The sequence below is a fragment of the Elgaria multicarinata genome, chromosome 1, assembly GCF_023053635.1.
Source record: "Elgaria multicarinata webbii isolate HBS135686 ecotype San Diego chromosome 1, rElgMul1.1.pri, whole genome shotgun sequence".
In the NCBI taxonomy this organism is placed as follows: domain Eukaryota; kingdom Metazoa; phylum Chordata; class Lepidosauria; order Squamata; family Anguidae; genus Elgaria; species Elgaria multicarinata.
In genome coordinates this window covers 130,829,495-130,901,583 of record NC_086171.1, presented here as the reverse complement: position 1 = coordinate 130,901,583, position 72,089 = coordinate 130,829,495, and the positions used below count along the sequence as shown (strand labels likewise).

The window sequence follows — 72,089 nt, the reverse complement described above, 5'->3', positions numbered from 1 at the left end:
TATATATCCACTTGAATGCTTAAAGCCCGGCAGATTTTTCAAACGGATTTTTTTCTTCTAACAGCTTATGAGATTTTGTTATTGAAAGAACTTTATGTCAAATTAAAAACAAAAATAATAATTGAGATTTTCTATCACCCCCCTTTGTTAATATTGTTTAGTATTTAGAATATTGTATATTATAGTAGTTGTGTGCCTTTAGCACTCGTTGGTTGCTATTATTCGTATCAACTACTGCCTTCTCTAATTTTGTGATACTATCACACTACACATTTCCGCAGCCCTTAAAGCAGAACCCAATGGTTTGGAGCGGAAGCAGAAACGCTCACATCAATGATGTCAAGACAGACACTTAGGACCTCTAGGGCAACCTTCCCCAACCTGATGCCCTCGAGATGCATTGGGACTACAGCTCCCATCATCCTCAGCTAGCATGGCCAGTTTGGGGAAGGCTGCCGTAGAGAGAAGAGAGGGGATGGAGACATGGAGTAGCTTTGTTTGGCATCTTATCTAGCTCTGCCACGAAGTCTAGTTCCATCCTGAATATTATATGCAGAGGTTGAGAGCTCTTGTTTTCAGATGATCTGTACCTATTAAATGGTCTGGTAAATGATAGTAGAGCAACTCAGATCTTGACTGATCCAAGATGTATTTTGACCCAAACCTTTCAGAAGACCATCTCAACACATGCAAGCTCACCATCAAGGCCAAGGCCAGGCAAATACCACACACACACACTGACAAAACACACACAATACCAACAAATAAACCAGCTGATACACCACACACACACTTCGCACCACACCCTCTACTGTGCTCCCTACCACCCCCAGCTTACTTTTTTCTGACACACTTCAAAGCGACATGCAAAGCTACAGCCACCCACCATTTTTATTTTCTAAAAATGCCCCTGAGGCCCATGAGAAGCCCAGAGCCATTCTTGGAAATAAAGAAGGTGCCAGAGATCCCCACTTCACCTTGCAGTCGGACAGCCTCCTAGCTAAAAGAAAATTAAGAAAAAAATATTTAAAAAAATTAAATGAGCACCCAGTCTTAACTAAACTACTAAGCTATGCTTCAGGAAGATGATTCATTGTAGTGAACTAGAGTAGTTACACGAAGGGGCGTTAGTGTATTTTCAGTTGACATTTTATGTGCCAAATTGAACTTTTAAATTAACTCTTAAACAACAGAAATGCTGATAACACAATCTTTGAGTAGATTAATACCACCAGGTGTTGACATTATGGAGAGGATGCAAAAGGGAAAATATGCAAGTGGCCTTTTGAAACAGGCAACATTGCAGCCTGAGCGCTCAAACTCCATCCCATTGTACTGACTTTAATAGCATTCTGTGCTGTCCCCTGTTGTCATTACAGGGTCTTAGGGAAGATGAACATTACTATGAAATAAACCGCATTTGCCTGAATGTTTAATTGGGAGGCGGGTGTTTTCAGTACCAAGAGCAGCAACAACATGGCTTTGTACAACGTAAGGCTACTGTGGTATGTTTTTCTGTAACTGTATTTTATGACTTTATGCATAACTGAATAATTGAAATAAGCTCGCTCTCTTGCTCTCCCTCCCTCCTTCCCTTTCTCTAAATCTAACATATGCAAGAGCCTGTCAGAAATTGTGTTAATTACATGTGAGGTTGACATTTCAAGCACATTCTCAATATTTGCATTCTGGTACCAAAAAAGAAAGCCCAAAGGGATAGGGGGGAAATTGGCATTAACCGTATCCTCAACCCCAGATTCTGCAATAGCCCAGTTCTTGCAGAGTACGCTGGAATTATAATGTTATGCATTAGTTCACCTGAGGGGCTGCATGTTTTTCAAGACTGGCTTGCCAAGAAGAAAATGACATCCAATTAGGGGCCCTTTCTAATATTACCTCAGAGGTATGGGAGCTACTGCATCATGTCTCCTTCCCACACCATTCCAATATATCACACATCTCAGGTAATCTATTAGGAGTCCATGTTGTGGCTCTTTTGACACCAATATTGTACTGGAAATAGCTATTGCAAGGCCTACTCCTTTGTGAACTCAGATTTCTGATATTACTGGACTGGGTCCAACTAACCCAGTATTGTTGACACATAGGCCGTAGCTAGACCTAAGGTTTATCCCAGGATTGTCCTGGGGTCAAACCTGTTCATCTAAGTGCCACACAGGGCATCCAGCACTCAGACAGGGACGAACCCGGGATGATCCTGGGATAAACCTTAGGTCTAGCTACAGCCTTACTGGCCCTGGCTCTCCAGGATTTCAGGCAAGAACATTTCCAATCCTACCTGGAGATGCTGGGAATTAAACCTGGGACATTCTGCGTGTAAAGCAGGTGCTCTACCACTGAGCCACAGCCCTTCTCAGAAGGGCCTGGAATTGGGATCCTTCAAATAAAAGATATGTCCTATGAAAAGCAAGTATAAAGGCAAGAGGCACATTTTTTTCTACCAAGAATGGGCCTCTTTGTTGAGAAGCAATTTCAAAGTTACAGGACAATGTAAATATTCACTTATCTACTTTATGGCACTGAATGTCTGGAGGAATTTAGGGAGTTAGCTGAGCAGGCAGTGAAGGTTATCTGCCCAGCCTAAGCCAAGGCTTCCAATTTGTTTATTTCCTGTCGAATAATCTAGCAGTTCGCTTTCATCCTATCTTTTGCCCACTCCTCCCTGTCTCTTCAGTTTAGTTTCCAGCATACCACATCCAACGTCCTCTCCTTTTAAAAGTGTGTGTTAACTCAAAGAATAATTGAGTGCTTGTTTGCTACTATCTCCCAAGGATACCCATGTCACATCTAAATGTAACGTACAATTTATAAACATGCAGCTGCCCAATGTGCAATTCAAATACACTGGCGAAGTATCATTGGTGACTTTGCAATCTTGCTCCAGCAAAATTATCTTAATAGGCTGTGGAATGATATTGTCAATCCTCTTCTCTGTAATTCATTATAAAAGGAAGTAATAAGATCATCACCCAAGTATGTCCACTTGCTGTGAGGTGTCATCGGAAGGGACCCTAGTTAGATCTCAATTTTCTTCTTGGCAAGCAAAGTCTAGGTGAAACTAGATGAACACTGATCACATGGGCAACAGTTGCATGTAGCAGGTGCAAGAAGTTGGTCATCTCTAGGCTGCAGCCAAGTGGGGAGCTGGGTGTAGCCAAATGGCTGCTGAAGAAAGAGAGATGCCTAGTTCATTCTGCAAACGGAGCCTACAAACAGGCTTACACCATGCAGTTAGAACTACCACAAGGGATGTTTGGGCAGCAGCAACTCAACCAAAGTGATTCGGTTTCAGCACATGTCATTCTCCACCCAGCCAAAAAGCAAAACAAAACAAAAGCCCAGAAGTAGTTGAAGAGCTGAAATGGCCCAAGGAAATAAGAGGCTAGGCATTCAAGAAAAATGTGAAAGCTATAAACAGAGGTGTGATGGTAATTTTGGAAAGGCAGGCGCTCATCATGATGGTCATATCGCTAAGGCGAATCCAAATATGCAGGCAGCTGTGTTGATCTGTGTTCATCCTTCCCCATGAGCACTTGCCAAAGGAAGTGAGGTGGGTGGCTACCAGGAAGAGGGCACCCTGGCTATGGAATGAGCTCCCTAGAGAGGTTCGCATGGCACCTCTGTTGTATGCCTTTCAGCACCAGGTAAAGACCTTTTTATTTTTCCAGTATTTTAGGATCCCAGTCTTTTAGCTCTGCTGTTTTAAATCTAAATTTTAAATCTCTGCATTGCTGCTTGGTTTTATTCAGGCTGTACTTTAATATCGTGGTTTTTAGCATTCATGTTTTATATTTTATGCTGTACTGTATGGTTTTAATTTTTATGAACCGCCCAGAGAGCTTTGGCTACTGGGAGGGATAGAAATGAAATAAATAAACAAACAAACATTTGGGTCAACAGACCTGTTTTAGCAGTTTTGTCTCTACCAAAAGCAGGTATTCTGTGAAGCTAATGGATCTTAATTACCCTCCAAAGACTGAGCTCCACCACCACTCCAAAATACTTTGCAAGGGGTATTAATCTTTTGCTTCCAGACTATTGCCACTGAAATATGTAATTAAAATGTTTTTGCATTATTGTTGTACATTGTTGACTGTGTGTGTGCATGCAAGCACAAATGTCATTTGCGAGTAGGGCGCCATTGTGGTCTTCTTCCGGCCTTCTACTGGCCCACATGTTGCTGCTTTCAAAATGACTAATCAATGAAGAAATTATATAAAATGTCAGTGCCACGACCAGTCACTCCAATGTCCAGAGCAGGGCTCCCAATTGTACACATGTGTGCACATAAGGGAATTAGGCAAGTTGTGCGCTTTAAAGGCTGCTGCTGCTGAAATCCAAAGTTCTATAGTAGCTCAGATGGAATGTTCCAGCTAAAAGCTATTACATAATGCCTACACACACACACACACACACCCCAAACCCCATAACCAGCGGTTTGCTGCTGCCTAGTGATCATCACTAGTCATATCCAAAAACTGAATATGCTTTACTGTGCTTGGCTGCAGGTGCTAGTCTAATATGAAGACACAACTGTGACTCTTTGCCTGGCCTGTTGCCCTCACTAAGCCTCCAAGCCTGCTGAGATCTGGCTTGTCATCTACCTTCTTGAAAACATGTTTAATTATTCCATATTGAAAAGAAAACATTACATAATTTTGAGATCTAGCTCCTCGGAAGAGGAGTCCTCCAGCAGGGAGGTGACACTTGCTTATATTCAGTCAGAGAATGCAGTTGTGCTCCAGTATGACTCCCGACCTAAGTGAAAAAAGCAGCAGTTCCATGACTCCAGCTCTTAGGGTCATTGGTTGTTACTGCAGTGATTGGTTGGACTGAGATCTCAGATTGACAGAAACGTTGGTAGCCACTTGGGCATTAGCAATTGATAAACCCTCCTGGTCAATCTCACAATGGTTTCAGGGATGCCTTATTCCTTTTTGTGCTTTAGGTTTTAAGGCACAATCTTATGCTTGTTTAGATGGGGGCGGGAGGAGTCCTACAACATGGTTGGCTGGCGAATGCAGGGAGTTGTAGGGCTTTTTTCTGTTTATCCATGCATAGGATTGGGCCCTAAGCAAACAGCCTGCAATTGAGCCATGCAACTAGTGATGGGAACAGAATTTGAATCAGGGGAATTCAAACTCCTCCAATTCAAAATGCCTTGCCCCAAATGAGATACATTCAAGCCATTCAAACTTCGGACCTGGATTCAATTAGCCTTAAACAGGGGGTTCACCTCCTGTACCACTATTGCCAGCTACCCAGTCCAGCCTCCCTTGCCCCCTAACCTTCTTCCAAATTTACCTGGTGGCACAGCCAGTAAAGTGATAGCAGCACGTTCAATTTCACTTTCCCCCACTCTGCCAAGGTGCCTAGAACCCACATGCAAGGAGCTCTGGGAAATGTAGTTCTCTGGGCCTCCTCACTCAATTGGACTTCGGAGCCCTGAAGCACTATATTTCCCAAGGCTCCTTGAGTCTGGACTGTTGCTGTCATTGCATTCTAGATGCCTCAATGAAGAAAGAGATTTTGGTGCTACCACTGCCCCACTGATTTCTTGCCAGGTAAGTTTTGGAGAAAGGAACTGCTCCATGCCTGATTCAAAGTGCTGGTATTAACATTCAAATCCCTAAATAGCTCGGGGCCAGGTTATCTAAAGGAACGCCTCCTCCCATATTTACCTGCGGGTACCCTAAGATCATCTGCTGGAGTCCTTCTCTGTAAGCCCCTGCCAAAGGAAGTGAAGCAAGTGGCTATCAGGGGGAGGGTCTTTTCTGCTGTGGCACCCCTGCTGTGGAATGAGCTCCCCACAGAGGTTCACCTGGCACCTACTTTACACTTTTTCCTATCTTTTTATGTTCCCAGTATTTTAACATTTTATCATCCTAGTCTTTTAACTTGCAGTTTTAAATCCGTATTTTAAAGCTTTGCATTGCTGCTCAGATTTATTCTGGTTGTAATTTTATATTGTGAATTTATATTGTGGTTTAAATTTTATACCTAAGTTGTATTTTATGGTTTTAATTTTTGTGAACCACCCAGAGAGCTTCAGCAATTGGGCGGTATAGAAATGTAGTAAATAAATAGAAGTGGGAGACTGGATGGAGGTAAATCATCGAATCCACTTGTTTTTCTGATTTTTTTATTATTGCTATTTTGTGAGCACTGAAAAAGATACATGGTTTTGTTCAAGTGCTCACAAGAGATCTCACAAAAATGTTTGTTTCTGAGCTAAGGGGAATTTGCACATTACTAAAACAAAGTAGTTTCCCTCGCAAGTCCAAACTTGTAGCCATGTTTGCAGTGGAGGCTGGTGGCTCTGATTTTGGAGGATCTGTGAATCCATTTGGGGTTTCAGCCTGAACCAACCAGAATTCTAAAGGAGCTGTCCACGGTGCTGAACCCTAACCCCCCTCCCCTCCCCAAATACGTTTGATATCTCCTTAAGAGTTTTGGCTGGTTCTGATTGAAACCCAGAATGGATTTACAGCCCCACTGAAATTGGAGCCACATGTATTCCGGGCAAGCAGAGTGATCACTCCGTCCTCTCGCCAGTATGCGCAATCAATAATACTCCATGCCTGAGAAGAACCTGACCTCAAGTTGAGTTTGCTCAATAGAATGTGCCCTTGGGCAGTTAAAGAGCTCGGCATACGAGGCTGTAGACATAGAACATTGGATGGGTTCCATAGCAGAACTCAAGCTGGCCAGGGATCTAATGCTCTGTTAATGCAATAAAACTAATTTTATCCAGCTGGCTAGATCAGCCTTCCCCAACCTGGTGCCCTTCATATATTTTGGATTACAGCTCCCTTAATCCCGAACCATTAGCCACACTGGCTTGGGCAGATGGGATATGAAACATCTGGAGGAGAGGAACCACACTGAAGAAGTCTGGGCTAGAAAAGCAACCCAAAATTATATCTGCCCTGATTTATACTGTCATGAGGCCCGGTAAGAGGCACGACGCCTACATTAATCGCTAGGAAGTGTATATAGTCAGAATTTGGATAATGGTGCGTGGAAGGTAGTAGGGTGTATTATGAGCCCATACATTTACAGTAAGACACATTTCTAGATGGCTTTTCAAAACTAAAGTAGCTTTTACAAGACTTTTTAATTAGTCAAAATACCAGCAAAGACCGTCCGCAACTCACCCAAACAAATTCTGCTTCCACTGAAGTGGCAAAAATAGGCTATTAAAGTATGCGACCTCTTACACGTCTAGTTGTTCTGGACACTTAGTTTTGCCACCAATAAGAAATGTCCGTGTTTCTCTTGCTCTTTATGGGAATGGTTAGATTTTGCTTGCAATGAAATTACACCTTTGTGCAAAGGAGAAGGTGGGTGAGTTGAATCCATAATCTATTCTAAAATGGACTTGAAGCGCTTACAGAAATTTGGGGGAATGTCTTCCAAAGGCACTAATGATATTTGAACGCTTCAGCCTCGTTGCAATTTGTTTCCATGTCTTTTATACTATACATCAACCTCTCCGTAGCAGTGTGAGTTCTGTACCCCATAAAACAAAGTGATGTCAGTCAAAATCTCTTAAGTTGTGAAGTAGCAATTCAAGCAGGCATAACATTTTACCAACAGGACAAATGTCAATATTTTTCTTGACAAGTCACAAATTGGCATTGCTTGTAAAAAGTCAGAAAGTAAGCATGAGGTGTCAGATAACCCACTTCCTCTGGATCTGTCTTCTTGACCATCAATCATTTGGTGGCTTCCTGACTTTTGCACAGATTTTCCCCTATTTGAAAGGGTTGCAGTGTTTCTCTTAAGGCTTAGCTACCAGTAGTAAGAGCCTTACGCCCTGCCCTTTTTGCCTTGGGCGCCATCCCTTTGCCTTCAGACCCTCCCCTGGTATGTGGTCTCCAAGAACTAGTCTGATATTGAATTTGGCCCATGGCTTGAAAAGTATTCAATACTCCTCCATAATCCATCCATACTTGTTTTCTATTCCTCCCCACTGATAGGGAGAAAGGAGGCCTTTGTGCACATTAGATGCTACTCTAAATCTGTATGTGAGACAACTTGCCATAGCTAGCATAATGTGTGACCTGGCTCTCAGCCTATAAACTGTGCATCTTTAAATGGCAAGGATTAATATTTGGCTATGCTGACAGAGGCAAAACGTTCAAAAGATTTGATAGTACTCCTATTGATTTTTGCATATTACCTCCTGTAATTTCTCCATGTTGTGACCTATGCCTTGTATGTCACATGCTCACCAATTTTCTGGTCTGAAAAACCAATTCTTCCTAGGGGAGGAAAATCCACTACATAATTACATTTCTAAAAGCAATCTTCCATGGTTTCTGTAGAAAATACTGCGTTTGAGGATTCTCTCTGCAATACAATAAAATGTACCTCCTTGCACAAACTTAGTTTATTAGATCTGAAGAAGATGTGGTGGCATCGTTGTCATTCTGAAAAGAGTTCTGCTTAGTAGAAAGTATGCACAAGTCTTAAAAAGTCGTAAATCTATGCTTGGTCCCAGAGGAAACCAAAAAGTTCAAGATGCACACACAAAGGACAAAGGGAGAGCCAGCATTAACCATTGCTGTCCGTTTTTATTACAAGGCTCCAGCTAGAAGCTGATGGTTTTGAATAATTTACCCAGTGGATTGTCTTCACTTAAACTAAGCAATCTCAGCATGCCCTTATCCAGAAAATAAAAATTACACATAGTCTCTTAATGTTAAAAAGATGCCTGAAGTTACATTAGATTTTGGCTTTTACACGTTTCTTTTTAGGTGTGCTATAGGAATGATCATACCTAGGAGTTAAATACTACTTCCCACCCTTCCCAATCCTTATCATCTATCCTGATGACACATCAGTACCTATCAGAGGACAAACAGTAGGCTTTACATAAATATTTCAAGTATTGTGCCTATAAAATAATTTAACACAGTAATAAGATCCCCAAGAACAATTCCATTGGGCAGAGCAATCCTATACTTACATGATGCTGAGAGCAGAGATATGCCTCTGCCATGCCAGCGGAATGGCCGCTACATCCTCCTCAGTTCCAGGAGGCGAGGGGGAACACACAGAAGTAGAGAATACAAAAATGCTGGGGAAAATGATGCAGGTCCACAGCATTCCTAGAAATGCAGCCCACCAACTAGGGGACTTTACTGGCAGCGACACCAACGCATGCACAGGGTGACCTGGGCTCATGTCTGTCACATCATAACCACCACCCCAACGTGCACAAAATGTGGAGAACTCGGCCACCACGGGCAGAGCCAAGATGACCCTGTGGCACCCTCTGCTAAAGCAGCCATAAACACAGTGGGGGTGGATGGTTTGAATCTTGCCATCTGCATCTGTGGCACCTTCCCATGGATGCACACAGAACCTGCCTTTCGCCATCTTTGGCTGGGAGAGGGAAGGTTTGCCACCCCCTTCAGTGGCCGGCATGTTCTGCCTAGCATGCTCAGACAGCCCATTTCATGCATTGCCACCAGCCCCTCCCTTCTGGGGGCCCTCCCTTGGGTTGGCCGCTGTGCTCCCATTCCCTTGGGATAGTCCACGTGTCATTGTCTTCCTGTGCAGGTGAGGCCGGGTGGGCAGTGCCTCCCCTGGAGCAGTGGGGCCCGTGTTAGTGCAGCCCTCCCATTGATATGGCAGCTCCTGGGGTTCTGGAGCTTTAGTGCTTGGCTGGCGAGTCAGCTGCACCGTCAGGTACTAGCCCTTCCCATTTGTGAACAGCTGGCTGCCTCCTTCCACACACACACACACGACTGGCTGCCCTTGCTGAACCTCAGTATCTTTTTGTCCTGGCTCGTGCTCAGTGTCAAGGGAGCGGGGATGGGCTTGGAACTCCCCACCCATGCCCTTGCCCCATGACCCAGCTAGGATTTGCTGGCCCATGCATATGGGGAAGGGATCCCTATTTAACACCACCTGACAAACACAAGAATGGCACATGGAACATAAGGGTGGTTTGGGGTGGGTGGGTTGCATAGCAGCTGAGATTGGGGCAGGGGAAAGTGTTAGAGCACTGCAGTTCAGACAAGTCAGTTTTCACATATAGGAAAGGGGGTGCTGGGGGTGAGACAGCCACAGCCATTCTAACTGGTGACCCCCTTGCTTATCTGCATGGGATTGGGGTGCTCTGCCCTGCCCACCCCCACCCACAGTTGTGAGAGCGGAGTTTGGTGCTGGGTGTTTGTGCCTGGAGTTTCAAGGCAAACTACCTGTTTGGTTTCCAGGTAGAGAAGTATTAGCAATGCGCTCAAGTCCCTTTGAGCCTTCTAGAGCTGGAAAGGGCTCTTCGCAAAGGGCTCTTTCATCCCGTTTCCCATCACCAAAGTCCTTCTTTGTGAGCTCCAAGTGTGTGCGTGACCTGAGACCTGGGGTGTTCGGATTTTGCAAAATCTATTCCATCTGCATTTCATGGGTTGTTGGGTGTGTTTTATTCCGCCCTCTCATTAATAGAATCAATTGTTTTACCATTTCCTGAATTTGCACAAATTCACAAATCCCACACAAAATGCGCATTTTCATGCTTTAGCCTATGGGGGAAATGCGCATTTTCTTCCAGTGTTTTTTTAATATTATTATTTATGTATTTTGCAACAAGTAAATTTGCATAAAATTCCAGAAAATAAAAACAGTCTGCAAGTCCGCAGAATCCATATGACTTGGGAAAAGCCGGTCTGCTGCAGAATCTGCAGGTCAGATTCATAGAAATCTGAACTAATTTGATTCCATTGCCAATTTCGCCAACATCCCTATCTGAGACCAGATCTAGTCCTATGATGGGCACCCTATCAGCTAAGTTCTGGTCTCCCTGTGTGGGGTTTATATACTATTGGTGGTGCGCTGTGACTGGGCGCTGAGTCACAGTATATCTCCTATGCTGTACCGTGCCAGCATGGGCAGGAAAGTTGTTGATGTGCAAGAAGTTCCCCCCTTCTCCCACTAATGTCAGTGAGAGGGAAATTTCCTGCCTCAGGTCTGGGTCTAACTAAAGTTGCCCCTTTGGTGGGGTGTGTGGCCAGGGCCCTAAATGACTTGGGACCAGGCTATCTGAAGGAACGCCTCCTCCCATATGTACCCTAAGGTCATCCTCATGGGTCCTTCTCCGTGAGCCCCTGCCAAAGGAAGTAAGGCAAGTGGCTACCAGGAGGAGGGCCTTTTCTGCTGTGGCACCCCGGCTGTGGAATGAGCTCCCTAAGGAGGTTCGCCTGGCACCTACACTATATTCTTTTAGATGCCAGGTGAAGACCTTTTTATTCTCCCAGTATTTTAACAGTCTATAAATTCAATTTTAACTTTGCTGTTTTAAATTTGTATTTTAAATTTGTATTTCTCCACTGCTGCTGATTTTATCCTGGTTGTGCTTTTATATTGTATTTTATATCATGTTTTTATACTGTTTGTTTTATACTTCGAATGGTTTTAATTTCTGTGAACTGCCCAGGGAGCTTCGGCTATTGGGCAATATAAAAAAGGCGTTAAATAAATAAATAATATAAATAAATAAATAAATAAATAAATGCAGACTAAGTATGCTCCTCCCATGTGCCTCTACATCTCTGCCCCACGTTAACCTCTCCGTTGATGTATCTTCACCCATGGAACAACTCCGCCAGCAGAGTGTTCTCATTGGGGTATCTATCATGGTGGCGGCATATCTGGTATTCCACTGGCATAGCAGGGCTTCCACCAAATTCCAAAGCCCCTCAGCCAGCAGAGCATCAGTATAGGATTGCACCTTTGTGAGTCTGCAGCAAAAAAATAACATTTTTATTAATAAGAAGGAATTACTTAGAAACCTAGCAAGATCTGGACATTCACGTTATCTCTGTAAACATTTTAATAAGGTTTATTACATTTCCGAGAAGGTTAAGTGTTTACAGCAGGTTTTTGAGCTACATTTTATATACTGTAATAAATATATAACAGTGCCTATGTTCAGTTCCATTGCACATTTGAAATTGAGAAGAAAAATAAAACAAATTGCCCATTTTATCTAATATTCCCTTGTGTTTCATGAGTGGTCGTATCTAGGTGTAAACAAAATAGAACGAGTCATTCCGGATGAGCTACATCCAAAACCGGCGGAGGGTTTCATGATGAACTGCAAAGGTCCTGGCAGTGAATACCTAAAAAATAAAAGTTTAGAAAGAAAAAAACAGCAGGTTTTCAGTAAGTATCTTCATTACAGTCAAATAAACATTCATCAGTCATCATCTGTGGATGAGAGTACAATACAGAGGAAAGCTAGGGTGAAGAACAGACAGCCAAGTTGGTCCATGATAAGAAAACAACTCTCACCCTGCTATCCCAGCATCAATTTTAAAAAAAATTATTGGCCAGCCCTAACGAAGGCATTATTTTACTGACATTGCGGCTTTTAATCCAGCACACAACCATCAGACCCTCGGTCTGATCCAGCATGCCACTTCTTATGTTCTTAAGAGCAGAGCAGAACAAAATATTTTCGGCAACATTGCAAATTCAAGGACTTTTTAACACATTTTCCATTGCATTCATCTTAAAAGTAAAATTTGCTATGTGTTTGAAAACTGCATTTTAAAGTTCTAAGAAGTGTTTGCTACCTTTATGATTTTAGGTACATTTCTGAAAACACATGGTTATGTACACTGTTGACATTAATTGCATGTAGTCAAATTTTGTCTCCATAAGAACACAGGGGGATTTTTTTTAACACTTTTACTTAAAGTCGTCAAAGCTAGTGTGGGGATAGAGGGAAGGAATTTCATATTTCACAAAAAACCCTGTACATAGAGGGGTTGCCTGTCAGAGAAAAGAATGCTAACTTAGACTTCTCGCTACCAGACTAAATTCCTCTATGTAGAGAGTTTTAAATATGGGAAGGCATTCAAAGGGGGCATTTCAGCCACCCGTATTCAAAGTGGTACGATACCAAAAGGACTGTACCACTTGCTTCTTCTCAACATGTAGATCAGGGATGAGCAAATTATAGCACTCAAGATGTTTTGGCGTACAACTCTATCATCCTTAGGCTATGCTGGCTAGAGCTAATGGAAGCTGTAGGCCAAAACATTTGGACAACTACAAGTTGCCCACCCCTGATGTAGATAATCTTTCAGCTGAGCAGAATAAGCATGAATCAGACGTATTTATTTAATTAATTTTAAACATTTCTTGGCTGCATTTCAGGGCAGAAACCCTCACAAGGCGGCTTACAACAATAAAATACATAAAGGAAGATAAGAAGAAATTTGGGGGCTTTGAGTGAAAGCTTTAAGTGTAAGAAAGGAAGTTGGAAGATGGGACACAGCCAGCATGGGACCTGGGCTGAGGGTGGGGATTTAAAAATATGGCTAACAGTTGACTTGTCCATCATTTTGCCACTTGTTCATGGTGGCAGAATACACACGAACAGCAAATGTGCCCTGTAGCAGTGGCATTTGGGGCCAATCCACACCTAATAACTACTATGTGGGACGGACAAACTAGTGGCATCAAATGTGCAAAGATAAATTCATCTTGATGTGTGAATTTTGGGGCTTGCACAGTCTGCTGCCCACCTGAAATAGGTTAATCTAAATCCTTCTGTATTTATTTACAATATTTAAATACCGCTCCCTATTCAAAATTTCAGAGCGGTGTACAACATAAAATACAATAAAACAGAATAAAACAGCTTAAAATAGATTTTTTTAAAGAAGCAAAATGAAAAGTGAACCGTGAACCATGGCTGGTCATTAAGGAAAGGCTTCCTGGAACAATGACATTTTCAGGAGGTGCCGAAAAAAATACAAAGTTGGCGTCTGCCTGACCTCCAGAGGCAGGGAATTCCATAACAGGGGGGCCACCACACTGAAGGCTCTGCTCCTGGTGGACTCCAATCGGAGGATGGGTCTATGTGGAACCACCAGGAGCATGCCCTTGGATCGCCTCAGTGACCGGGCAGGTTGGACAACTACAGGTTCTGTATTCTGAAAATACAGAAGGTATTTGTCAACCTCCAGCACTAAGGGCTTGTACAGACTTTCAAGCATTTCTGTTAAAGTGAATGCAGATATATTCCCTCCAGATAATATCTCTCCCATGTGGAATTCATCTTCTCTCAGAAACTATGATTCCTGGTTTAAACACAAGAGAAAAATACTTTTTTAAAAAAAAATCTCCCAGCTGTTGCATGCATTGCTACTGTCCTTCAGGTGTGGAAGGTAATAATGCCACTTTATGCTCTTTTACTGGATGGCGCCTGACATCACTTAGGACACACAACTCTCCATCTGCATCCCCACCATACGGCTGTACAATTTTGATACTGCTTTTTAACGTTTCAAAAGCAACCATGCCACCACATGTCCCCTCTTTTTTTTCTCATACTTTTTTTTTTTAAAAAAAGTGGCAAGCAGGCTTCTGCCTCGTCTCTATATTGCTGGTGCTAGAACAGGATCAGGGCAAGGGAGGACATAGAATTAAGGGGCCAAAACCTTCCATTATTCAACACATAAATTATTGCCTGCATAATCCCTAACCCAGAACACCATTAACAAATGTAAGTATATTAAACTAAACTGCACTGTGGTTTTTTTAATGAAGTTGTGACATAACCACCACCTCATTATCATGATTTTAGCAAACTGCTAATTTGCCATTCATCAATGACTCTCTGATTTATTTGCTTACAAAGCAGGCAATATTAGCAGAAGTAGAACTTGAATAAAAGCCTACAAACAATAATTTATCATGGATTGTCTAATAATCACTGTTTAATCTATTTCCCATTACTGATGTACTATAATTACTTGCAGTTATTAGATAAATGCTCCAAAAGTACATAAAAATAACACCTACACTAAGTGGGGGCTGCGTGACGAGCAATGCATTATGCTAGAATTGATTACAACTACTGCACATAATAGAGCACACTGTTTAGAAAGTGTTACATCATTGTATGGAACCCGACTGATGAATGAATACTGAGCAAACTCCGGAACAGTCATGATGATTAATCCTACAACATTAGTAGGAAATGCCATGAGAGCGCATGATGAAGTTAGGCCGTTGCTACCAAAGGCTTCTCATGAATTTACTGCAAACAAAGACCTGTTCTAGTGGGATGTTGTGTACATTTAGGGTTTCCTTCCTACCAGACCAAATCCAATGAAGTGTGTAAAATAGCAGAGTTAGTGCCTAAGGGTGCATTCAAATTCCATTATATTCCTTGACAGCCAATGGAAAGATCCTATTAATTCTGATGTTGCTGGGTGAGGAAGGAATTTTGAGTTCTGACAAACTGGGGTAGGGGGAGAAGATCTTTATTTTAAAAAGGATGTTTTTGAGAAATATTGTTGCCTCTTGTTAATTTCTATCTGAGATTTCATCAGGCAGAAATTAACAAGAGGCATATTTTCATGGATTTTGCCAATAAATAATGGTTACGTTGCAGTGCATAAGACTACACATAATTTCCATTTTAAAAATCCTCTTTTAATCATTCAAAGCAAAAAAAAAATTGATCATAGCTGATGATCATTAGATTTCCACTCCACTGCGACAACATATTCGTACTACACATGTTTTGTTTTGCTGTAGCAGTTATCTCTGCCCCACCAAGCACTTCCTTCTTCCAGCTGACATTGAGTTATATGATACTGGTGGAAATATTAACATGATAAAACAACAAGCATGTTTTGGATAGCAAAGAACTAGTCCGACAACTATTGTCTCAAGCAGTCCTAAAGTACTCGGTTTAGCTTCGAAGAGTAGAGATTTGTACTCTGCATTCAGTAATCCTATTTGGCAAATAGCGATGCAATCTCAAAGGAATCAAAGGTAATAGTTACCTACAGGAATTAAAATGGCAGTTTCTGCTCTGCAGGCTCCCAAATAGCCAGGGCAAAAATATTGGGCAGCACAAGATATAACTCCCCATTTCAATGCTTTTAAGTCACAAATCACTAGTGCTCTATACTTTCAGATGTCACAGGCTGCTTCCTTTTACATCAGTAGCACTTTTATAACTCCATTTTATAAAGCCACAATATTCTGAGCACACTCTGCCCTATCCATAGCAGCACTCACGAACACGAGAGGTGCAAGGCTCAAACTACATAGAGATGGGAGCTGGTTTGGGGTTGTGGAGTGAGACGAGTGGGGGAGGAGATTCTCTGCCTATGCTCAAAGAAGGCTGCAGTCTTAACAGCCACTTCACACATTACATTCTTTAGGTGTACAACCTCAGAAGGTTTAGGCATTGATACATCGAGTTAAAAGGAGGTTCACTCCTGTTCTAGTTTGCAACCTGTTCTTTTGGTTCGTTTGATCAGGAAAAATGTGTATTTCAAACAGGAAAAGTGCAAATTTTAAAAGCATGCATTTTAAAAGTGTACATTTTTTCCCAAAAACAAATGCAAACTTGGGAATTTGAGAACACTTTCAGGAAATATGCGCTCTAGTTCAAGGTTGCAAACAGGGCATTTTCAAATGATTTGTGAACTTGAAATCCTCATATGTCCCTGCTTTAGAATTCTTGTTTTGATAGTACAGGCTGCCTTTTTTATGTTTCAACATCTCTCTCTCACTCTCACACACATGCTGCCAAAGAAAAACGGAGCCCATGCTAAATAATTTTTAAAAAATTAGCCAAATGTTCAATGACATAACCAGGACTGCAGGGTTGTATCACAACGCTCCCTCCCGTGGTGGAAGTGCTCTATGAATCAGCAAAGGCTGTAGCCTGGAGGACAAAGTCCCACATCCACTTCTGGATGTTGTAGGATGACTGCCTAAGGCTCGTAATGTTCTCCTCCCAAGCAAGACAGACAGCGGTGCTTCAGAGATATCACTGAAACAAGGCAGCTTCAGAGCAGTGGCACACTTCTTAAATTTTAGCTTGCCGCCATTAGAGTGGAGGGGGGGAAATATGGAATTTCCCCAGCCTTTGGGAATCGCATTTCTCCCCCACACACACACCACCAATGGAGGCCTTAAATTGTGTATTTCCCCCCAGCTGCATTAATGGCAGCTGCCATTAACACAGCAGGAGAAAAGGACAAAGGGTCACGCAGGTCAGGGCAGAACAGAGTTCTGCCCGGACCTGCGCCCCTTTGCCCCTTGAAAGCGTTGGGGCAAAAATCCACCCGGCGTGACTGTCAGGACCTATGAGTGCTGGATGCGGGGGCGTTCTCTGTGCCCTCATGGGCCCAGGCAGATTTTCACCCCATCACTACATGCCCATGCTGATCTGCTGTGTGCGCAGGCTTCATTAAATGGACCTGTTCCATAATGTGCATGACTCTGTAGGGGGAAAGAATGATTGAGTTCCCTTGATGAAATGAATTGGAAGCTGCTACAACAAGAAATAGATCTCCCTGTACAAGTTGAAGCTAAGTGCTTGGAAACAACTCCTAGATTCAAACTGATTGGGATGAAATGTCTGTTATTTTTTTTAAAAAAAAAATAGAATCAAATTGAGTGTTTTCCGGAACTTGAGATCGCAAAAAAGTATAGCGGTATAATCAATTCCTTGCAACCCTGCATTACTACAGGAAGTCAAAGCCATCGAAGCACATACCTTGAATCATCCCAGTCAGGGTTAGTTCCAGTGAGGGACCCTCTAGAATCAGCGGAGTATTTGTAAACCACTAGTAGGCACTGTTTACAAAGCTCAACTATTCGTTGGCAACACTGGAGCTGATCGGCAGTCACCGCTTCTGTGCTTTTACTGAATATCGTCTCCCAGGAGCTCCTGTTGGCATGGAAACAGACATGACCTCATGTTTTCTGTCACAAATGGCAATCTAAAAGCTTTACTGCTCTACATGAGAGATTTAGCCATGAAGAAGGGAGACAAATAATGCATGACCTTGTCTCTTAACAGTAAAGAGTCCACCTATTTCATCAGCAGATGGTGGGAAATCTAAAATACAAATTAATAAGTTAACCTTCATATTTAAAAAGCCCCACAAGGCAGTTGTTCAGTGAGTGCCTTAAAGCTTCTATGGCTGAATTGTTTAGTTTTAGCACAAAAATGCCTCACTTTCATCCTTTCAAATGGTGTTTAATGCAATACAAGACAAGACACTGATCAAGGTTCAAAGCAACCATCTAAAGACTTTGATGGAGTATCAAACCAATTGCTAAAATGGAAAGCATTACCAGAACACAGAGCTTCATGTCAAATCACTATTATGTCGGCTATGAGGAAAACAAAACAAAAACATTTTACTGGAATACGAACACCCCAAATGCAATGTGTCTGGGGCATGAATCATTGTTACTGAGTCTGTCCCTAAGGAGGAGCATCTAACATGCATTTCACTGGATAACCTTCAGCTAGTAAAAGAAAATTACTAGATACAAAAGGAATCAATGTGGGTTTGGTTAAGTGGGGTTTCAAGCCTACGTTCTATTCCTACCAACAGAATTCCAATGTATTGGAACAATAAATAGTCTGTCTACTTTGGCTGTGATCCTAAATACACTTACCAGAGAGTAATTCCCACTGAACTTAGGGGAATGTATTTATTTAAAACATTTCTAAACTGTATGTTCATCCAGACATGGATCCCAGGATGGTTTATATAAAATTCCAAATATTAATACAAGAATAAAACAACAATAAAAATCAAGTTGGGTGGAGGGTTAGTCACTCAAGTGCCAGCCCTGCTCATACTGAAGTATGGTTCCAATGGTGGTGGCAGTTTTCCAATTCAATCCCACCCACCTAAGCTGAAATCATAGCTACTGGAGAATTATTAGCATTTAATCGTACTTTCTGACTTAGCTTACACTGTTTTTAGGGTTCTTTAAAACTATACATTTCAAACAGAGTAGAACAAACAACCCTAGTAGGAATTTTTGTAGATTCATCTGCAATCTAGCCCAACTTTGAATCTAGGCCGAATTTCACCACTGCCTTTTGTTCCAGGACATGTTTAAGGATGGAACTGGCCATCTCTCTCGAAAGCTAATATACTATTGTGCCCATATTTCAAACCTGTCATAGTATACAACAACAAAAACCCAGCACATCCTAAATTCAAAGGCCCAGTTCAAGCAGACAACCATACCTCTGCTTGGTAAGTCAGGATACACACAAGCCTTCTGCTCATGCACGCAGCCCCATATCTCCTCTCTTCCAGGCACACAGCAATTAAATCAAGAAGTCTCCAGTTAACCAGAGTTTCCCATTTTGTCTGAATAGGGAAACTGCAGTCATCAAGTTTGGAGCAAGCCTGGATCTTAAGCCATGTTTGAAATTGGTTTAAGATCCTGGCTTGTTTTAAACCTGGTTAACCATAGTTTCCCAATTTTCAACAAACTATGGTTAAGTGGAGACATCCAGGTTTAATTGCTGTACACCGCGAAGGGAAGAGAAAAGGGGGTGCTTTGTTTTCATTTCATATGGTTATCTCTGGAAGGAAAGAAGAGCCAAATTATAGGTTGTGGGGGGTTTATTTACACACACAGGAGTCACTTTTCTATACAATTATACACAAACTGACATACAAAAATAAAAGCAACATACAAAAAAGAGTACCAATAACTATGAATTCTTGTGTTAGAGAGATTGTTGCCCATCAGTTCAATGCACCTTCTGTCTTTTAGTTAAGAAACTGAGGCTGGCAGTATTAGAACCATGATGCTAGGTGGCAAGGAGTTGCACAGCCCTGTGAACTTCCATTGGAGACATTTTATGAATGATGTTTAGATGTGCTCAGGTTTTGGCTGATGACATTATCTGGGTTCAAAAAAGATTTTTTTCCCCAGGTCTTAAGGATATTGGAGATTTGCTTTTTACTCTAGTATGCATCTTCTAAATCTATTTGCTTTGTACATAACTTTACTATATTTGCAGATCAAACTTATAGGAACACTTACTGCTATTAAACATATCACAATTCAATCTGCTTTTTTAAAAAAAATAATTAAAGACAGCAGCATCATAGCGAAACTCTTTGACCTTTGTCAAAAGACTGGAGAGACTGAGAGACCTGTTGCTATGCTGAGGTCCAGCTCCTTAAAAAATCATTCATCCACCACATAGTGCCAACATCTGACTAAGCCAAGCAACACAGCTGATCCAGATGTGTAAGCAAATTTAAGCACATTGTCGCAAATGATGCTAAAGAAAGTGTTTCCTGTTTCTGTAAATGACACCAAAAAGTAACTGTGATCAGAATGAGCATTTGATGTTTAAAGGAAAATGGCTCTTTTCTTCTCCCATACACATATTAAAAGCCATTTAGAAATGACAGAAGCAGAAAAGGCATTATTAGCATCACTTGTGAAAGCATCGTAGAACTCAATTTGCATATTACCTGGATGCCGTGGGTTGAGGATCCCTCCAAGGTCAACTCCACTTCAACCTAGTAACACGTTTAAAAAAAGATCTGCATCTTGCAGCCTGCTGGCATCCAGTGACTACTTCCTATACCAGTGCCAGCAGCTCTGAAAAAGGTGCCATTTTGGCATGTGAAGGACACTGTGATAAATATAAATCACATAATAGGGAACTTCTGTATGGTACCAATGCAGTGTGGGAGCCCACCATGAGGGAGCAGTAATGATTCCGCAATGATAATATATGGGATTAAGCCCAACTACAACAAGGAGATTGTGTGCATTTTGTTTTGTTTTTTACAACCCATAAATTTTTTCATGGCATTTCTTTCCCAACCATCCTCCAACGAACTCAGGAAGGCATATATGGGGGTACCCTGTTTTATTTTTATAAAAAAGGCAGATCAAGAGACAGTGGTTTGCCGAAGGCCATCCAGTAAGCTTCAGAGGAGGGATCTGGACATTAGCTACCCTGATCAAAGTCGAACACACTATCTCAGCCATCCCAACCTAGTGCCCTCCTGATGTGTTGGACTTCAACTCCCATCATTCCCAACCATGTAGGCTGGGGTGATGGTAATTGTAGTCCAACACACCAGATTGAAGAAGGCTGTTCTATCTACTATGTTGCACCTATGTGTGGCGTAAGTACTGGGCTACGACTGTGGAGAGCCAACTTAAAATGCAGTTCAGTCACATACATCTTACTGCCTGCCTCCAGCCTGTCACTCCAGCCTACTTCACAGGAAACTATGAGGGTCTTGGAGGAAGGGTGGAATAATAACAAATGTAAGAACATCAGAAGAGCCATGCTGGATCAGACCAGGGGGGGCATCTAGTCCAGCATTCTGTTCACACAGTGACTGCCCAGCTGCTCACAGGAAACCCACAAGCAGGACATGAGTAAAATAGCAACCTCCAACCCATGTTCCCCAGCAACTGGTATACATAGGCATAATGCCTCTGCTACTGGAGGTAGCATACTTAAACGATGCCTTGGATATCATGCTAGAAGTTAAATAACTCTTGGTCAAAGTTATTGGTCAAAGGGGGAGGGAGAGAAAGTTCCAGGATCTCCAGATTCTAGAGAGCCTTCTACAGTCTAGAACAGCCTTCCCCAATCTGGCGCCCTTCCAATGGTTCAGACTACAACTCCCATCAGCCCCAGTGATCATGGCCAATGGTTAAGATGATGAGAGCTAGTGTGGTGTAGTGGCTAGAGTGCAGACTGGGAGCTGGGAGATCCGGGTTCTAGTCCTAGGAAACCCGCTCAGCCATGGAAACCCACTGGGTGACTTTGGGCCTGTCACAGCCTCTTAGCCCAACCTACCTCACAGGGTTGTTGTTGTGAGAATAACACGGAGAAGAGGAGGATTATGTACACCACCTTGGGTTCCTTGGAGGAAAATAGACAGGATATAAATGTAATAAATAAGTACATAAAAATTTGTAGTCCAAAACTTCAGGAGGGCACCAAGTTGGGGAAGGCTGGTCTTGAAGGCTGCAAAAAAATGGCAGCAAAGTAGCAAAATATGCCAGTCCTTCTGGTTTCAATTCTAAACTTCAAAGAGAAGGAGGATGCTTTGGAATTCAAGCAGGACCATCCTTATCAAAAGGTACTGAATCCATCATCACCCTAGTACTGGGAATATCGAGAAAAATATGCTGAGAAACCTGAAATTAGTAAACAGTATTACCAGTTCTAACTAGGAGAAGAGATAACCCACAGCAGCAATAGAAATAAAGAACTGTGTTTTTAGTTGAGGAAAACCACAAGAGTCTCTAGACGCTCTTACCCTGAATTGCAGAAGCAGTTCCACAGCCCCTGGCCATGGCTCCACAGCAGGCGATTAAACACACGGTTATAAAGTCGGTACAAATGTAAACACTCAACATCTGAAACTCTCCAGATACGTTGCAGAACAGAACGAACGCTTGCTTTCACAATGTCTAAAACCTAGAAAAAAATTATATTAGACACACACAAAAAACAAGAAAAAATTGAGGAATGCTTTTAAAAAAGAACTTGAAAAACACTGTGTCAGTAAGCATCTAAGGAGAAATGCATTCGGGACAATAGGGTTGTTTAAAAAATTTGGCATGTTGGTACATATAGCAAGACTTTTTATTCTCACCCCTTTACAAAAGGAATAATAAAAGAATTTTGAGGATAAGGAATGGGTACTCTTAAGATAACACAGATTTCAACAAACTTTGAGCACATTTTATCTGAAGTGTGTTCTAGAACAAACTCTCTGGATATTAGTCATTCCTGCTAAGGTGCTTCCAGATTGTATAAATTAAGCGGTCAGCCCTCTTACTATGGGTTTTTTTTCCCCCAATTGTTTTTTTCTTAAATATAGCATTTTCCCTTAAATACTGAGTTCAGGAGAAACCCATTCTTCCTGTTTGCAGCTGAAATCAGCTAAACAGACCATTGTTAATCTAAAAACTGTGATGTCATGAGGCCAACGCCACCTGCCTTTCTCCAGAGCAATTTTTCAACTTAAAAAAATGATATGGTGATGGTGTATGGGTGTGGGGCGGGGGGGGAGAGAGAGAGAGAGAGAGAGAGAGAATGAGAATGAACATTTAGGATACAATCCTATGCATATTTAGACAGAAGAAAAGTCCTACAATTCTCAGCAAGCCCCAGCCACTATGCCCCATGCTGGGAGTTATAAGACCTTTTCCTGTCTAAACAGACATAGGATTGCACCCTTAATTGAATTAATTTACGTGCTGCATGTTAAAAAAAAATGCTGGACAGCCTGCGTGTCAAATGGAGGAGCAAGAAAATCAAGCAAATCTGGGTTCATTTGGCTAATTAGTAAATATGCCTGTAATTGGCATAGGTGGAAGCCAGGTTCAACCTACGTGTGAAATATATGCTGCATTTCCTGCTTTTTGTTTTAGTTCATCGCTTTCTACAGACAGGCAATACCTGCTTTCTATACTGCCTTTCCATCTCAAACAATGTCCAGTGACGTTTAACTCCCATAATCCCTGACGGTTGGCCATGTGGGCTGGGACTAATAGGAGTCCAGATGTATTGTAGTCCAAAAAACCCTGGATTCGTGTGTTTGGCTAATGCTGTCGAACACACTATGCTCCCAGAGTTCTCACTGACTTCTGAACACCTTACAGATGCATAGTTACACATGGAGACGGATTTTGAGAGAGACTTCTAAATTCGATTCAAAGGAAGCCACTGATCTATTACACTAAAAGACAGTAGGGTTAAAAATGCATCTTAAATAGCATGACATTCCTTTTTAATGCATGTTTTAATGGGCTTTTATTTAGAACTGGGTTTGGCCTACAACAAAAAGTGTTGTACAAAGCAGGGAGGAGGCTGTAATAATTCTTACAGAAGCTCTAATTTGTCATCCTGGCTTGTGTGTTCAAACAATATTCATAACTCCACCATGGGAAGTATTTCCACATTCTTGGAACATACTGTGTTATTTGCAACTCAGTTAACATAATATCTGAAGGGCTGAATTCTATGACTAAGTGACTGGAGGCAGATGCTTTAAAGAGCCGTGTGGCCACTTTGACATAGAAATCAGCCCTGTGGATATATACAGAGCCTTGGAAGGGAAATTAAAACTGTTCGCATGAAACCAACTCTTTCTGCCTTAGGATAGTGAGACTACTTTATTCAAATTCATTTCAGTGTTGACTACAAGTCACTGACTCACTTCTTGCTGCAATTAACTTATCAATTCCAATCTTCTGTAAATGAGGGTTAGAGGTTCATAGGCTAAACACTGGACCCACAGCTTCCACTCAACATCAAAATGTGAAACTGTAAGCATAAGATGATTGCAGGGACCATTTTGTGTCTTTAAGGCTAATTGTGTATGAATTAAACTAAATACTGATTTCAAGAAGAGCTTATTTAAGAAACCATATACACAGCCAAAAGGGGTTACAAGTAAGTATTTCTTAACTTCTTCCATAGATCAAGGGTGCACAAAAGCCAAAACAGCATAGGTAGTTTTATATACAATGATTTAGAATTTAGGTTTATGAGGGCAAAAACCATTCACCATTTCGTATTTTGTATCATGATTCCTATCTCCATTCATAGGCTACCAAGAGAACACATTTTGCTTCCAAATATGGAAGAACAATTGTAGGACAAAGTACATGAATGTTTTAACACTTAACCTCCCGGTAGTATTTTTTTTAAATTGTTATTTTGTTCAAATTGCAGGTAATGGTCAAGCTAATCGTCCAAATCAGGTACTGTAACATAAATGCAAAGGGAAGATTCACAGAAAACTTGTGTTCATCTCTCCCACTCCCATGTAGAACCTTTATGTGAATGACCCCCATTCACATAATATCGGCATACACAAGACCACCTTCCTGAGATAATCTGTCTACCTGTTTTAGGGCAGACAGATTGTGAGAGCACGGCTTAGTCACACAGCCATTTTACAGGCTTAAGCTGCAGTTCATATTAAAGATTCCACGTGTAAGTAAAAGAGCGTTTGTAAACCCTGAGGTTTGTTGCCACAACTACTACCCATGCATCCTATCCTAGAGGACCACATCAGAACCTTCTTCTAGTTACTCAGTTTGGCAATATATCCCTTGCATAGCTCTTTGCCAGTCAAGTACCATCACCTTTTATCCAAGTATTTGCAATACATTCAAATAAAATGTATTTGTTTTATATTTTATGCCAGGGAGCACAGAGCTGATTTAGGGTAGGGAGAGAAATCGCCCCTCCCCCAGGCCTTCCATAGGACAGATGATGTCATTGGGTGGCCGCACCCACTGATGTCACCTGCCTTGCCTCTGGGCCTCTCCCTGCATGAATAAAGGGAGCTTGCCAGCACTGGGAGGAGGAGGAGCACCTCCTTCCAGTGTCAGCTGAGTCCCTAGCTTGGGGATGGCATGCAGAACTCAACGCCACTTGGCCAATGCCGGGAAGAGAGGCAGCTCCTTCTGGTGCCAATCCCCTGCCGCTCACATCCCCACAGTTATCTTCAATCCGATATCAGAGAGAAGAGTGGGGTTTCCTCTAGGGGGTGGGGCTTGGAGCCAAGCCCCACCCTGCCCCCTGGTGGAACCCAAGAAGATTCCATGGACTGGCTGAAGGCTCCATAATCTTGTTTTATGCAATTGATGGTGGTGGACCTTAACCAAAATCTTGTAAAATATATCTACTTTCCTATTCTTGCTTTCCTATTACTGCCACCTGCTCTTTTTTTTTTCTTCCTAAGTACCACCTCAGCCCCTGCTAGCAAATAAAACACTGAGTTTCAGATCAGGTTCAGATTTGTACTGATGTGTCACATTTGGAAAACCTTAAGGTGCAATGTCAATGGCAACAGGTAAGCAGTTTTTTCAACTGTGTCCTTAAAAATGACTCTGATTGCTCAGAGGGGTTCAGATTAAACACACGGAGAAGGCTACAGCCAGCCGCTGCTGTTGCCAAAAGAAGCCGAGAGCTCACCAGAGCTTCAGGTAATAGCCGCCGCCGCCGCCGCCCCTCCCCTTGAGTCATCAGGCATGTCTTTGCAAGCTGAGCAAAGGCATCTCCAATGGCAGAAGTGCCACTTTTCTTCATAATGACCTAGTAAATCACCTTGACCCATACTGTGTGCCCAGAGTACCACTTATATTTGTCAAGGCAAGAAAGCAAATAGCCTTGCTAGGCTGGGTGTTCCTTTTTTTTTTACTGCCTACAGAGAAAAGACAGGAACATGCATGGGAATAAAATGCAAGCCTTGAAACACACTTCTGAGGGGTCACAGAGTGGTGAAGAAATATTTGTTGAGATATTCTGACCTGTCGGCACCCTAGTTTTGGGGATGGCAACACTCTGTGCTTGTGTGCATTTAGATTGCAATTCCTTGGAACAGGACACTTCATGCCCATTAGCAAGAGATGGAAAGTTTCCAGTTCTAAATTAACCACAGTTGCCCACAATGTCCAAACTCAAGGAACTGTCGTTTTTTCAAACTTTAGTTAGTGAGAACAAGCCAGGATAAAACCATGGTTTCATATTCTGATTTGTTCACCAACTAGAGTTTAAACAAGCCAGAGTTTCCCAACTTCAGATACTATGGGGAAGTGTGGTTAATTTGAAATGGCAAGCAAAAGAGGAGAAGCAGGAAGGCTCTAAGCCTCATGCTCACTACAACTCATTGTCGGAGATGAAAAGCATAGCTTGCTGTCACATCTGATCTGAGCCTATGGGCTGGATCCAATGGGGGTGTTGTGCTGGTGCCGGAGACCCACTGGCGGCAGGGCCACACACGGGCAGCTCCACCAGTAGTGGCAACGTGCACACGGCCCCTACTGCTGGCAGCCCTGATGAAGTACTTCCAGGGACAAGTGCCAAAACAAGCAGAAATGCTCATTTCTGGAAAAGGCCACCCATGCGCATGCACCAGTGGGCCTGGGGCACCAGCCCAAGGTCCCCATTGGATCCAACCTTATGAGTTTGGCAGTGTACCTTTTAAATTGGCACAAATCATTGTGCCTCCTACTGACCAACTCAAGGATATTGAGGACACCTCCTGAATGAAAGAGTTCATCACAGGTAGGACACATGATAAAACTGTCGTTTCTCATGGCTTACACACTGAAAGACAAGCACATGCCACTCACCTTTCGCTGTTTTGCAGAGTCTAGTTTTATTAACCAATATGAGGCCACTTTTGACTTATGGTATTTCCAATTATCCATTATCTGTTTGAAAGAATAAATTAGAATGGTGTCACTTCTAATGAAATCATACTACTGCTATACAAGCGAGTACTATGAGAGGATCTGCTCTAATGGGAATGAGTATCAGTCACAACACAGGAGGGAAAAAACTGCAACCTGCTCCATACTTATGTAAGAAGTGTCTGTGGATTCAACAAATAAGAAGAAAACTAAGATAATAGAAAGAGGGGGACTTTCTTTTCTTTCTTTTTTAATTATAGAGTAAGAGAAAATATTGTTACATATCTTTGCTGTGGAGAAAATTGGAAGTCCATTTTAATTTTGTATGTTTTGTGTGTGTGTGTTTTGTTGTTCCTGTGGCGTTTGCTTCATAGAATCATAAAATAGTAGAGTTTGAAGAGACGTATAAGGCCATCGAGTCCAACCCCCTGCTCAATGCAGGAATCCACCCTAAAGCATCCCTGACAGATGGTTGTCCAGCTGCCTCTTGAAGGCCTCTAGTGTGGGAGAGCCCACAACTTCCCTAGGTAACTGGTTCCATTGTCGTACTGCTCTAACAGTCAGGAAGTTTTTCCTGATGTCCAGCCGGAATCTGACTTCCTGTAACTTGAGCCTGTTATTCCGTGTCCTGCACTCTGGGATGATCGAGAAGAGATCCTGGCCCTCCTCTGTGTGACAACATTTTAAGTATTTGAAGAGTGCTATCATGTCTCCCCTTAATCTTCTCTTCTCCAGGCTAAACATGCCCAGTTCTTTCAGTCTCTAGTTTGTTTGTTTGTGTTTTTGAAACAATAAACATTTAAACAGGAAAAAAAGAAGTGTCTGAAAATAAACCAACAATGTTAGGGCCCAAGTGGCCTTCTTCCTAAAGCATACTCCCTGATGCTTTCTGTTTCGTCGTTTACTAGTCCAAAGCTGTGAACGCCAGGTTTTTAAAGCTTAGAATTTATTTTGCAATAACCGACACTGGTTAAGAATGGGCAGTTCTACTGAATACTATTTTGAGCTGTGCCACTAGAGGGCGAAAATACGTTTTGAAAAGCAAACATGATGAAGAAGCAGGAGATCACGAGCTACACAGGTAATAATTGACAGGGGGTGGGAGAGAGAGAGATTATTTTACATGCCCCCGTTTACAAATAATCACAAAGTATGTTTCATTTCCCTCCCAAGGGCTGGTGACTTTCAAGCAGGTCAAATGATGCTCAAATGGTTGATGTACTAATTATATTATACGGATGCAGTTATTCAACACCAAAATAGTACAAGGTATTAGCAATACGCACAGATATATAAAATGCAGATTTGTTTCATATCCAAAAGGTACAACACTGACATATTTTCTGTTCCTAGACAAAAAGATGTCATAAATCGCCACAAGATGAAAGTAATCTGGCAATAAGACCAAACGGTTAGGGCCCAACTTCTCCGAAAATTACCAATAACTGGAAAAATTCCCCCCAAGAGCAGCTGTGTTAGTATATTATAGCCAACAATAAAAAGGGCTTTGTAGCATCTTAAAGAGTAGCAAATCTATTGAGAGCCAGTGTGTCGTAGTGATTAGAGTGCTGGGCTAGACTAGGGAGACTCAGGTTCAAAACCCCACTTGGCTGTGAAGCGCTCTGGGCGACCTTGGGCCGATCACTAACTCTCAGCCTAACCTACCTCAAAGAGTTGTTGTGAAGCTAAAATGGGGGAGGGGACAATCTAACCTGCTTTGAGCACCTTGGCAGAAAGGTGAGATATAGGCAAAATATATAAATAGATGTTGTCACCTGGAGCCTGTTTGTCGAGTGCATGAAGCAGTCTGGAAAGCTGGGTAGGGATATTCATAATATCTGAGAGCAGCTCAGTATCCTAAGTCATGAGCTTCCACAAACCCTTCCTTTCACATGCACCTCTCCACAACCTTGTGGGGAACAGCTAGTGAACAATGGAATTTAAATGGCTATGGTGATTGCCCTATGTGTGTGTGGCAGCTAGCAAAGGTGACTGTGAGCACCTGTGATTGCAGAAATCAGTACCAGCAGTATCCATGGGCATGGGCATGGGCATAGCTAAGGAAACGTTGCAGCCGCTGCTTGTGCAGGCAGGGAACTAACTGTCCATGAAAACTGATCTTTAGTGGGACAGGGTCATCCATGAGCCATTGTCCAACCAGTAGCCCAAAGACAGAGCCATCCTCTCCCAGGAGCTGAACCACTCCCAGAGAAGAACCTACACCAGGGACAGGCAACCTCTTTGTGCCGTGGGCACAATGAGCAACTTGAGAAAGTGTCCTGGGCAGCACCACAAAATGGCTGCCACGGGAGCAACGGCAAAGGGCAAGTAAGCTGCCCAAAAGTCTGAGTGCAAGGCAGGGGTTAGGTCTGAGCCCCAACTCACTAAAGATCTCATTTGAAGCCAGTTTTCAGCAGCAACAGAAAACCTATTCCACAGCCATCAAAGCTGTCTGTTTTAACTCTGTATTTTAATCTTATATCAATTTTGCTGCGTGGTTTTATCCTGGTTGTGCTTTTGATACTGTATTTTGTATTTGTGCTTTTAACCTGTTGGTTGTTTTATTATGGTTTTAATTTTTGTGAACCGCCCAGAGAGCTTCGGCTATTGGGCGGTATAAAAATGTAATAAATAAATAAATAAATAAATTTCAAAAGCAGAGAGTACGTCTGTCACAGAACTGAGCTTAAAGAACCAACACAGGAAGCTGCTTTGCATCCGATCAGACTATGAGTTCATCGAGCCTGGCATTATTCTGCACTGGGTCTCAGGTAGGCAAGGGCCTTTCCCGTCACCAGCTACCTGATCCTTTATGAACTGGGAGCTGCCAGGGCCTGAACCTGGGGCTTCTACATGCCAAGCCGGTACCTCTTCCATAGAGAGCCACGATCCCTGCTGTAGAGTTCCAAATGCCAAGGCAGCCAAGCCATGTGCTGCAAATGCAAGGCCAAATCCATCCCAAAGAAAATGCCTTCCAAACCCTCATCAGTTCTTGAATATCAACAAAAACTGACTGAGCAGGGCAGGAAAGCCAGCAATGGAACAGTTTGCTTTGGACTGAGAACTATAGCTCCATCAGATTGCAGCCAAGGGGAAATGGGGCCATTCCATCAGCTCAGCTGAAAAAAACAGCTTCATCGGGCTCCTCGCCCCACTTTTCAATTCATAAGAACATAAGAAGAGCCATGCTGGATCAGACCAAGGGCCCAGCACTCTGTTCACACAATGGCCGACCAGCAGTCAATTAGGGACCAACAAAGCAGGGCATGGTGCAACAGCACCTTCCCACCCATGTTCCCCAGCAACCTGTATATATAGGCTTACTGCCTCTGATACTGGAGGTAGCACATAGCCATCAGGGCTAGTCGCCGTTGATAGCCTTCTCCTCCAGGAATTTATCCAACCCCTTTTTAAAGCCATCCAAATTGGTGGCCACGTGCTGTGTGAAGAAATGCTTCCTTTTATTTGTCCTGAACCTCCCACCAATCAGCTTCATGGGATGACCCCGGGTTCTAGTATTATGAGAGAGGGAGAAAAATGTCTCCCTACCCACATTCTCCATACCAGGCATAATTTTGTATACCTCTATCATGTATCCCCTAGTCTACAACCCTCATCATCCCTGACCGTTGGCCACACTGGTGGGGGCTGATATGAAACATCTGGAGGGCATCAGGTTCCCTATCCTTGCCCTAATCTATTAGGTAGTATACTCTGGAGCATACGAAGCTGAACCCCTGGTCCAGGTCCTATAACCTCCCACCAATCAGCTTCATGGGATGACCCCGGGTTCTAGTATTTTGAGAGAGGGAGGAAAGTGTCTCCCCATCCAGATGCTCCACGCTATGCATAATTTTGTACCCCTCGATTGGTCATAAAAACTACTATTTAACTCAAAGAACTGGTGCCTGAGTTTGATGATGATGATGATTCCCTCCCCAGCCCTTCTTCCTTTAGTCCTGTGTCTTTTAGATTGTAAGCCTGCGGGCAGGGACGGTGTTGTTGTCTTGATAGTTTGCATGTAAGCAACTCTGAGAGCTGTTTTGACAGAACAGCAGGATTAAAATGCTTTAAATGAATAAGAAAGGATGTCCCTCATTTCTTGGACCATGGGGCTTTTCGCTATTCTGTTCCACGCACATAGTGACGACTGTGAGGTTGCATGGTGTTGAGTGGCGCCATGCCCTTAATCCTGGGTGTCACCACCACACCACTTCACCTGCAACAAAATAGTCTCACGCTCATGGTTTCTATGCCCCACGACTTACATCTTCAATTATTAATTCTGCTTCTTCATTCGTTTTCCCTGGGAATCGGATCTTCATGTCATTGAAAATTACCAGAGTCTCCCTTGTCAGTGACTCCTCTTGCTCTTTTGTTCTCTGCTGAATTTCAGCCTGCCAAGACAGAACAAATGGTGTTAGCTAGCCGAGAGACACTCTTCCGATGTCATATTCCACAAAAAGTTAATGGATGTTCTCCTTCCAAATTCTTTCTTTATGAAAATCAAGAGCAGAAGGGGGGGGGGAGGAATCAAAATATATAGATAAAACCTTGACACTAATGCTATGCTATTGAATTCAATGGATCTAGCAATTTAATGCTTGTCTATAATCCAGTGGAGGAGTGCCATCTGTGCAAGCCAGGTTCTCTTACTGTGTGCGACATTCCTAAGGAGCTCCGTTACAAACTTGGGTTAATGAACACACACGTTTCAGAAGGACAACAAGGAAACTTCAGACAAGGACATGCTTGTATTGATCAGTGCTTTAGAGTGCATTAACTAATTAATAATAGAATTAATATTTATTTATTACATTTATATACCGCTCCCATAGCTAGAGTTCTCTGGGCAGTTTACAGAAATTCTAAAATCTAATAAATTGGGAAGACATTTTATGCTGTTCTTCAAAATCTTAAACGGGACTTTTGATACAGTGACAGTGCAATCCTGTACATGTCAACTCAGGAGCAAGTTCAATGAGGCTTACTTCCAGATAAGTGGGTTAGATTGCATCGTAAATGAACAAGAGGGGGTATAAGTATTTGAAGTATATGATGTACCTAAGAGTATTAATGCAGATGTACGCTGAAACAAGAGATTGTGATGAAGTAATACATAACCATAGATTTCATTAGCATCACATTTTATGACGGTGTATACTAATACTGTCTTGGAATGAAGCAGGTTGTATTACTTGGACAACAACATCTGCTTTGTTGGTATCTATATATTCCTCTATCACCTCTGCAGTACTAGTTAGGTTACCTTGGAGGTAAATCCAACTGATTTCACTGAAGCTTAATTCCAAGTAAATGCGCTTAAGCTCATCCCCTCGGTTTCTGCTGATTTGTAGAACTGGTATTTAATTGAACAGCAGCTGTGCAATCCTACAAATGTTTAGACAGAAAAAAGTCCTACAAGTCCCAGCATTTATTGACTGATTTGATTAAATTTGATTTGTGCTCCATCTTTCTACCAAAAAATGATGCTCAAGGCGGCTTACACAACTGAAATTCATTTAAGCAAGAAAAAAATACATGGCGGAAGAAGGAGCAGATAGGAAGAGATCTTAGCCTCCTTTGGGATGGAATTCCACATTTTGGGAGCAGCCACAAAAAGGCTCTCTCTTGGGTTGCCACCAAATGTACCTCCAAAGGTGGCAACCTCAAAAGAAAGGCATCTCCAGAAGATCTTAGGAAGTGGCCAGGCTCATATGGGAGAAGGTGGTCTTTCAGGTAGCCTGGTCCCAAGCCTTATAAGGATTTATAGGTCATAAGCAGCTGTTCAAATTCTGGCCAAAAACAGACCAGGAGACAGTGAAGTTGCTGTAACAAGGCAGTCACGTGACTGGCTTGGGAATGCTGGCAGTTAGCCCCTGCCAAAGGAAGTGAGGCAGGGGGCTACCAGGAACAGGGCCTTCTCTGCTATGGCACCCCGGCTGTGGAATAAGCTCCCCAGGGAGGTCCACCTGGCACCTATATTGTACTCCTTTCGTCGCCAGCTGAAGACCTTTTTATTCTCTCAGTATTTTAACACTTAATTTTAACTTAAAATTAAATTTTACTGTATTTTAAATTTAAATTATTCTGTATTTTAATCTTATATCAATTTCTGCTGCGTGGTTCTATCTTGGTTGGGCTTTTTATACTGTATTTTGTATTTGTGTTTTTAGACTGTTGGTTGTTTTATTATGGTTTTAATCTTTGTGAACCGCCCAGAGAGCTTTGGCTATTGGGCGGTATAAAAATGTGATAAATAAATAAATAAATAAATATTGTCTAAACATGCGTAGCACTGTGCCCAACTCAACAACACACATTTGATATTTTCCAAATAATTGCTCTTTCAGCATTTTTTTAAAAATGTGTATTTTTTAGTTCATGCTGGCGGTTAGATGCAGTACATTATTTTTAAATGTACAATCATAATGTATTACTATGCATTAAACAATCTCCATAAGCTCCCCTTGGGGGGAATGAATTGGGATGAAATGCCCCCCCCCAAAGGTAGGGGTGGGAGAATTTCCCCAAAAAGCTAAATTTGGGGGAGGGATCAGCTTACCTTATTTTTAGAAGTGGCTGAGGGTTTTTTCGTTTGTTTGTTTTTAACATTAAAAAAACCCACCTTGACACACCTCTTAGCAACGATGAGGGAACTGCAGAGCTCCTCCCCTGTGTGTGTCTCAGATGAGAATGGAGCTATGTGGCATCACAGACACAGAAAATGTTTCACCTGGGAAACGTGACGAGAGGAGCCCTGAGCAGCCTTCATTGCTGCCACAAGTGCTGAGTTGTTGTTTTTAGCATTACATTGGCGGCAGCAGTGTGGGGGAGGAGAGACAACAAAGAATCCTCCGTCATCTTGCAAAAGTAAGACAAGCCCTCCAAAACCCCTCCAATTTGGAAAGATGTTCTCCACACCACACCACACCAAGCAGGGGGTGGGAATCACCTGGAATCTTCTGCAGAAGTGGAGTTGGGCATTTCAAATTGGTTCTAGTTTCTATCTCTCCTACTCAGCAAATAATTTTATTTATATCATTTGAAGAAATCTGGCATCTGTTCCACTGGGGAAATAACAAGGCTTGAAACACAATCTCTCTCCCAGAGGGTGAAGCATTCCCGTTTTTAAAAAATAGTCACTAAAAACCCATTTAACAAGGCACCATATTTTCAGTGTAGTACAACAGTAACTGCCTGGCTCCATACAGATAATAAACTTTATTAAAACCCGTTCTTGTAGATCCAACTAGAACTGCCAGGACGTACGTGTGTGTGTGTGTGTACATGAAAATCTCAGCAGGCTGGAAGATGGCGGTGAATGAAGGAGCCAGGCTCTGGTGAGCGAGATGAACCTGAGGTTGCCTCCGTACCCTAGAGCTACAGAAGAGAGGAAACTATCCACGCCCCATCCGGGGGAGGGGGGGCAACTTTGGTGAAAGCCTGGGATTGGTTTTGGCTCTGCAGTTGTTGGATGCAAGGAAAGGGCCATAAGGAGCCTCTGCCTCCTGTTTCCAACTCCAAACTGGGAGGCAGAGGCGCAAGGGTTTCCCTCTCTACCTGATGTACTCAGAGCATCTATTTGGTGCAGAGAAAGCTGGCTCTGAGCTGCAGGGGGAGGGAAGGAGGGACACATGGGTTTTGGAGCTGGAGGGTGGAGCAGGCAGTTTCCCCTTGGCCTTGGGCTGAATTTAACAGGTGCAGGACAAGGTCAAGCCCCTGGACAGAGGGGTTTCTGATGAGAAACAAAGTTGGGTTGGCAGGAAAGGCCAGCCAAAATGTCGACCCCTGGCAATGACATGTGGCCTGTGAGCCCCTACAATCGCTCCAAAGATTACAAATAACAACAATGTCAAGGGGCAGGCCATATACATACTCGGCAGCAGCAGCGATACAGTTACCCACTTCCCTAGAGCTCTTCCTGGGCCACTCCAGTGGGTCAGGACAGCAATATAATTCCTTCCCAATGCAAATGTCATTCTCCCTGAAGGCCAGCAACATTTGCTCAAGAAGGAGCCACATGTTTTGCTGTGCCCAGAGGGTTCCTATGCAACACGTGAGGTCTAAACCAAGGAAGGGACACACTGTCTGGCTGCTGTTGGAGAACTTTGTGGATTTAAACGAACATCTAAACATGTTTACAAAGTTCCCCGCATTCAGGATCCCTGACTTATCAGGGTCCCTGACCACGAGGAGGGTTGTAAGCACATCCAGCGCAACGCACTTGCAACCAACCCCCTTTCAGATCTTTGTGCTAAACCCATGACGATCTCTAAGAGCAGCCAGGCATTTAGGGTTGTTGGAGACGGGGGCTTGCAAACCCACTCACATGTTGCAGGCAAATGGATAGGACGATACAGAGCATGTGGCAGGAAGCCAGCTACTGTGACTGCAGATCCAATGCCTCTGCAGTATGAATTGGTGCTGTCTTAGCATCAAACATTTCTTACTCTGAATGTATACCATAGAAATGGAGAAAGATGTTTAGCAGAGGTCACCGGTGTAAGAAACAAGACTGCGTTGATGCAGAACTAATTGAACACATTTCTAAAATAAATCATAGCCTGCATCACTGGAGAATAACTTGGAGAAGCCCACCCACCCACCCCGCCTCCCCAAACCATTCAGGTACAATACGATCCCACACCCATTATCCAAATCTCGGATATTCAAATTAACCCTATCTGCCCATTACACCAACCTTCCCCAATTTGGTTCCCACCAGATGTGTGAACTACAATACCCATAATTCCTAGCCAGCATGGCATTGGGGATTATGGGAGTTTTGTCTGGGGATGTGTTGGGAAAGTCTGGGGAAGATTGCATTGCACCTTGTAATTTTCCAAAATGGACTGGACATCTCATTTTGAATGTGGTTTTCTAGAATATGACACCTGAATAGTCTTTAATGTCACATATAAATTTTAATCTCAGTAAACCTGGTTACCCGTGAATTACTAGTTACAAAACCAGAAAATTTAATGCTTGGATAATATGGAAATCATGTGATGGATCCCGAATACTGAACTTCAGTTTGCTTTCCACCTCCACCCCATCAGAACATTTTTCAAAAGTTATTTTTCTTTTCTTTTTTTTACAAAATTGACATCAATTTTGTAAAAACGACTAACTTACCACAGAAGAATGTACAGTACCCAGGTTGGCAGTGTGAGACATTTTGACTGTAGGTGAACCTCTGTTTAAAGAGTGTGACCTACTCACAGAAGACGGACGAGAGAGATGTACCGGCTTGGCTGAGAAAGGGCGGTTTTCACCACCTTGCATGTGCATATTGAAGCCTGAAATGGACCGAGGGCAGCTGACGGAACGCCTGATAGGACCTGCCAATGGTGTAGTACATGCAAAAGATGGAACTTTTTTAAGAGGCCGCTTCCAGTGCATTCTACCTGTGAAGGAATGCATACAGCATAGTCAACAAGAGGCTAAAGTTCTCTCCTTTCTCAAATCCCCACTCAGATAAGGATTGCCAAACTTGCATGCATGCCAACCTACAGTATATCTGTTCAGGACATGTCTGGGATCCTGCTTATCTTTACATGAATGTGTTTGTTTTGGCTGCATCCAAAGGTAGTCTAACTTAAGTTCTGTTCATTTCAATGGGTCTACTCTAAGGAGGGCCAACAGTGGATACGAACCTTTGTCTCCCCAACTCATATGCTTTCAGTGACAGTCAAGATGGTTCCACTGCAGTGGAAGAGCCAGGCAAAAGAGGAACTGCTCCCTTCCCAACAATGATCTCCCTTACCTGTCAAGCTTCTTTCAGCACCCATGCCTGGGCCTTGGAAAGGAGCAAAACTCCTGGGGGAGAAGGGGGGAATCAAGGAACCAATGTCTTCAGGAGGCATTAAAACGTTTATTCTCGCCCTATGTGTGTCTTATGAACCTTTATGTTTTCAGTCCTATGGGGGTGGCAGGTAGGGGGAAAGTAAAACACTGCAAGTGGAGACATTGTGAATGAGCCAGCACCTACCTGCATTGAGAGGGCCCCACATAGAGCATGCACACACACATAGCAGCTCCCCCTTTTCAGGGATATTGTAATGCATGGGCCCACTCTTTGGGGCCCACTCATGGGCCCCTTTTCAGGGATATTGTAATGCATGGGCCCACCTTTGTATTAAAGGCTTGTCAATTAACATGGGGTACATCTTAAAGAATCATAGAATCATAGAATAGCAGAGTTGGAAGGGGCCTACAAGGCCATCGAGTTCAACCCCCTGCTCAATGCAGGAATCCACCCTAAAGCATCCCTGACAGATGGTTGTCCAGCTGCCTCTTGAATGCCTCTAGTGTGGGAGAGCCCACAACCTCCCTAGGTAACTGATTACATTGTCGTACTAGGAAGTTTTTCCTGATAGCCAGCAAGTGATGGTTGGTTGAGTCAGAATGATCAGGGGTCTGGAAACAAAGCCCTATGAAGAGAGACTGAAAGAACTGGGCATGTTTAGCCTGGAGAAGAGAAGATTGAGGGGAGACATGATAGCACTCTTCAAATACTTAAAAGGTTGTCACACAAAGGAGGGCCAGGATCGCTTCTCGATCCTCCCAGAGTGCAGGACACAGAATAACGGGCTCAAGTTAAAGGAAGCCAGATTCCGGCTGGACATCAGGAAAAACTTCCTGACTGTTAGAGCAGTATGACAATGGAACCAGTTACTTAGGGAGGTTGTGGGCTCTCCCACACTAGAGGCATTCAAGAGGCAGCTGGACAACCATTGTGAACTTAGGTGGTAGATGGTTAGGAAGTGGTTAGACTAACCAAGCATCGGGATGTGGTTTGGCAGTAGTGTGGTGGGAGCATGTGGCGTGGTTAATGCTAATGATCATGCACCATGGTTAGCCTAATCACCCTTCCCCAAGTTATGTGTGAACAGGGCCAGTATTCTGAACGTAAAAATGCATTTGTTTGCATTATTTAACTTACTGGATCGTTCTATTAATTTCCTATCTTCAATATCAAATGAAACATTTTTCTCTTTCTTTACAATGTCTTCTTTCTCAGCTTCCTCCTCCCATTCAGAAACGTCACTACTGCTTTCACAGCTACTGCCGCTGCTGAAGTTCTTGTTTTTCTTCAAGAACTGTGAACTTTCTGGCATGGAATACAGGGGCTGGGCAGGGGGAAAAGAGAGAGAGAGAGAGAAAGAGAAACATGCATTAAAATCTCTTTTCACCTTTCACCCAAATCTATTTCATCCTGTTTGTGTGATTCAGAGTTCATGCATCACTGCATGAAATTTTAGGGTGGAAGGGTAAATAATCTGTGTGGCAACTGAATCTGTAGATTTCACATTTAAATATTGTTATGCATTCATTTGATCTTTAGAGTTTTGTAACAATTACAAGCTATTTTTTTTAAAAAAAACGAACAAAAACTAAAATCCTACATTATCTAAGAGGATCACAATCAAACCAATGTTAAGCACTTTTAAGTCCCAATGATTTTACTGCCACCTGGCCAGATGCAAAAGAAGTCCGGGCGCCCGCATCTTCAAAAGCTGTGCAGGAGAGGAAATTTCATCAGGTGTAGTTTGCATAACAAATCCCTCTTGCAACTGTTATAAAAGTGCTTGAAGTCTCCCCCCACCGAAAATAGAGGCACTTTTAAGTACCAAACCTTGGCTGGATCATGCCCCACCTCGTAATTTTAAAACATACCTGTCTTAAGTAAGGTCTGAGTTTGAATCCTAGTAAAGTAAATCTTAAACATTTGCTTGACTTTATTTAGTGGTTTTAGGCTGGATAGCAGGAAACTTCCTTTTGCTGCCAAGTGTTGTGTTTTCATACAATTGCATGAGAGCTAACCGTATGTTAAATGCATCTAACAACCAACAGCTGAGTTTGGGATAATACCAGAAAACCTATCATTTTAACTAAAGAGTATATAACAGTCTAGGACATAGTCCAACCAGCTTTCCAAAATGCCAGGCCTAAGCTCTTTATAGACCTCCTATCAGAAGAACCTTCATGACCAACGTAATTGCTACTACCAAGCATTTCCTCATGGCAGACTCTCATACTGCATTGGTAATTAGATCATGTGGGCAACTGGGATTGCATAGCTGACTAGAATCAGTAGCTGTGATAGAAGAATTGTATGGTACCATCAAAACGTAGGGACCAATCATATAGGATATGAAAACCAGGTGAAACCATCACATTGAGGACTCTTACTGGTAGCAGCTCTCCGCGGTCTCTGATCACCCACTTACCTGATGGTTTAATGGGAGAGGCCACAGGTTGAACATGGCACATTTGGGGTGCAAAGGTACTCTGACACTGAACTATGGGCCTTCCCCGACACAGCGCAATGGAGAAGTGGCTCACAGAGAAGCAACTCCATGCCAGGAGCCAGGACCAAATTCTCTCTTTCTCTCTTTTTAAATATTGGCAAATATGGTGAGAGAAAAGTCCTCCACAACTATCTTGGAAAGGGTTTTTCACGTTTATAGAAATTGCCACACATCTTTAGTGGTTTAATCCACCCTCTTGCTTGTTAACATAACGTTCCAGCACAAGCTATTTACAGGTTTGAAAAGAATTTTGTTTAAAAAAACAACCCACTGTTGGAGGATAAAACCCTAAGCTATGGAAACAGGACTTGGCCTGGCAAGTCTCATTGTAATCCCATACGCATATGGGACATTATATCCAGTCAGGGTCATTTATCTTCCAAAATACAAGGAAAGGGAAAGCAAAAGACAGAAAGAGAAAAAACAGCCCCAGGAACAATAAGCAAGGTCAGATCATTGTTCTTCCTGCCCCCATAAAGCAGACACAGAACAGAACATCGGCACGAACAATTCTCTTGGAACCTATCATTTGTTGCATGAAGGCTGCCCTCGCTGCCCTCCCAAGCCATGACTGTTAATCTTTTTACCAGCTGAGCGGTTATGTTTTTATTTGCCTGTTTTCCCATGATTCCTAAGAGAGAAGTAAGTCATCAGACAGAAAGTGGCCAGTTTATCTTCTTATTGCAGCATAGTTTGCACAGTTGAGGACCTTGTCATGCCCTACGTGACATGCCCGGGGCTGATTACAGGGAGCATACAACTCCCCTGTTAAAACAGCTCCACTGGCTTCCAGTCTGTTTCCAGGCACAATTCAAAGTGCTGGTTATGACCTATAAAGCCCTATATGGCTCGGGTCCAGGTTATTTGAAAGACCGTATTCTCCCTTATGAGCCTGCCCGTGCTTTGAGATCTTCTGGAGAAGCCCTTCTTTCAGTCCCACCATCTTCACAGGCATGCTTGGTGGGAACATGGGAGAGGGCCTTCTCGGTGCTGCTCCAGTGCTTTGTAACTCTCTTCCCGGGGAAGCTAGGCTGGCTCCCTCCTTGATGGGCTTTCGGAAGCAGGCAAAAAGTCGTTCGTTCCGACAGGGCTTTGGAGAATAATCTCGTCCTCCATCTATGTTAAGGTCTTGTAAAATTGTCATGTGTTTTAAACGTTTAATGTTTTAATATCGTGTTTTGTTTTTATTTTTATTTTTGTACATTTCTTTTCCTAGGTTTAAAATGTATGTTTTAAATTTTGTAAGGCTGCCTTGAGGCCCAGTATTGGGCAAAAGGCGGGATACAAATAAATATAATAATAATAATAATAATAATAATAATAATAAGAAGAAGAAGAAGAAGAAGAAGAAGAAGAAGAAGAAGAAGTTGCTCCAAAGAGCCCTGAGCCCTCTTGTTAATGTGGCACCCCAGAGGGCCACAAGGGAAGCCAAATTAAAGGATGTCCAAATGCCCCCAGTTTACCACAGCAACTAAGCCTACCTTAAAACAACCCAATGGACCAGTAAGCTGCCGCCACCTACTAAGTTCGTAGAGCAAGTTAGACCCTTAAGCATCTTGAGCAAGAGGAGGAGATCTGACTAGGGTACCAAGTCACCACTGCCTGCCCAACTCAGTAGCCTGTCCAGAAACCTAGCTGAGAAGACCAAGGCAATAAATATGGCAATAAATAAAGACACAACAGATCAAAATCTGCTCAGACTGAAACTAGGGATGCTTGAGGGATCTGAAATCTCCACATTCCAATACAGACTTCCATGGTCTGCAGCTACCAGACTAATGCGCAGGACATGGCTACCTATCAAATTTTGCTATTCTCCAAATATTGTGACACAGTTCTCCGCTCAAAAAAGTAGCAATGTGTGTATAAAAAGTAGTATTTGGGGATTAAAGATGCATTTCTAAATGCATTTTGAGATAAACGCATTTAGAAATACATATTTAAATATGGGTTTTTGTACATTTTTTTAAAAAAATGCAAGTGATTGTGGGAACAGGGTAGAATGGATGTTTGAGCAAACACCTGAGAAAGTGACACGGCTCAGAAATCGACTGAACTGTCCATCCCCAAGGACAACACACCCAATTACTTTAACCAAAGAATTAGATTAACCAGAACACAGAGACGTTAAAATAATAAATAAAGTAAGAATGTTGCTGCTAACTCCTAAGATATCTAAACTTGCTTTCACTGGTATAACAGGCAGGTAGTTTACCTCTTACATGGTACAGAAGATCCATTTTAAGAAGGTATAGTTGAGTCCTGAATCAAAACTGTTGCTTTATGATAAACAGTATGGACTTCAGGGTGCATGTCCAGCTAGTTCTGACTGAAGACTGGAGACTATTTAATCACAAGACTAAGTTCTCTACATATAGGAATTTATATGTGAAATTGACATGCTGAGTTGGTTGAAAGTAGCCATGGTTTAAATATTAATGGATTATACAAGGATTAAAGAAATATTAGCAAGCAGCATAAAAGATTCTTAGTAAGAAAGTACAATGCGCCCTCTAGAGGCCATACATGGACAATTCAGTGAAAAACAAATGCTGAAGGAAAGAACACTTTGCTTGTGATCTATTCTTTTAGCAAAAGAAAACAAAAAATATTAGTGCTTTGGTGAAATTTTCCTTCAAGGACAGTACATCCTCCTCTCAGTCCAAGCATAAGCCACATACTATGTTCTTTGCAGCTCTATACACTTGCCCTACTTCATTCCCAAATTGTACCTGTCCCAAACCTTAACATGTTTAAATGCAAAGATGTGTCACATCAGCGAGTGAAATACCTTCGGTCCACGTGGTCTGACAGATTTCCCCATTAGTTTCTCATCATCCAGCTCGCATTGTTCCAGAAGATCCAATATGTCTTCCTCCTGAAAAAAAATAAACCCTGGGATAAATATGAATGCCAGGACACATGCAAAAACAGTTGTATTATGAACAAAGCATTATACTTTGCATCAAATAGTGGCAGGATTCCAAAGAGCAAGGTCAGCGTAGGCCTGCAGAAGCCTAGTAAGTTTGGCCGAGCTAACGCAGTTCTGATTTTGTCATCTTCTAATAATGGCTCAAAATCTACCCATGCATATGCTAGAGCTAAACTTTTAGGCAGCATAACCCTAGCAGACATATGCCAAAGCCAGGATTACTATACAGGGATTTCAGAACAATGTTTGATAGGAGCGCCATCTAAAACATGTATATAGAACAAACATAATATGCTTCAATTAGCTGTTCCTTAACAGGCTGGCTGGCTGATGTTTCTTCCATCGACCAGAACTTCTCTCTGAAGCCTTCAAAGCCATGTAACATCTCTTTCTCTTCTAGGAACTATTTGCGAACTCAGTAGAGATGCAATCAGAGAAGGCACACTGGAGACAACCCTTAGCCAATAGAATGCTCAATTTCAGCAGCAAGTAAGTGTTTTGTCAGAGGAAGGAAGGCTGAAAGAACATTAAACTATCAGACATATCTATTCTCACACATTAGTCTTTGAAAGTCTACCATAAAATGGAGGAGTTAGCATCATAGCCTGGGGCAAGTTGGACTGGGGGAGGTAGTCGAGGAATTCTACTGAAAAATTCCACAGTACTTTTATTAAGAAAAGAATGGCCTCTGCATCTTGGCACAGACTGGGTAGGTGGGTGAACATTGGGCATCAACGAATATACTCATGGGTACCTTCATCTTTTTCAGAGGGTTGTTCAACTCCCGTTGCAGTGAAGCTGCTCTCCCAGCAAGGAAGGTCTGAAAGGCAGCGGCTAACAAACCTTCATATTTTTCAAGTAGCAGCTTGTCGTCAGGAGGGTAAATACGTCTACATTTTTAATAAAAGAAGGAGAGCTATGAAATAAAGACAGGCTCCAGAACCCACTGAAGTCATCTCCTATACGCACTATAGTAAAATGAACATGAGTCACATGAGAACAGAGGAGCATAGCTTCAATTTAATTCAAAGGGGTGTGTATATGAGATTATCCCAGGGGCAAATTGTGAAAGCTCTAATACACTGTGAAAGCTCTAATTCTAGTTAAGTGACTGTATGTGTGATTTCACCAGGGAGGGGTGGGGTGGGGGGTAGCAGTTACCAACCATAAAAGCAGAATAGTGCTTGCCCTTCTGTGGAAATATGGAGGGCTAAGTCTCTGAATACTCACTGAAATGTCAACTGCAGGTATGCACGAGACATGAAATATTAATAAAAGATTGCATTCATAATTCAGAAGCATAAACTGAGGTTAAGAAGCAAGCGATGCTACAAAAGGGAATGGGGAGTCCCATTAGTTGCCTACACTTTCTTTGGGGGGAAAACCCAACCTGTCAGTCATGTGCCATTTCCTGCTTTCCATCAGGCTGGGGTGAGTGCCTACTTCTTCATGCTTTGCATGTTACCAACACTATTGTCCAATTGCCCCAGATCAGACCAGCCTATACAGATAGAGTGGCCAGAGCGGCAAGTTTCAAACTGTGGGGCTGGGATCTATCTTTCCCACTGATGTTTACAAAATTGCTGGGGTCACTGCGGGAGGAGATGGTGAAAAGTCTATTCCACTGCCTCCCTCAGAGATCCTCCGCCAATTCGCGGCAGTGAGGAAAAGCAATCTTATATAAGATTACGGTAGTGTAAGGCTTATTACTTATTTATTTATTTATTTATTTATTACATTTTTATACCGCCCAATAGCCGAAGCTCTCTGGGCGGTTCACAAAAATTAAAACCATAATAAAACAACCAAGAGGTTAAAAGCACAAATACAAAATACAGTATAAAAAGCACAACCAGGATAAAAACCACACAGCAAAATTGATATAAAATTAAAATACAGAGTTAAAACAGTAAAATTTAAATTTAAGTTAAAATTAAGTGTTAAAATACTGAGAGAATAAAAAGATCTTCAGCTGGTGACGAAAGGAGATTCCAGGGCTAGGCTAGATCTTTACTTACATGTTAAGTTTCCCTCTACACTGCCTAAACCAGTCTTCCTCACCCTGGTGCCCTCCAGATGTTTTGGACTACAACTCCCAGCATGTCTGACCATTGGCCATTCTGGCTGAGGCTGACTGGGGTTGATGTCTGAAAGCACAAGGCTAGGGGAGTTTGCTTAGATCATTTTGAGTTATGGTGTCAGCTCTAAGTTAATGGGAGATAAAAAAGCTCCATCAGACGGGGGAAATCACGCTTCTCTGCTCCTGTTTTCATTGCTCGTTACTTCCTCTTTTGAAAGAGGAAGTAAGCTATGTCCACAAGGCCCAATCAGTCCGCCATTCTAATTGTGAGGCTTCTCCTGCACACAGCAGGAGATAACAGCAACTTCCATGTTTTAAAATATATTGGACTTTCTGAGGGGTTTTTTGTCATATGAGGAAGTCCAGAAGGGGCACAGGAGGCAGACGATGTCGTGAGACGGACCCACAAAAATCCGCGAGCACCCAGCAACGAGCGTGCAATAAACACTCATCTGATGGAGCTCAAAGAGAGGTGACAGCTTGAACCTGACTGCCAAGGGACTGGAAGCTAGGATGGCAATCCCCTAAAGCTGGGTAAATAAACCATGAGTTGCTGGGAGTTCCACTGGCCCCAGCCTAGATTTGACAAAGAAGTGGGGGCAAGAAGAGAATGAACAGGAGGAGGGGGCATTGCTAGTGGGTAGCAACTTCTCAGCTTTGCCAATGGTTTAGAATAGGATGTGCAATGACACGAACCGTGGTTAATGCTAACCTCCCATCTTAACCATGAATTAAAACCTGAGAGGGGAAATTCACTTTGGAGAAGGAAAAGAAGTGCCCATTTCTGAGGAGGACTCCTGATTTTACAGTCACACCAGAAGTAGATCTTGCGACTGCTGATAGGGTCCTTAACCCAAGAAATTGGTAATATGTCGAAGCTATACTGATGGTTCTCAGCGCCACCTTCTGCCATTCACAGGAAGGCATCTTGGCAAAAATGTGATTTTAGCTCATCGGTTTCCATTACAAAGCAACTGAATCCAAGATTTATTTTGAATTGAAAGCCAGGATTACACAATTACCTGTAATTTCCCATGTGCCTGTTTTCATGTTCGTCTTTGGAGATCTGCCTGCGGACTTGTGCAAGTCTCTCTTTCTAGAAATCAAGAATATTTAAGAAGTGATTGAAAACATTCCCTGGAGAAAAAGGACAGAAAATGTGGCTTCTCAATTTATTCAGATGTTTATTTCTTTTTTTAAAAAAAAAATACCAGTTCCTCTCTCCTCCTTTCCAAGGAGCGACGTTGTTTCTCCCAGTCAGAAGACACCGGCGAGAGCCTTTTCATTGAGCTTTGGCCATAAAGTCTCTTCTGAGCTTCTGCTTTTTGCTTGGCTAAATTTTTTCTTTTATCGCTTGGCCTGAAAGCGAAATTACAGGCAGACAGGAGGATAAGAAAGCCGGACAAAGAAGGTTTCCATCAAACAGGCTTGGCCTGGGCTCCTGTGTGTTTTAACAGCAACTTAGTATGCAGGAGTCAACTGGGAAAACTTTTCGAGGCGTGGCAATAACCAATGTCACCTGCTCATGACCAGGATTGGGAGGGCTCTGAGCAAAATGTCCCTCCAGGGCAGGGGCCTCCCTCCTCATAACACCCCTTTTCCTCCAACTCCCATCAGCAGGTGAGTGAGCAGCAGCAAGAGCAGCAGCTCACGCCTCCTTTCCTGGAGCACAGCGCTTTCCACTGCTTGTCTGACAGTGAGAAAAGGCAAACCGCTACCTAGAAAGCAGCATGGCCAGCTAGGACCCAGCCATCCCCTTGGGGAAGGGCAGGTGAGCAAGCAATGGCCACCGCTCCTAGTCACCCTCTGTGTCCACTTGCCTGCTCCAGGGGATGAACCAGCAAGTGAGCAGCAGTGGCGGAAAGGAGACCGCTGCCACTTCAACCCCCTTCAAACCATGAACACCGCCTGGGGCAGATGGACGGTGGGGAGGAGTTGCAGCTGCCACCACAGCCACAGTGGCAGGGTGTGGAGGAACCCCACCAGAGGGAGCCAAACCGTGGCCTGGAAGCCAAAGAGATAGTGGTGCAGGTGCACTATGCTGACTTCATGTCGGCCCTACTAATACCCGCATATCAATTTCCCGTTAAAGGCGCAGGACAGGAGCTGGTTTCTCAGAGTTTATGAAGAAAGGAACACAAGCCTCCAGCATACGGAATTGCTAGTTTTTTACAATGGTAGGTGCGTGCATTGAACGGGAGGTGAAATGGAAAGCAGAACAAGAACCATGCAGCTGGATGTTGAAGCTTAAATGGAAATGATGGCAAAGCAAATTCAGGCCTAATGTACAGCACAGACAGCTAAGTTTTATACTGTCTGGTTTCCTTTCATTTAATATTCAGCACAAAATAAACGAGACCCAATTCCTCCATCCTTTCCTGGCAGCTTGTGGAAAGATCAACCAGGGTAAACTGCGATGGTTCTGTAATCTGTTGGTTCTTTTTTCTACAACACTGTACCAATTGCTCTGTTCTGATGGTTTTGTCGTTGTGTATGTTGAAACAATTAAAATTAAAATGTTTTAAAAGCAAAACAAGTTGGCAAACCTACTATCAAATGGATAAGGAGACTGTTATTTGGATAACTAAAGCAGGGATGGAGGAACAAGATTTTTAAGGCCATACTGTATAAACCTAAAGGTGGGAGCTCTGGCTGTCAGATTCTATTGGAAGACCAACTAGCTCTCCGTCCACCTTATTCCTTGTGGTATCCCTCCTGCTTGCTGTTGAGACACATGTCTCCCCTGCCTCTTCCTTGTCTCTCTAGAGCATTACATGTCCTTTCTCTTCCTTTGTCCTCAGCTGCCTTGAGCTGCAAAAGAGTACATGTCCCCTGTGGGTAGAAACAGATTTTTTCCTCATCTGCTGCTGCAGCGAAGGTACTCCCCAGACTGCTACTCTTAGTAGTAAGGCCAGCCATCTTAATTTTATAGATATATTCAATTATCAAAAAAAAAAAAAACCCTGCCCCTTTAAGACCAGTCTTAAGGCTATCTCACGTTGGCTCCATCTCCACAAAGCTAGGAAATTGAAAAATTAGGCTAATGCCTTAACAGATGTGCCCCATAATCAGAAGTGATGTTGTGCAATGTCACAAATGTACCTGTTTACTACTTACCCTCCATGCACCCCCACTTTTCCTGTGTCATTCAGGCCCTAATCCAGATGGGGAGGATGGAGTGCCTGGAACCAGCAAAGATGTCCCACATAGTCCTAGTCCTGTATTGCTTTATGAATCATCTGACCCTTACTGTATTGCTAGAAGAATTCTCCTGTAAGTTTACCCATGCCTGATTGTTGCTTGTAAGCAAGCACAATTTGTGGCATTGCACAATATCATTCCCGACATCTATTAAGGCATCAGCCTAACCTTCCATTTCCTGGCTTGAACCAACATGAGATAGCCTTAAACTCTGGTCTTAAACCAGTAGGTATTTTGATCATTGAATTTCCCTGGTTTTTGAAAAGGAAATTTAGTACAATGTTCTGAAAATAACAAAAACACAAACAAGTCATTAAGTGAGTTGATGTGTATAAATGAATAGATACATTCCCGTATATTCAGAATAGCTTACTATTCCAGCACAACCATTTTCTTTTCTTCTCTTTAACATCAAAATTTCATCGCTCATCTCAATAGACAGTTCCCTGCTACCCTTTCCCCACTGTCAGAATGCTGTCAGGAACAGTGGAACTCCGAACACTAGAATACTGGCAGCAGTCTAGCTTCAGAGTGAAACTGAGCATGCCCATGATAACTTTGCCAGCAGTGAAGCAATGGAAGGCACACCACCTCAACAAGCCTGAATAAAGCACATCAGTAGTTTCCCCAAGAATCTGAAAGAAATATATATGCTGAGCCACATCATGAGTAAAAAGTATCATGTGTCAATTTTCAGCACATTTTAACTTGCTGTAGCTGTGGTAATTTATGTAAGATCACTTGGAAATTTTGCACAATTGCAGAACTCATCAGATAGAATATGGATGATCTGTCCAAGAAATTGTGAAGAAGGGTGGATCCAGGATTGGAGAAAGGGAGGACAGCTTAGCAGAGGAAACAAGAGTAGGCTGGACCAGAAGGGGGACATTTCCAGTCTTCAGATAAAGTCTTCAGTGAATGTAAGAATTGGAGGAGAGTTGGAAAGGATCATGGATGGGGATGTTTGTGCCTTGTTATAATTAGTGGTTTTAAAACCAAGCATTTTTATTGCATCTGGAGTCTTTTCTTACAAGAAATAATTATGCAACTAATCAGTTCATTTCAGGAGGAGATGAAGCCAACTATAATTCTTCTCCAGTTCTAGCTGATAATCATATACTTATTAAAAATAAAGAAATAAACAACTTACACCCTGCATGAGAGGGGGCTGAAAAACGTTTACAAATAAAAGCACTTGAAAATGGGAGACAATTGCTCAAAGAGTCAGTTTCCTCTCATTTATTAATCACTCCTTCACAAATTGTAAGGCACTGAACTAATCTAAGTGAGTGTGCATATCAGAGGGAGATTTTGGATTCAAATGATGCAAGATGCCAAAAAGCTCATATTAGCCAAAGTACTTAGATCTCAATCCAAACAGCACAAAAATATCCCTGAATTAAAATAAAGAAGAAAGTCTAGACAGCTCCCAGAATCATATTAGTAGAACTAGAAACTCAAGATTGGATTTGATCCATTACAGCAAATGGATCACTGTTTGGCAGTATACATTGTAGGGGTGGGGCTGATCTGGATTGGGACCGCATCAGGTGGGAAAGTGGGAAAGGCCACCTACCCCTGATTCTACAGACCCAATCTGGATTGGTACCCCTGCACATACTCTAGACTAGAAAAGAAAAAAAAATAGCCACTAGCTTTGCCTTTAAAGTAATGTGTGCTTTGGCCCTTAACTGTACCGACAACTGAGAAAGAAGCAATTGCTTATAGATGCCAATCGTAAACATGTTTTCCTTCTGACATTGCACCCTTGATGATTCCCATGCAAACCTGTTGTCGGAATGGTTCACACAAGAAAACTATACACCGATAAGCTACCTTGGTGTGCCAATCCCTTGCTTGCACTATTGCCACAATCTATTTGAATGGAAATCCGATGGGTCTCACTCAGTGATCTTAAAGAACCCAAACAATGTACCATGACAAAAGGGGCATTCCCCGTTCCAGTCTTAGCCATTTTCATCTTCACAGAGGATAGTCAAAAGTATGCCTCCCTGCTTATTGTTATTTATTTATTTCAGATAAAACTCAGAGATGGAGATTAGAGACAAGAATATGGTAATCTTCTGGAATCTGCTGCCTGATAAAATTGCTTCATGTTGCTTCATAATAAGGGCTGCCCGGGGAAGGCTTTAATCTGCTCTCTGCTAGCACATCCTCTGGTGAGGGGAATGATGCTAAATTTGGCTCAAATGTTGACATCAAAGGAATTTAACATAAATCACAGTTTTTCCAAAGAGAATTTTTCATGACTTTGGGAAGTCAAAATGTAAACACATCCCTGTTTTGTACTGTATTTATTAATCATAGCAAAAGGAAACAACTGGAAAACTTAAGTTTACCTTATATTGAGCAGCTTTAACGCATTCAGCAGAACACCTTTTTTCACATCATAGTCTATCTTTTGGTCAGTACCAAAGCTTGGGGCTCGATTAATCTGAAAAAATGAAAGAGGACAGAATATCTCCAGGAATGTTTAATCCACAAAGTAGTAACTGAAAATTAAGCACTCTCTCTCATGCCTCTGTATAAACTATATATCTAATCCCCAATTTCTCCCTCTCCCTTCATATGTGTGTGTACACGCACACACCTCCATGTGTACTTGGATTCCACACAAAGTCAATCTCTTAACGGACAATTCTTTGTGTTAATAAGTATATTGTTCCCTTTATAAACTAACGTTTATAACATTAATTTGATAAATAATAAATTTCTCTGCAACTTATCCATCTTTAGGTTGGTTGGGTTTTTTTAGTTTGGTTGAGTTAGTAAATTATTTTGTTAGAATAAATGGGAAATTGTGTTAATAAGAACTGTATTTTAAATTAGAGCGTCATAATAAACCACATTTTTTGTTTTACCTGAAATGCCTACACCTCCCATCATGCCTTGGCCGGAGCAGCCATCTAAACTTCAAAAACAATCAGGACACACAGCACCTTTTCTACCAGCTAAAAAAGATGCAAACCTAAGAATACGTTTTCAAAATATCCCCAGCATTACCATATAGTATTTGCTTTGCTTTCCCCCCTCCTCCTCCTCCCTCCCAATCCCCTTTCCTTTTGTGTCATGTCTTTTAGATTGTAAGCCTGTGGGCAGGGACTGTCAAGAAATACTTTTGTAAGCTGCCGTGAGAGCCTTTTTTGGCTGAATGGCGGCATAAAAATCCTTAAATAATAAATAAATAAATAAATAAATAGTAGGGAAGCGGATCTCAGTGGATGTGTGTGTTTTATTAAATTCTTAAAAAATACTTAAAATCCCAAATTTCATGTTTTTAGATTTTTCTGGTACATTGTACAGCCAGACCTATCATTGTGCCAAATTTCAAGGTACTACCCAGCGTTGCCTGGGCCCAAGATATATGTCTGTGGGGTAATCATCTTAAAGTAGCAGGCCAGTGGTGCTAGGCCTGGGAGTTAACCTTTAAATGAATTAAATACATTCCTTTCTTTTTCTCTCTCTCTCTCACCATGAGGGAGCAGGCCGGTTGACTCACATTAGCTTAGTCCTTGCCATCAGCGACAGGCCCAGAGCTGCGTCCCCTTGTGCTCCCAATGGAGCCTAGTACCCAGGGCAGCCAGCCCAGGCGCTCTCCATTTAGGCCCAGGATGGTGAGCCACTTCCAGGTGATGGCTGCCAAAGCCTGATAAATCTTCCATCCTACCCAAGGCATGCTGGGAGTTGTAGCATAAGCCTAGGTCCCTGAATAATATGATGGAAGACAACTGGAGAGCAGGACATCTTAGTTGTGGCACCCTGCTTATGGATTTCTTTTTCCCGGCAGGCTTGCTTAGTGACAGCATTAATGGCTTTTAAGTGCCAAGTGATTTTTTAAAAAATAAGTAAATTTCCAAGTCCTTTTAACTTGATGAGATTTTTTATGCTGAGTTTTTCCCCCCGTTATAACAAAACTACAACATTCCCAGACAGATGCAAGAATTACTGAATAAAGTTTATAACTTTTATGTAAAAGCCTGTTTATACCATTGAAACAGAAGAGTGAATGGAGGAATGACTGACAGCTGAGGCTGGAATGGAATGGTGGGCGGGATGAGTGGCAGTTGGGGAAAGTCAGTTAGAAGGAGAACAAAGACAGTTAGCCAGAGGTCAGGAAAGTGGGGGCTGAGTTAGGACTGAGAGATAGTGACGTGGTTTGCTAACCCATGCTTTAATTAAAATCAGACACTTTACATGCCAGTACTACAACTCCCAGCATGCCTTTGGCAGCCCGCAGGTGCCCACATCCTCTGAGAGGTGCTTCCCTCCTCTCATTGCCGATGCTGCTCCTTGATAGAGGATTGAGGAGGAGGAGTACAAAGGAGGGGAAGTAAGCAGCTGTCAGTGGACACGCCCAACTCCAGCCAAGTCCTGCTGGGCCTGCACTCCTTGCCCACCAAGTGGTCCATCAGGAGCTTGTACTGAAGGGTCAGGGCTGGCCCACCTACTTACTCCCCTTTGTTCAGCCTTTTTCTGGGCACACGCAGAGTGCTTCCGTTCCCTCCCTCTTAAGGATGAAGGCTGCTTGTGTTAGCCTCAGGGAGAGGTTTCATCTCTCTGATGAATGTAATGTGCCAAGGGTTAAAAGATGGCTTCTCTGCCAAAGGGTGGCTACAAGTGGCTACATGCCAGATTTGCATTCCTTAATGGTGGACATCATGTCCTAGCAGACAAAGGGAAAAACTTTCGACCAATAGAGCATCGAATGTAACCTATGACTCATTGAGATTGTTCACCTTAACTTGAAAATTGAATGTAACTTAACTTGCTAATCCAGAACTGACCAATAGAAAGGTTAGAAAGAGACTAACACCCTCTTGTAGTCAGGGCCTATATATACTACGAGATTCCTTTGTTCTAGGTGCCTCTATTTTATGGAACTGGAGAGTGGCCCCATACTGCAGTATTGGAAGTAAATGGATTAAGTGTATTCTCCAGCCTCATGTGTTTGATTGGCTATTAACGCGCCAGGGAAGCAGGCCTTAAAATCCCTGGTTGAGGGCCAACACTTGTGTGCTTCCCCCAGTGTCTGAGAAAACAACGATATCAGGATGGGGTGCCTTTGAGCATGTACAGAGTTTGGCCTCTCAAAATTACGCTGTTGTATCTAGTTATGATTTTAAAACCATACATGGCAGGTGGGACGAGGCACCACAAATGGATGCAGTCGATTTATGTGGGTTGTTAACCTCTTTGTGGAATTGGGTTGACTGCTCGACACTGACCTTAGAAATCATAACGGCTGCCAAAGGCTGGTAAGTCTGGGCTCCCGCCCAAGGCATGCTGAGAGTTGTAGGCGTAAACCTAGTTTTTTTATTAAATTCTTTAAAAACACTGAAAACCTCAAATTCATGTTTTTAGGTTTTTTCTGATCCATGTACACGAAGACCTGTCTGGGTGAATAGCATTAAGGCAGTATCATATGTGGACATTTTGGGACATACGTGACACACACATACTTTCCACTTTATAGGTAGAGATACCACATGCAACTACTACTCCCGTGTGGATGCGCAGAACGTCATCAAGCACTGAATCAACACTGGAACCTCAACATTCTAAAGCACTGAGCCCTGCCTGTAAGTTATCCAGCCGGCTGACTGGAAAAGGTGCCAAGTGTCATGAAGGGACACGTTTGGATCTGTTCAACATGTAACCGCAAAGACCGTACAGCTCTCCAAACAAATGTATTCATGTATTGGTTAAATAGAGGTGCTGACATTTCCCACTGAAAAGTCGATGAAACAAGCTTGACAAGATCGCTCCGCTTGAAAGAGAACATTTTGCCTTTCTTCCACTAGATGGCGCAAGCTAATTCACCTTTAAAATGTGATGCGAGTCCCTATTCGGAATCTGCAGCCGCCTGCAACTTTCGGGGAGCGAAAGGTCATGAGAGTGTAGCTAGGGAGAGGAGAGTGACATTTCTTGCTTTATTCTTAGATTCTAAGGCTTAGAACAACTCTCAAAAGTGAGAGAAGTGGCTAAAATTTTACACCCCAGACTATTTTTATGGCAAATTTCTAGACCTTGGTACTATGATCCAGAAAACCCAATCACACATACGCAAGCACAGGATTGCACGCAGAGAGCAATTTTTGACTTTTTGGAAGAACACACATCTTCTTCTTTCCCACAAAGGTATTATATGCAGGCAGGAGATTGGCTAGCATTTCTTGATGCTCTTGTAGCTTGATTAAGAATTATTTTTTAAAGCAGCTTACCTCTAGGAGCCATGGCTTGAGTTTCCTGTCGAGGAGAATATCAAACCCCAGAACTTCAAAGCAAACACTGTCACTTCCTGGAGACTGGCCTGGTCTACACATACGGTAGGCGTGAAGGACATGTGGCTCTGCTACTATGAGTGTCTTCACCACTAATTCCTGGGGGATTGTGTAGAAAGGAGGGATAGCAGAGCATTATTATTATTATTATTATTATTATTATTATTATTGTTGTTATTATTGTTGTTGTTATTATTATTATAAGATCACAGCAAGCCCATTCAAACATATTCAGATAGAGAAACAAGATTGACCAGGAAGAATTTAAGGATCTAATCAACAGCTGGTTTCACTCTAAATCACAAGGGCACAAGAATAAATAAATTTTAGGGGTTTAAATCTGAACTGCCAAAGCATTCTGGCAATTTTGTTCAATGCATTTCTCAGGCACCTGGAACAACTTGTTGTTGTTGTTGTTGTTGTTGTTGTTAATTGTTCACCTTCAATGCATGCAAAAGTCTTGCCCCCAAAGAATGAGACTTTATTTTTTAAAAAACACAATTATCAGGTGTCCCTCTCATAATTTTATTTGCATTTTTTTTTAAAAAAAGCATGAACTCACTACAGAATGATGCATTAAAAGCCAGATTATGTTCCAGTCCATGCCGAGAGGTGAGGAGTACTGTTAATATGCCAACATAAACATAAAAACAGCTATTGCAAATTAGTTTTCTCTTACTGAAATATCATTCCAGAATTTGGAAACGTCAAGCTGATTTGTTTGCAGAAACTCAGTAAACCACTTTATAGAGCGCTTACTGCCTTTATCTTCTGTTTCATCCCGTTCAAAATGCTCGTTATGCTTATTCACAGAGTAGTTGGTCAGGTGCATATACAGCTGGCTCTAAAAGGAAAGCAAGGCAGAAAAGGGTCCCTGAGCTACGGATGCGGAAAAGTCATTTTAAAACCTGGGGTGGGGGAGAGAACAGCAGCAAGGGAATAAGATCAAAACCTTCACAAGGCAGAACTGCAGACCTGGGACAAGTGCAAAGAGCGACCAAAATGATCAGGGAGCTGGAGCAACTCTCATACAAGGAAGGTGTATAGGCTTTAGGGTGTAAAAGTGAGTAAGGGTGGGACAAGATAGAGGTATATAAAATGAATCACAGCGTGGAAAAGTTGATAGTTCTCCCTCTCCCATAATATTAGAAAGCAAGATCATTGAATGAATCTATATGGTAGGAGATTCAAGACAGATAAAAGGAAGTGCTTCTTCACACAACACATAGTTAAACTGTGGAATTCACTACCACATGATGTAGTGATGGCCACCAGCTTAGACAACTTTAAAAGGAGGTGGGACTAGACAGATTCACAGAGAAAAAGGCTATCGAAGGCTATTAGTCCCGATGACTATATGCTACCTCTGGGATCAGGGATACTATGCCTATGTACACTAGTTACTTGGGAACAGGAGTGGATAGCTGTTGTGGGATTCTCGTCCTGCTTGTGGGCTTCTCATACACATCTGGTGGGCCACTGTGGGAAAGAAGATGCTCAACTAGATAAGCCTTCGGTCAGATACCACAGGACTCTTCTTAATTTCTTATCATTTGAATTTACTGCACTAATCCTGAAGCACAACTTTTAAGAATCTGATAGGATAGGATGAGAGAAGACTTACATAATAAACAGCTTTACCCTAATCCAGGGAAAGACATGCATGTTGGAAGTCAACAAAGCCTACCTGCTGACTTCAAGTAAATCAGGTGTCTTGGTGGATTTGTTGTGTGTTTTTATAGGATCATGTAAATAATGGCTGCATAAAAGGTGTGTGTGGACAGCAAATAAAACAGAATGGCTACATTCCATTATTACAGGTGTTCTCTAGAAATAAAGAAAGAGAGTTGGGGAGGTCCAGAGAAGAGGTTTTGGGTTTTTGTTTTTATCTTTGACAGAAATTCAAAGCATAACTCAGTAATGCACAGGCAAGCCAACATTTCTCAATCTAGTTCCCTCCCTTCTTTAGAACGGGGAATTGTGATCATGTGTAGCTGGGATCTCCAATATGGTGCCCAGCATGAACCACTGGGTCTGCGGAGACCTCTCTTGGTGCCTGCAGTTTCCTGTCTCTCCCGAGATTTATTTTATTTCAAAAGATTTCCTTTAATTAACTTGTGGGTGTTTTTTAAACTGGGAGGCTGGCATGCTGGAACTGCCCTTCAGTGACATCCGTATTTTAGAGCCCAATCCCTACCACTACCTTGTACTTACATTCTTGGGCAGTTCCTTTTCTTTTAATCTCACCAATTTGCCTTCTGGGAAATTAGTGTTTTGTGACCAGTCATGCCCCCAATGGCAACGATTTTATGAATATGTAAGCCCCACCCCATGATAACCAGAGACATACTGTCTCATTTGTTCCATTCATTCTGGTTTATTTCCAAAAATTCTTAGGATTCTTCTCCCCATCTTGATTACATAAGTTTATAATTGGAATGTTTACAACTATAGAATTAAACAACAGAACTGCAATTATGGACTGCAACAAAGCCGTCACAACCATTGCCAACAGAAAACATTGCAAAAATGTGCACACACAAAGGTAGCCTGACTTGAAATACTTTGTGTGCATAGATATATTAAGCTTCTGGAATCCATCATTGGGAAGCCTTTTCCCAAAAAAATGGTGCCCTATTTTCCATTCTCTTCCATTCCATACACCTCCATGTTGGTGTGGTAGGCTCTGGCATTTCTCTTTCCCTCCAGTCCTATCCTGTGGCTTGTCTGTCATGTCCATTCTCCATTATTGTGCTTTCCAACCTGGTGGGGAGCCAGGGCAGCATCCTCCGAGTTTGGGGGATGCATGGAAGCCACTGATGGAAATATCCCTATGACTTCTCTATCTGAAATGGGCATTCAGGTCTTCATTTCCTCCATACATATCATCCCTTTGAGAATATTTTAATTATTATTAGTTCAGAGGGATTATCATTTCTGTTGTTTTTAAATCTGTTTACTGTAGGTTTACATATTTAAATCAAGCTCAAAGAAATAAAAATGTTATGGAGGAAGAAAAGGAGGAAGCCCTATTTGGGTGCCCCCCCCCCCCCGGTTGTGGAATGCCCTTCTGGCACCTACATTGCACTCTTTTCAGCACCAGGTGAACACTTTCTGATTTTTCCAGGCATTTCAGTCTTTCAGTTTCTGTTGTTTTTAAACCTGTTTACCGTAGGTTTACATATTTGCACTTCTGGTAGTTTTCTATTTAGGTTTATACTGTCATTTTAAAGTTTCATATTATGTATTATCATGTTGTAAGGAAGTGTGGGGAACATGTTCTGGATCAGGACCATAGCATGAGCCCCGCTGCTGCTGTCCTGATCTGGATCGGGCCCCTCGCATCAGCAATTTGTAATGCCAAAAATGGCAAGAGGATTGAAATGAATGGATCCTTTTTTTGCCAATGCATTTGGCAGGAACGGGAGATTCCGTCTAGACCAGGACCATGGGTGGGGCAAAGGATTAAAGCCCCCTACCCCCACACAAGCATCCAGATCTGGGTTGGGTCCCCTGTGCTTACTTTTGGTCATCAAGGAGAAAAAGCCTTCATTGCGATGATCCGCAACATGTCCCCCATGCTTTCTTTTGAGTAAAGCAGCTGATACCTATGTCTTGTGTAGTCTGACTCTAAATCTCCAAGGAACCTGATGTCCATAAAGCCATCTCCCCCAAATGTGTGAACAGTGAGAGGCTGGGTTGGTAGGGGATGGAGCAGTGGGACAGGGACAGTATCACAGACGCTCATTCCCCCACTCCATGCAAAGTTAATCATATGATCTTCAGCACCCAAATACCCCTCCAGCATTATCAAAGTCTGTATTCCATCAAAGTGAAGTAGTACTTGCTGAAGTTCCAACCCAGGGAAGCAAGTTTGGATTAAAATTGCAATTGATCCAACTAGAACTGTGTATTGTTTTCACTCAAAATGTCATTCCTTTCCTCTCAAAGGAAAAATGCAACTCAACAGCAATTAAAAACAAAGGCAAATATAGCCAAAGCAAAGCAAACTAGTCCCCTTTCCTCTCCTACAAATAGAGAGACTTGCATAGTCCCAAAACAGATTTGTGCTGTACTAGGAAGTGTTTTGTTTGACCTTAACATCAACTTACCAGATTTGATTCATTGGGGGGATGATACTTCTCTGTGCCCATTCTCACTAGCCCATCGTGATATAAAAATATTTTTAATGGATCACAAGAAGTCACCAGAATGTACACTCTTAAATCAAATTTGTAGCCTTCCATAAGAAAGGGCTTGTCAAGGTATTCCTGGACTATAAGGTGTTCTTGAGAATGCAGCTTCTCTGCATTTCTTGTAAGAGAGATCCTGGTTAAAAGCACAAAGCTAAATTAAAAACACTGAAAATTGAGTAAACCCTCAGAAATGCAGTTTCAGTTCTGACTCATCAGTTAGGGCAATATCCAACACTGCCATTCCGCCTGTGGTCATTCTGCTGTGCCAGTGGGACCGACCGCTAGCACTTTCCTAAAACAACCCCAGAAATGCTTGTTTCCGGAACTGGGCAGGTCAATAGAGCTCCCTTTGGCCAGCCCATTCAGAACCACTAGCTTCCTATTGAGCTAAGGGTGAGTCCCGCTAATGCGCAGGCAGTGTTGGATCCTGCCCAGTGTCTGGATCATAAGAATACAGAGACTGAGGTTTCCAATTCGCTTAACTCAGGCTTGTCAAATTTGCTCCCCCAGGCCACCCAACCCCAACATGGTGCCCTCCAGGTGTTTGCGAACACAATTCCCATCAGTCCCAGAAATGCTAGGAATTGTAGTCTAACACATCTAGAGGGCACCAGGTCTGTGAAGAGTGCTCTGGGCTATACAGCATGTCAACAATATGTTATGGAGTATTAAATGTTTAAATAAAGCCTCTACTTTTATACTAAAGCAATATAAAATTATCTCCAACATATTTAAAACTAAGGGAACAACTCTATTCATACTTAGGAAGAAAAAATGTCCTAAAATTCCCAGCCAGCCATACTGGATGGGGAATGCTGGGGGCTGAAGGGACTGTTTTCCTGTCTAAGCATGCATAGGATTGTGCCCTTAAGATGCTATGGCGATCCCTCCATATATGTCTGCACTGTCACCAGTAAACTGCACTATACGGAGCCAGACCTTCGGTCCATCTAGCCCAGTATTGTTGACACTGACTAGCAGCAGTTCCCCAGGACTTCAGACAGGAGTTTTTCCAGCCCTACCTGGAGGGATTGATCCTGGGACCTTCTGCATGCAAAGCAGGTGTTTGCCACTGAGCCATGGCTCCTCCCCATGGGAGACCATATCCTTAAGGTGCTGGCAACAGTGTCAATTGATGGCAGTAAAGGATTTAAATCAGCTTTTTAACTCATCTGAATTTTCCGGATAGTTACCTCCAGCTGTTCTGTTGTGCATGCCATCATTTATGTTTCTAATGATTACATATATTTACCCAAAACAATCCTGACACAGCAAACCATTAAAGCTGTATTTAATGAAGCCATGCTTTAAACAAGAACAAGTGATGTCCTTTTTACCTTTTCACTTCAGGCATTAAAAAGAAGAAGAAGAATCATTTACTGTTGATAAGCCTGTGCAAACTACATTAACTATGCTAGACACTTTCATAAGATAAACCACTGAAAAATATACGGAGCCAAGTTAATGCACTAGCATCTGTAGAGAAAGAAAACAAATCCCTTTCACTAGCTGGAAGTGAACTTTTGTTGCCATTTTACCATGATAACAATAGTGTATTTAACATCACTGTTATTGCTGAATTTATTGGTCACCTTTCTACAGAAAACTAAAATCCGTACTTATTGAAATTAACAGTAATTCAATCAACAGAAAATTAAAGAACCCACAAAGAACCTGCTTTATACTGCACATACCCATGCCCCATTGCTCCATTAGCTGGTTTAACTATGAACGTTTTCTGTCTGCGTTTTCTCTTGAGTTCTTTTACGTAGTTCTGGAATTGTGTATGCTCTGCAGGGAAGATCCATGTTCGAGGAATAAAGCTATATTCTTGAGGCTGTGATTTGATCATTCTGAAAACAATTTACAAGTCAGTGCAATCGATTTTTCATACGTTTAAGCATGCTGCATTTCGCTGCCTGAAACTAACAGATTTGGTGTCTAACAAAGCAATCCTCGACAAGCTTACTCAGAAGTAAGTCCCACTGAGTTCAATGAGATAAAATATTAACTGATACAAGAGAGCAAATACATGCTTCACAATGGCAGGATTACAAAAGAAATATATATATATATATATATATATATATATATATATATATAATATTTCTGAAGGCAAAGTTATCTGTTTTGCCTGTCGCAGCAAAAACAATGAAGAGTCACTGTAAAGACTAACAAATTTGTTTTGGCATAAGCTGTCCATTTACCATTTCCACTTAGCATTATCAGATGATGCATCTGATGAAGTGGACAGTGTCCATGGAAGTTTATGCCAAAATAAATATGTTAGCCTTTAAGGTGCCATAAGACCATTTGTTGTTTATGATATATATTGGCATGCATGGGTTGTTGTTTTTCTCTTTATTAGTTAAATTGATATTTTCCATTCCCTGAATCTTCCTCCAAAACTCTCAGGGAAACCTTAAGGAACAGAATTTTCATTTGAGCCATTACATTCTTTACCATTTATGTATACACTTTCATTTACAGAAGGGGGGGTAGGATAGAAAGAGACAAGAACACATTTGTGTGAATTATCATTCATTCCATTCCATGGGACTTTCAAACATAAACCAGCATTTTGATCTGCCCAAAGTTTGAGAAATTAAACTACAATCCTATGCATGTTTAGACAGAAAAAAGCATGTCTAGCTGGGGAATGCTACAACCTGTAGGGCTTATTTCTGTCTAAATGTGCATAGGATTGCACTCTAAACAAAATGTTTGTGCAGGGAACATTAACAGACACAAGTGTAGCCTCCCTATACGCCCCCGTGCAAGAAGTAGAAAGCAAACAAAAACCTAACAGCTGTGATGATACCGAATTAATTCAGCAACGACATTACACAGAATGCTTACCATGCTGGGGTGGGGAAGTTCATGCTTCTAATTGCCTGTCTTGGTTACAGAAGTTACAAAAATTGCCAGGCACATCTGTAAAACCAGGATGGGAGCCAAGAACTTCAAGGTCTTGGTACAATACTCAGGCTGTTACAAAAGCCAATAGCTAATTGTGTAACAAAACACTTTAAAAAAGAAAAGAAAATGCAGCATTGCCACTGTAGTTTTTATTATTGTGCTTAGGGTCATTATAGTCTAAAGATGATGGCACTGCCACAACTCAATAAATTATAGTCAATCTACCATACCAGCAACAACAAAAAGTATTATTGCCTTGTTTAATAGCTCAGCAACCTACATGTTGGTGATATTCTTAACTCCTTAGGAATGTTGCAAGTTCTTCATTCGAAGACAGGGTTCGCTCATACACTCATGCCCATCTCTTGATCTCTCACTATTTGATGGCTCACGATCAAACTGTACATTATGTGAGGGTGCAAATCTATGCATGTTTAGATAGAAAAGGATCCAACAATTCCCAGCATGCTGGCTGGAGTGTGCTGGGAGTTGTGGGGATATTTTCTATCTGAACATGAATAGGTTTGTGCCCTTAATTACATAACATATAACTAAGATTTATCTCTTTTTTCTTTTCTTTTTTACTGTAGTGTAAGTATGTGTGACCCTAATTCAGATTGGTCCAGTGTGCACCAAGAGGGGAAGATTAAACCTTGCCCCGCGATACACAGTTTGTTTCCTGAAATTACACATACACACAGAGAGAGGGGGAGAGAGGCAGGGGTTACAAAAAAAGAGGGAGAAAGCTACTATTGTCGCCATTGGAGACCTTTTACTTTTTTAAACTCTTGTATAGAGGGCAGGATTTCAGGAGCCAATTAATGTAGTGTGTAGTTTGAATACCTGAAGTGCCTTCACTGAATAGTATTGCATTTGAGGTGATATAAAAGTCTTGCCAGTTGTCTCTGATCTGTGCTGGCATTTACACATACTAGTCATCAAGCGATGAACATGCTTATAGGACCTGGACCAAGGGTTCAGCTTCGTATGCTCCAAAGTATAGATTAGGGCAAGGATAGGGAACCTGATGCCCTCCAGATGTTTCATATCAGCCCCCACCAGTGTGGGCAATGGTCAGGGATGATGGGGGTTGTAGACTAGGGGAGACATGATAGAAGTGTACAAAATTATGCATGGTATGGTGGGTAGGGAGACATTTTTCTCCCTCTCTCATAATACTAGAACCCGGGGTCATCCCATGAAGTTGATTGGTGGGAGATCCAGGACAGATAAAAGGAAGAACTTCTTCACACAGTGCATAGTTAAACTATGAAATTTGCTACAACACAATTTAGTGATGGCCACCAATTTGGGTAGCCTTAAAAGGGGGATTGGGTAAATTCCTGGAGGAGAAGGCTATCAATGACTACAAGTCTTGATGGCTATGTGCTACCTCCAGTATCAGAGGCAGTTATCTGATATACCACTTGCTGGGGAACATTGGTGGGAGGGTGCTCCTGCACAGGGTCCTGCTTTGTTGGTCCCTGACCGACCACTGGTTGGCCATTGTGTGAAGAAAGTGCTGGACTAGATGGACCTTTGGTCTGATGCAGCATGGTTCTTCTTGTGTTCTTATGTTTAGATTAGATCCACATCTGAATGGTGGTTGTTTTTCTACAGGGCTCAGAGGTGCAAATCCAATTTCCCATTCAGTAATCCACAAAACAGAATTGGGGGAGAGGGATCTCAGCAGTAAAAGTCACCTAATCTACATGGCGGGATTCATTCTATGAAGCACTTTCAACTTTCCCTGGGCACTTCCATTATAGAACACATCAATTAAGTAAGCTCTCCTACCACCATGCCTACCTCGGGCTCAAGACATTAGATGCTCAGTCCAGTTAAGCAAGCTCTTTTAAAATGAAAACTCATAGAGAACTTTCACCATGTCCTACTTTTGTATCTGGTCAAGAGTGAGGCAGTGACTGTTCTGAACCAGTGCCTGGGCATGGTAATGGACTGGATGAGGGCTAACAAACTGAGACTCAATCCAGACAAGACGGAGGTACTGTTAGCAGGTGGTTCATCTGTCTGGCGAGGTGATGTTTGTCCTGTCCTGGACGGGGTTGCACTCTCCCTAAAGGATCGGGTCTGTAGTTTGGGGGTGCTCTTGGATCCAGAACTGTCACTTAAGGCACAGGTTAACTCAGTGGCAAAGAGCACCTTTTATCAGCTTAGGTTGATATACCAACTACGCCCTTATCTGGACAGAGATAGCCTAGCTACAGTTATCCATGCTCTGATAACCTCTCGCTTGGATTACTGCAATGCGTTATACGTGGGGCTGCCTTTGAAAACGGTCCGGAAGCTTCAGCTGGTACAAAACAGGGCAGCCCGTTTACTAACAGGGACTGGCCGGCGAGATCACATTACACCAGTCCTTTTCCAGCTTCATTGGCTGCCAGTCCAGGTCTGGGCCCGATTCAAAGTGTTGGTATTGACATTTAAAGTCCTAAACGGTTTGGGGCCAGGTTATTTGAAGGAACGCCTCCTCCCATATGTACCTGCCCGGACCTTAAGATCATCTATAGGAGCCCTTCTCCGTGAGCCCCTGCCAAAGGAAGTGAGGCAGGTGGCTACTAGAAGGAGGGCTTTCTCCGCTGTGGCACCCTGTTTGTGGAATGAGCTCCCCAGAGAGGTCCGCCTGGCGCCTACACTGTACTGCTTTCATCGCCAGCTGAAGACCTTTTTATTCTCTCAATATTTTAACACTTAATTTTAACTTAAATTTAAATCTTACTGTTTTAACTCTGTATTTTAATCTTATATCAATTTTGCTGTGTGGTTTTTATACTGTATTTTGTAATTGTGCTTTTAACCTGTTGGTTGTTTTATTGTGGTTTTAATTTTTGTGAACCGCCCAGAGAGCTTCGGCTATTGGGCGGTATAAAAATGTAATAAATAAATTAAATAAATAAATAAGAGGGCAGGGCTCCTGCAGCTTTAGCTGTTGTGATGAAGAGGGAATTTTACCAGGTGCTGCATGCATACAAATGACACCTGCTGAAATTCCTTTATATATATATATATACAACCGTTACAGGAGCCGTGTCCTGCTTTTCATATTGTCACCCTAACTATGAGTACATATTTAAAAGGAAAAGGAAAACCTGAAGACCATATTTTTACCCCTAACCAACAAGCGATAGCCATTAAATATTTTTTAAAAGTGCTTTAATTGTGTGTTTTTTCTGGCCTTTGACCCTATATGCAATTTAAGTTCAACGTGCAAACTGGGCCAGGAAAAGCTCATACTTTGGATGCGGGAGGTCCCACATCCATGTTCAATCCTTGGCATCTCCAGGTAGAGTTGCAAAAGACCCTTGCCTGAAACCCTGGGAGAGCAGCTGCCATTCTCATTTATAGCAGCTTCCCCCATATCCTACTGGTGCTGCTTCTCTTCTTACACTGCGATCGTAGTCACCACCTGAGCCTTGACAGTCCTTGCTAAGAGTACTCACAAATACAACAACACAGATGGAAAAAACAAGTGAGCCTTTGGAGAGAGCTATTCTAAGGTCTTGCAGATTAGACTGCGCGTGCCCCCTGGCAATGGAAGACTCCCTGCAAAAGGCAAACAAATTAAAGGAGGTACCTGAGACATACACACTGACTGTGACAGATTATGACAGTCCAGGTGCATGTACTGCCTGATTTTGCTATGGCTTTCAATTGCCCGTCAGAACACGTTAACTTTTTCAGGTGAAAGGGGACGGAAAGGTAGCTATGACAATGCAGGGCAAGATGCCTTGTTGCCAAATCCAATTTTCTCCATTGGCGTTCTCCAGACACATTGCCAGCATGTCACTGTTCCCTTTTTCAGTCATGAAGTTGCCTCCAGACATCATCTTTAGAACAAAGGAAGAGAGGAAATTTGTTTCTCCACTTCTACAATATGTTCACTTGAAAATGACTTTCCCCAATGCTTTTTTCATTTAATTTCATTTTTTTTCCTGCTCTCTCTTGTCCTATGAAATCAACCTTTTGTAGAAAAGGCTAACCACTCACTCCTAAGCTACCCCCTTCCTGTCTAAATGCTTTCTGTCTCTGTACTGTACTGTCTCTCTCCCACTTATCACCTAAGACATAGGTTTATGTTAGACGTTCCAAGAGCAGTTTAATAAGGCATGGCCCCAAGGGCCTCTACCCAACAGGGACCCTAGCCAGAATAGCTCTGCAATGCTCTCTTATATATGGGCTACTTCTGGAAAGATCACGCTACTCAATTTCTTGAGTGGAGTAATAAGGACATCTTACTGACAGCGAAATACATGTAGCATCAGGTATTAAGAAAAAGGGAGGAAATATACTTGGATTGTTAATTCAACAGGGAGAGAAACCATATAGATGTTCTGACTGGAAAGAGCTTTAGTTGTAGCAAAAAAAGCGCCTCACTTATCATTTAAGACTTAGGCAAGGGCCATAGCTCAGCAGTAGAGCACATGCTTTTCATGCAGATGGTCCCAGGTTCAATCCCCAGCAGCTACAGATAGGGCAAGGAAAGAATCTCATCTAAAACCCTGGAGAGCGGCTGCAAGTCAGTGTTGACAATAATGTGCTAGACAGACCAATGGTCTGACTCATATAAGGCAGCTTCCTATATTCGATGCAAAGGGAAACTATATAAATAGTGGGCGAAAAAGGGCTATAGATCTGATATCACAAAAAAAATATCTTTCATCCTGTATTGAATGCATGGAGCTTCTATCCTAGCTCAGTGTAGGGTTCCCAAGGGAGACTGGACACCGCTGGATCATGTTTGGCACAGCAAGATCATGTCTGATGAGCAAGGTCAGATTAGGCAATGCAAGTTTCTAACAGGCGAGGCAGGGTCTGTTAGGACCTTGTAGAGATCACTGGCTGAAACTCACCACAAAGAGCAGTTGTTTCAGCAACATGCAGAGGCCTTATGAAGGTTGGCAGGTCTGGACTTGCTGTTAAGTCCACCTGCTCTGAGGAGCTGTCTACTTCTTAAAGAACCACTGACTGATTCTGCAGGCAGTTGTGCCTATAGTACGGAGGAAGTAAGGACTGTGATGAAGAGGTGTCATATGACTTCAAGGAGTCTGGTAAAGCCATATAATCTAGCCTGGAAGACCCAAGAGTAGTGGATTACTGGTTGAAGCCTCCTTCCCCTCTGAGACTTCCTCTGAGACAGAAGGACCACATGACAGCATGAACAGCCTTTCACTGTGGCCATGCCTACCCCCCAATCAAATGGTACCTATTGCATTCCATCAAATGGTTCCTACTGCTGCCTCTGAATGTAGAGGTTCCATGTAACCATCATGATGAGCAGCTATAGATAGATCCATCCTTCCTGGTTATTTGGAAGGGCCACCAGGGATTGGATAAAAATCAGGAGCTAGAACTAATCCACAGCCCACCAGTTGTCTATTCTGGTCTATAACAATGACACATTAAGAAAAGCAGAGCTTCTTAACCTTCTTTCCAACTTTCATTTCTCCATTGTTGTTTTTTAGAGCTCTGGCTATTGGGCAGTATAGAAATGTAATAAATAAATAAATAAATAAATAAATAAATAAATAAATAGCAAATTACTTGGTCATGTTTCTTGCTAAGAAATCTTTCCTACAGATCTCGCCCATTCCTGGAAAATGGTTGATTCTCTGTGAGGGGAGAAAAGAAAGAGGAATACATACATTAGAGATGGTGATTTGAGACACAAAATATATTTTAAACTTGTAATTAAATCAGCAGCTACAAGTACAAGAGAATACATTTAATCATGCTAGGTATCCTCTGAAAATTTACGAGACAGTTTTGACCTGTAATTTTTACAATTATAATCATTCTAAGGGCTTCTCAGTCTTTACCTCACTTGGCATTGGAATAATCATGCATGGAAGATTATTAGTATTCTCCTTCTACAGAAAGAATGAGAGGAAGATTTGTTCAAGGCACCACAGTAACTTCATGGCCACGCAAGGATATGGACCTAAATATTCCAAACCCCATCCAAACACACTATCCGTTGGGGACCACACTAACTGGCTGAACATCACCATTAACTAAGTTCTGGGCAATAAGATTTTCATTAAAAAAAAAAGTGAAGCAAAAATACTGCAACAAGCTAACCCTAAAATAGATGAGGAAATGGGTTGTGGACAGTGGACGCACAGGAGGGAAAGAAACAGTTGACACAGTCCTCTTTAGCTGGATATATCTAGGCAAACTTATCAGTTGGGACTTTGTGATGGACATAAGTAATGGCTGATAGCTTATTGCAACAGTTTTCAGTTTAGAAAAGATCTATAGCCAGATTTATATTAAGAGAAGATTAGTGTTTGAATGAAGATATACAACCATCATGCCAACTTGTTCACAACTTGTTTCAGGGAAGCCTGAAAGCGCTTTCTCATGTTACTTGTTTACAAAAGAATAGGGAGCAAAAAACATTGTCCTTCCTCTTGTGGTGAAGCTGGTGTAGCATTAAGAAAGGGAATTTGGGTGGCGTGGGGGTACAAACACCAGAATAAGAATCAGTCTGCGCATTCTCCCTGCAGAAGTTCCTTTTCTAGCATTACCCCAGCAGACGTATGTAAATAGAAAACACAACTCTTTCTTCGTGTTCTCTCGCAAGTAGGAAATGTGTGAAAACATTCTGAAAAAGGGCATCATCAAATATTTGGATTTTTTTCCAAAAGTTTGAGAAGTGCAGCAATGTTCTCAGGAGACCAGGGAGAAGGAGCAGGGATATGCAATGCATCTCCCCTGACTCCAAAAATATTTAATAGGGTAACTTATCAATTTTGGTTTGTAGGCTTCAGCTACATGAGACTTACTGAATCTGAGATATGGATGTTTTACCAGTCCAAAAACCCTAAGGCCAAGACCTTCCTCAAAATATTCTAACAGTTGACCCATGTCATACTGGCTAAATTGTATCACCAGAACAGGACAGACATGTCACACAAGCAGATGTATCATTATTTTGATTTAGCACCTAAAATCTAGCAAGTGCTACACAGAGTAAATTCAAAAGCTGTCCCTGTCCACAAGCAAAATAGTTTGCTTTTGATGAACTAAAGACCTGAGACAATAGATTTCTCAGGCAACATGAACAAAGAAATTTACACTTTAGCATCTGAAGTGCTTTTGAACACTCCTTCATTTACCATCACAACCAAGTTGCCCCGGGCTACCCAGTTTTCCCTTTTTTACCTGGTAGTTTCGGAGGTCTGCAATCTTTTCCTGCTGCACCGCACAATCACTCCAGATGAGATTTGCAGTCTCATCGTCATCACGAGTCTTCACATACCCCATCTCTTCTATTACTACACGTACTACAAAAAAGAAACAGGTACATGATTGCAACACATTCGAACTAGATTTCCTGGCTTCCAGAAAAAGAGCATGGATTTTCATGGTTTGGTCATATGACAGGCTTTTATTATGAATGCTCATGTTGTTCAGCTCATAATATTTAATTCTTCAAATCTAATTCTGCATCTGCATGGTTATGATGATTGCGTCATTATGCTGGGAGCAAACGTTAGGTTGCTAAAGAAACTTGATTACAAACAAAATGGTTGGGGAATAACCTGTTTAGATCTCAAATGGATCTTTGACTTCAGCTTCACAGCAATTTGTTGACTGTGAAATAGCCCATCAGGCACAACAAGGTTCACTTTACATGCAAGGATGATTTCCAACTAAATGTAAATAACCAAATGGGAGTGCGTTGAAATGCATGCAGAGATTGATATGAGGGTCTCTACGTGGGCCTTCCCCAACATGGTGCCTCTAGATATGTTGGACTACAAGTCCTATAATCCTCAGCCAGCGTAGTTATTTGCCGTGCTGCTTGGGAAAGATCTAAGCTTTAGTCCAACACATTTAAGGGGCAGCATGTCAGGGAAGACTGCTCACTTCTTTCTTTTGAATTGCACTGTTTTAACAGGGAGTAGTCGGCCGTCCCTCTACCCATTCCAGTTGAAATATCAAAGCAAGGGGAGAGGTCACAGCTAGAGATGAGCAAAGGCAAAAATATTGAAAGGAGGGCAGATAATATCCCAACAAAGGACAAATCAATATTTGTCCCTGAATGGGTGATGCTTCAGACTTACGATGAAGCAACAGGGAAATCAGTAAACCCAGTCACACTTCACGCTGTGTGACAATCTTCCACAGAAAAGCCTCCTGGAGACTTGCCATATGATTTCTCAAGGTAGTGACACTCCTACTCTGAATGGAAATTAAGGGGGGAAATATTCTAGTGACAGCAGAGATTATAGCACTCTCATCATAAGTCCCCCAAACTAAGAGCTAATTTCCTGCAACTGAACTCAAGATAAAATGCCAGACTCTGGTTTACTTTTTAAAAAAGAAGTGCTCTCTGCTCTTTTGTAAGTCATGTGTAAAATTAATGTGAAATGGGTGAATACGTTGAGCTTAATGCACTGTGAGTAGTCCTCTTAAATGTTGGATGCTGGAATGATTTAATAGAGGCCTGTTAGTACACACATTCTAGCAAATGTGCAAGCTTTTAGAGAAGCAACACTAAGAGTTTAAGTAGCTATCGTCAACCCAGCATAAATCACCAAGATTTTGGGATTCAGAGATTGGATTCCAATTTCAAATGCATCTACATTCAAAACATCTAGATGCCACCTTCCCATAGGAATGGGCATTTAGGTGTAGCCCTATAATACTTTTGCCTACAAACTTTTCTGGCTAGGTAACTTTCTTTTCTCCATGCAATTTTCCTTATTCTCGTTATTTAATTCATTGTAAGGCTAGGAGAATGCATAGCTTGCTACCAATCTCATATTTTGTGCCGGCAACATTCGAAGTGATGGCTCCGTGTTTTTTCTTCTCTCTGACTTTTCTCCTTATTGTGCTTTGGAAAGACAGGTCTGAGCTCAACATCAAAGAAGAGGTCCCTTGATTATCTGTTCAAAAAATAATAATAATCACATCACCACCACAATGTGCTCACAAGCAAGCTACAAAAGTGAACTGAACACATGGAAAACCACTTCCTCTCATGGTTTCAGGACACTTAACAGAAACACATAAAGAGTTACAGTTCTCTTAAAAGACCAATCATACAACTGTGGTTTAGTATTTTAGGATGTTGACATGTTGCAAACGGATTGGAACAATTTATGGCCCACTCATTCTCAATCTTGACGATACCTCACATTACAACGGAGCGGTGGAGCCATGCATGTTTCTTTCACTGTGCAAATATGTGACATGGAGCATATGCACGTACATTCGTAAGCACATAAATCCAATTTATTATTTATTTATTAGTTACATTTATATCCCGCCTTTTTTCCTTCAAGGAACCCAAGGCAGCATACATAATCCTCTTCCTCTCCATGTTATCCTCACAACAACAACAACAACAACCCTGTGAGGTAGGTTGGGCTGAGAGTCTGTCACTGGCCCGAAGTCACCCAGTGGGTTTCCATGGCTGAGTGGGGACTAGAACCCAGATCTCCCAACTCCCAGTTTGACACTGGCTCTCCAATTCAATTCCTGTAACTCCATAATCCCATTTTTTTCTAGATGAAGAACACCTCATGTCACACATTAGGACATATGCATAAGAGAAGCGCATGTGCAGGCCCACTGCCCAATCATGGGCGTGGTACTGCCAGGACTTAGAATAGCTAAACTGTCCCTCAGTTACTGAATAAAACCAAGATACAAAACCTCTGTGATAAGGCAGCCTACCTCCCTCATTAGGCAAGGACGGCATTGTCACTGGGATGTTGTAATAGGAGAGCCCAAATCCTGTCACATGCACTCAGGCGTCAAAGCCAGTCCTCTGAAAGCTCTTGTCATACCATGTCAGTTCAAAACCGTGGCGAGATCCAGTTCCAAAAAAGAAACAGGTGCCTGCATTTAAACAGAAATATGTACCAATCATGAGGAATTACTTACACAGTAAAGGAAGCAGTTGTTAAGCTAACTAATCAGATAAAAGTGCAAAATAATGGTTGGATCCAAAAAAGGGAACCTTTGGACCTAACCCATAAACTTTAAGGTGTAAATTTCCAAAGCATGTTCCAGTGCTTGTTACCTTATTACATTAAAAGTTTTACCTGCCATGTTGGTTTAGAAAAGACATACAGAGGAAATCATCCAATTATATTAAACCCAATCCTATATTTCTAATAATGTAAAATAGCAGTATAGACATGCTTGCAAAACTAAGAAAAAAAGTGGTTACTCATGAGGAATTGGGACGAAAACGGGACAGCAGGCCACACGTTCCGTGGTCTCGGGATCATCCCAAGACCGCGGAAAAATCGGAATTTGTTGGTAGGGTGATATCCCGGTCCAAGGGAGGGATCATCCCTCCCTGCTTCCGGGCTAACCTGTGCATCATGTGGACGCACAGGGACGATCCCAGAATGATCACCAGGATATTGCCCCATCTAGCCATGCCCATAGATGAATATCCTTTATTGGTAACTCCTCCCCACCCCGCTTTTGGTAACAAATGAAAGAAAGGAATTAGACTGATGGGGCAACAGGAAAGTTAACATTGGTGAGGAGAGTAGTGGGCTGTGAAAGTGAGAAGGAAACATGCATGACTTTCTGTGAGTTGGTCTTATTTATTGCAAGTATTTTTATGCCACTCCTCAGCCAAATAGGCTCTCTGAGCAGCTTATATATAATCAATGACACATGGATTACAGTCTAAAAAGACATGAAACCCAAGGAAAAAGGAATAGGGAGGGAAGAGAGGGGGGAATTAATTATTTTAGCTGGGCTGGTGGAATGGCCCTGCTCTCCCTCTCGTCTCTCTCTTTTCTGACAGCCAGGTAGTATTGCACCACCCAGAGTATACACGCAAATGGCACCCAGTTGCAGGAACAGAATGATGGACTCGATACACCTTTGGTCTGGTCCGCAACAGCTCTTCTTAAGTTCATACAGTCACTTAACTCTGCTTTTAACTAATGCATTACAGATTTAAAAGGGTAGGAAGAAAGCCATGTCATTAGAAGCGCTAGTAATGCAATAAGCACTGGAGAGAATGACTCTGTATTTCTGTCTCCATGTTGTAGGTTCAGCGCATTACAAGAGTGTAAGACTTCCTTAATATTGAAGTGTAGGGGGGTACTACAG

At 42.2% G+C, this 72,089-nt stretch overlaps 1 protein-coding gene across 1 annotated transcript; it reads right to left on the bottom strand.

The window, feature by feature from the left end:
* Positions 1-11,674: 11,674 nt before the first annotated feature.
* On the bottom strand, positions 11,675-70,875 carry TTLL7 (tubulin tyrosine ligase like 7). The gene is made up of 20 exons (XM_063136931.1): positions 70,686-70,875; positions 69,761-69,892; positions 68,163-68,284; positions 66,540-66,607; positions 59,753-59,911; positions 57,975-58,191; positions 54,542-54,706; positions 53,803-53,961; positions 49,921-50,015; positions 45,571-45,718; positions 45,382-45,455; positions 43,034-43,169; positions 42,139-42,225; positions 37,979-38,165; positions 36,169-36,440; positions 31,299-31,427; positions 26,971-27,051; positions 22,134-22,294; positions 17,567-17,740; positions 11,675-12,149 (listed from the first exon to the last, which is right to left on the bottom strand). The coding sequence occupies exons 1-20, from the start codon at positions 70,708-70,710 to the stop codon at positions 12,035-12,037; spliced, it is 2,706 nt and encodes a 901-aa protein (XP_062993001.1). The 5' UTR covers positions 70,711-70,875; the 3' UTR covers positions 11,675-12,034.
* Between the last annotated feature and the right edge of the window lie 1,214 nt (positions 70,876-72,089).

Excerpts from the sequence above, each read along its gene's own strand:
- TTLL7 (XM_063136931.1), bottom strand. The coding sequence starts at position 70,710 with ATGCCGTCCTTGCCTAATGAGGGAG. Across the intron at positions 53,962-54,541 it reads AATTCTGGAATGATATTTCA|GAATTAGTGGTGAAGACACT; the intron begins GTAAGAGAAAAC and ends ACAATCCCCCAG. Across the intron at positions 45,719-49,920 it reads TTAAAGCTGCTCAATATAAG|GCCAAGCGATAAAAGAAAAA; the intron begins GTAAACTTAAGT and ends TTTCGCTTTCAG.